Here is a 62064-nt window from a genome sequence, read left to right on the forward strand (position 1 = left end):
CCTGGAACAGTTAGCAGACTGGTTTTAACACTTAATTCTAAGTACGTACTCTGATGGTTTGAATACATTTGTACTTTTTGTTCTGTTGTTGAACAAGAACAGCAATCCCTACATCTCCCTTCAAGGTTTCACTGTGCAGACACAGGCCTGTCTATCAGGTTTGTGTGACTCTGTGTGTATAATATTTTTTCAGATACACACTGAACTCAAATATCAGTCAGTTGCTCTGGACCTCTTTTGGATCTTGTCCTGCCAGCCCCCCTCCCCTCCATGTGAGAGGACTGGGCATGTTGATGTTTCTAACACACAACGCACGCGAAAATGAAACAAACAAACAACAAAAATGTCAGGATGAAAAAGAGAGAGTGGGAAGATGCCACATAGATGTCAACCTTCTGACGATTTGCTGATGTGCTGCAAACAAACGCATGATTTTTACTGCTGAATTCAAACGCTGAATGGACGTCTGACCTTGAGAATCTCCTGCTGCGTTCCTCAGTTGTTAAAGGCAATCTCTGGAAAATGCTCCACACAATTCTCTGGAAACGACTTTAGAGTGTTTCTTTGCAATCCACGAACAAAACCACCTCTCAGCTGTATAACTGTCAGGTGATAATTCTGTTTCCACACACAAGCAGTCATGTGATCCATTGTTTTTAATAGAAAAAGCGATAACAGTTGTTTTTGTGCAGCTCAGTGAAAACACGTCTTGTTAATTTCCAGTCCATTACATAAAATCCTTTTTTAACCCATTTGTCTCATTATTTCCACCCTCCATTGATTCAGCAAAGGCAATCAATTTGTATTGATGGCTTTCACCTAATTTCACCTCATTAGTGTTCATTCTGAAAAGAGTGAGCCCCACAACAAATTTGCACACAGCGTAAGATGGATTTTAGTAAAATCTAATTTACAGTTTTAAGAGTTTCAAAATTCCATGTTGCACGTCTTTTAAATAACAATTAAATCTCTGTATATCATGTATGAGTTTATTTGTATAGCACCAAATCAGGACAGGCATTATTTCAAGGCACTTTGCAGAGGACGTACTACACATGATCCCAAATGTTGTTTACGTGAGTAAAGACGAGTTTGAAAAGCTCCTTTTGGCCCCGTAACAGAAACCAGGTCAATGTAGACGAGGTTGGCCGCTGTGATACAGACACAGCCTGCACAGCGATGTGTTGGAGGGCTACAGCTTATCACACAGCAGCCAGGCAGTCGTAACCATCGGGGCATCTTTCTCTGATCTGAGACGCCCTCTTCAGCGTTTCTGTGGGGTATTTACTCCGTGTAGGTATTTGTCTCTGTGCACGAGTGTGAGCCTGAGATACACAGTGTGAGATTAATTGGGTGCAAGCGATTATGAAACTCAGGCAAACACGGAAATGAAGAAGGTCACAGACTCCATGATGCCTTTGCTGGCAGTGTGACTGGGTTTGATAACAGGCTGCTCTTTATGCTTGGCTGCAGCCGCCTTGGGTCAAGTGATGATTTAACTCAGTCAGGTAGAAGTTGTTGAAAGTTTTCCACCGACTGTTCCTGCATAATCGACACAGCAACACAAGTGAGCTCTGCATTATTTTGTGTAAGAGAATAAAAAAATGTGTCAGTTGAAGTGATCATTTAATTATTCTTTTTTTTTTCCAGGCATTCATTTTGACGATGGGGAGTAATTGCTTTAGGTTTTTGCTCGGGAGCCGCTCTGGGACTCCGGCTGAACATTTCATCTGATTATTTCCAAATAAGCTGCTGTGGCTGCTTCAGTAGCTATAGAACACATCACTTCCTATAGACTAAGGGATTTATTTTCCAGGTAAGACCTTGTACAACACAGCAGGCAGAGCAACACCAAGCGCAATGCTAGTGTCTAAATTTCCTGTTTGTCACACACATCGTTTAAACGCAATAATATATAACTTCAGCCACTAGTGGTCACTCAATGTAAACAATAACAACGGACCTATGGGAGAGAAGTAAACTGCAATGAATAATCTTGAACAATAACAAGTGACCAATACAACCAGTGGAAGAAAAAAAATCGACTAACTGGCGAGAAGTGTTTTTTTCTTTGTCGTTGTCCCAGAAGTCAGAGTCTGACAGAGCCATGGGTAAAGCTGATATTATGCATTTCAAATAAATATCTTTAAATAGTCGATACACTATCTATGCAAGTGCCCGTGGTCCTAAAATGAGGAGTCAGGCACACGTTGTCCTTTGTTCGCTTGAGGCAGCAGCAAGTTATTGTTATTGCTCTACCAGCCAATAACAACCTGGAGTACAGATGGTGGTGCAGTATTTCACTGGTATTTTAAGATTATCAAGATGATAGCTACTATGCACCTACACACATACACACACACACACACACACACACACAAACACACACAGATGGTCTCGGTCACACTAGAGCAGATCTGCTCCCTCTGCAGAGAAACAACCTCTAATAGCGAATAGTGAAGCTGCCAGCACACTTGGCTTTTAAGGGGAGTGTGATATGACATTCTGATTTATGTTTATGTGTGTTTATTGCACACCCATGATTAATTAAGAGACTCGGTACGACCATGCTCCTGATGCAGCAACCTTTTTGTTTTAATGCTGTTTAACCAGCAGAGTGGATTTCACACACCCTTGAGGCACTTGCAATGTTTTAGACCATACACTTAGATAATTACAACAGTGCCCATTAATATCATAATAACAGTTAGACATCAGATTTTAAGTGTATGGTTCTTGATGAAATATTACACATGGGAGAAGCCTTGGATATGAACTGGGCTTGATGAGGGTCCTGATATTGTTTCACTATTCATTATCCAATCACGAGATTACATGTCTGCTGAATTAGCACAAATGCTCTATGATTATATTAATATCAACACACCGGTGACATCATTTCCGGAGACACCATATTTCCCTCTTTGACTTCGTAAGGCCTGCAGTGCAGATTGGCTGAGGATTTGTACTTTCAAAACGAACCTCTACAAAAAGACATCTTTGCCCGGCAGCAGCGTGTATTTCCTCGGAGGCTGGAGAATATATATTATTATCTTGACAGCCCTGAGCCATAGTGAAGTTTGACTTTTATTTATCCAGCAGAGCAGAAAGAGGTAGACAGACACAAACAAGCAGCCATACTCTAACACAGAGAGAGAGACGGATCCAACAGAGACAAGGTTTTTGATCACAAACCCTAAGAAAAGATTTCCATTGTCACTGAATTAACCAAATTGACCCTGTTGGAACGATTCCATCAGTAATATTTCCTTAATTAGAATAATCTCCATCCATTGTCGATTTTGAATATCACTGCACTCTCCCAGTCACACAAACCTGTTCCCAACGCCATGTCTGTCTTCACAAACACACACAGCAGAGATTCACATACAGGCTCACATTGAAACACACACACACAGACACACACACCAGAAACAACATGGCAAACAATCCAATGCATACATAACTAGGGCTGCACGTTAATCCCAACGTCCACCTCGCCTCGTCCCCCCCGAGGCAAGGTGCCGTACACTGAAGGCTCCAAATCAACAAACACTTCCAATTCCTCATTGCATCTTTCTTTCCCACTGGCAGCTGCACACACAGATGTGTTGCAGACGATAGGAAAGCTCCTCTTCCCACTGCAGCAAAGCACGGCTCCTGCCTCTCTTTGCTTCTCTTTCACCTCCACCTGCTCCTCTCCTCCACACCACAGAGCCCTAAGCCTCTCTTTCTCCATCCCCCTCTCTCTTTGTATATTTTTACTACTACCATTACTGCCTCCTTCTCTCACCCCAATCCTCTCTTTCAGCCCCCACCCCATGTCAGAATCTTTGCTGTCATTCCTTCTCTCCTTGCTTTTTTTTTATTTATAAATTTTTCTACTAATGCTCTTCCATCCCTCTCTCTCTCTCTCGCTCAGACAGGTATTTGATATCTTTGTGAACATGCAGCTTCTATAGGCGACGTCTTGAAACTAGGGAAAGAAGAGGGGGGGGGGGGGGGGGGTGCTGGTGCTGGTGCTTCAGTTGTAAATACGGCCACTGAGAGAACTGGAGATACACAAATATCTTACGAATTCCTTTCATACACAAGCTCAAGACAGCAAGGTTCAATATTTGCTGTAGGTGTTTTCATAATGAATAATAATCAGTCAAATGTTTATACACACACACATACAGTACATACACACATATACACACACACATATTCATATATATTTCACAGTTGACAGACTGCGCACCAGATGCTATATGCTGTGAACGTCTGTTTAATATTTGCCATCCATTTACACAAGTTATTATGTATTGCATTAGCCGGAGGACTTTTATTAATCTGTTTTTGTTCATTCCAACGTCTGGTGACTCTTTTTTCTTTACTTTCACTTTTACTGAAGTCAAAAAGTTTTTTTTTTTTTTTTATGTAAACCTTTTGCTCTGTTTGTCTCTGATTTTGTTGTTCTCTGTTCACAGCAGCACTGCAGGTGCGTGATGACGTGTGAGTCCCTGGTTCCGACGGTTAATGGTCAGTTAATGAGTGTGAGAAAATCCCAAATTACCTGTGATATGCACTTTGGAAAAGCAAGTCATCGAAGCTGGTTTCCTGTAGTTGTATTACAAACTACCTTCGATCAGTCCTGCTTCTACAATTCTTCATTTTTACAAAAATGTATAACTGCAACTGAGACACACTTTGCATGACATCTGCCTCAATTATAACAAGACACAGAAAAGCTTCAGTAAGTCCTCTAAAAGTAACTAGAACTAAAAAATGTCTTTCATGTAGAACAGTAAATGAAAGAGAAACAAGACTTAGAATTCTTCAGTGAAGTAAATGTTAATCATGTGCAACATCTTTTAGTGTTACCATCCCAAAAATCTGACCTAATGCTGGCACAAGATTAAAAAAAACTACAAATAATTTATGTTCCTCCATAGGGGAACATGCATAACTTCACCAAACGTCAAAACAAATAGTTGTTTAGAGAAAGCTCAACAAAAAACTAAAAAGCAACTCAAAGTGGCAAGAAAAGGACAAAAGGAAAAGTCACGTTATCCTCTGGGGATCATGAACAGTAATAAAATCCATTAAGAAGTTGTAGAGATAATTCAGTCTTGATGAAAGTGATGGACAGACAGACATTTCTATCCCTACAGCCATTCTGCTAGCACAGTCCGGCTTTAAACATCCCCAGAGACGTTTTTAGCTTCGTGATTTGAAAACCTGCACGTGAGATTAGGAGGTTTTTTCCGCAGCCGGGAGATAAGAGGCTCCTGTTCTGCCTTTGTGACAAAATGGGATGAAGATGTCAATGCTGGTGAATGTCAGAACTCTGGTTTCCTCATTAACAGTCACAGGGAGGATAACAGGGACTCGTCCTTGGCTTGAAGAATAACAAAGATTGCATATGACACCGGAGCCACCCATGGCTGAGAGCCAAGAGGTCGAGGCAAGACCATGTAGAAAGAAATCCACCACAGTGCTCTCACAGCAGAATAGTTGAAGTATCACTTTTCCTGTCTGCTTTCTCTCCTTTGCATCACTCATTGTCTGCGCTCCCCACTTAGCTCACAAAATCTGCCTCTCATCTCCCACTCTAGCTTTCTTTCTGCCAAGTCGAGTAATGGGCGCTACATTCTTGGTAAGCGGGTTTATTTGTGTGAGCTACGTCAGTGCAGAAGCCAAGTAGCAGGGATTGAGCCGTCATATCTGCTAGGAAGCCGGGGTTAAATGAGGAAAGTGATGCTGAGCTCTGTTCAGTCAGGTAATAATCATGAACGGAAGCCAGTGTTGAATCCTTTCAAGCTCGGTCGATGCAGACTACTCCTCCAGACAGCTACCACAGACTGGTTATCCAACTGGCTGAATTGAGCATTGTTGAGTGGGACTGGGAGGGCAGGGGGGTTGGCTTTTCTTTTTTACGAATTATGAATAAGCCATTGGTGAGGATGAATATAGTGTGTAGAGTGAATGGCCGCATTGTGGAGCAAACAGACCTCCTTGTTGAGCGTTCGGCAACTGCCCAAGTGGAAGGACGGGTTTCTGATGAAGATGCAGCACAATGGGACATGAATTACACCCAACAACGATGTGAGCATAAGTGAGTGGTCATTTCTGTGTTCCATGAAGAATGCTTAATATCATTGCAGAGCCAAACCATTACTGAAAAGGTAACATGTTCAATAGCTTTGCATGAACTTAGCTAAATCCTTAAATTAGGTAATGAAAATCATGGAGGGGCGACACATCCCCTGCACATGATATACTTTATAAGCAACATTTATATATATTAAATACTTAATTTCCCCTGCCACAGTTTCACAATGATACAATTTTTTTTTACACAATTTCAAAGACCTCTCTCTTTCTCTTTTGATCTCACTCAACAACACATCCTTGTTGAGAAATCCTTCGGCCCTTTAAAACATCCATTAAGTTTTCACCATCCTCAGTAAACAGGCAATCTTGGTGAAAACAATGGCCAACTCCAAAAGTTTAACACCTGGAGAAACCCTCCCAAGTAATTTCCCCTAGAAGTTTGGTTGTTGTTGAGTTATTTTATTTATAAATACACACAGAGACCGGGTTGAAATACGGAGGATTATATGAGAAAACTCATAACCACCGGTAACACATTTCCTATCGTGGGCTTCACAGATGCTAGTGGGCGTTCCAATAACTGTCAGGCAACTGGGTATTTCTATTCACATCTGAAATTAAACTGGGTACAGCAGCCATTGAGAAAGAAATGTTTTAAAGAAGGGATACTGTAGCAGTGAGTCATTGAGTCGGATGGCTATGGACTAACTGATCTGTAGAATGATATCCTACCCCTCCACAGGAAGGATGGGAGGGAGAATCCGAGTCAGATCAATGCACGGAGGAACCAGTGATTATCCCACATTACCACACCGTTCCTCCCATTTCCTTCCCAGCTCAATGACGAGCAGAGGAAGACGTAAATTAATGACTTTGATTTTTTGGTGCCTTTCGAAAAAGAAGCCTGATGAACGCAGCATTTCATCCTGTTTTACTTTGCTCTGGATATTCTTCTGCAGGATGGGGGGACGGTCAGTAAAAGGGTTACAGAACGAAAATAAGAACTAATGCATTTTCATGCTGTGTAAATTAACCATTTTGTGATTTATTTGAAACTATAAAGTGACTGATTTATTTGAAAGTGCTGCAGAATTGAGCGAATTCAACCCAACTGGAGCAACAGATTTTTCCCTAATAAGCCTCGTCAGTTTAAAAAGAGACAAACGAATAACTCCTCTCTGTTTGAATGGAGACACTCAAAGGCTGTGGACTCTTGCTTCAATAAACACTGATCAGGAGGAAAGAGAAATACTGGCTGTGACATCTCTCCGTCAAAAGGCAAACATGGTTGTTGGAGCAGTGGCAGAGCAGTTGACTTTCCTTCAAAGCCAATTTCATCAGGCATCATCAGAAACATCCCAATCCTCTCAGTGCATTTCACCGTAAAAGCTGCAGAACACCAGACAAGATTCTAAGACGTGTCACCAACAAACAAATGATGATGCTGATGATACATAATGTATTTATTAGCATATGTTGTTTTGCATGTGATGGTGTGGACTGGGGAGAAGTAACAGGGGGTTAAAGGCAGAGGAAATATATGAGGGGGCACCACAATAAAAGCCTGAGCTGTACCGTTGTAGGTTTTCATCAGTCAACATTGGCGATGTGCAAATATATGAGCTGGAACAGAATGTTCCCCCTCAGCTAGCGAGGCTTTCAGCACATTCAAATCACTGTTAAAGGCAGGAGCCAGAATCGGACGAGTCTTTTCAGACAAGGAACAAAAATGTGCAAAAAAGAAAAAGAGTGAAAACTATCTTTGTACACTAACGACACTCAGTAGAGGAAATAAAACAACTTAATGATTCTTTTTATGCCCCATCCCTTCAGCAAAGTTGGTGCAAAGCAGTTCAGGATTTTTTGCATAATAATTCCGACAAACAAAGTAATCAGCCTCATCAGTGGATGAGTCATGTTGTGTAGCTAAGTTTTGTTTAAACACACAGAAATTATTTTTTAATTCTAGGGAACATTTCAACATGTTTCAAGTCAGTTTTAGGTGAAATGTATACAAAATTATGTTTTTTGCTATTTGTTATGACAAAAATCCACTGAAACTGTAACTATAAAAACATGGAGACTGGGTTTGAACATTTTGCTCATAACATTTCTTCATTTTGTATTTCTTAAAGTATGTTTGCTTTAATAATTTAAAAGTTGGAGCGATGTCGAACTAAATTAAAGCAGTGATTAGTGGTGCTGCTCTCAGATAAGTAACAAATTCTATAGCAAGATCTGTATATACAATTATAATGCACATAGGTTTGCAGGAAAATTACAGTTCATTAACCACATGGTGTCGACAGTAGTGAGAGTTTACGTATAACTGATTCTTCCAAACTATATACTTTAGTGCTATGGTAGGTTGGTCCGTGGCACCATAGATTTTTAGTGACGGGTATTGGCACTGACATTGTAGAAAACCCTAAGGACCTATACAGATGCAGTTCCTCAACAGAAATTGCTTGTGGCCATTGGTCTTCTCCCTTTGTATGATTCTTGTAAATCAATTATTTAAATAAACACAAATTAGAAAAGGGCTTGAAAAGGGGAAATATAGTATTCAATAGATGAACTAAGTGTAAATGTCAGGGGAGAAACCTCTTCAAACTTCCTCTCCAGAGAAACAGCGCTTCAGTGATAAAGAGTGGAGGCTGACACTGATCCTGTTCTTCGTTAAGCTCCCGTCCTGACCGAAGCTTTTACCAAACTAAATAACACAGAGCAGGACTAAGGCTGGAAATCAACTAAAAGAGAAAAGCAATAGAAGAGCTGAGGTATAAAGTCATCGCCAGAGAGTTCACTGCAGTGTTTTTTTGAGTGTGCATTACTTTGAACAAACAGATTATGCTGCTTACTGCTGAGGTTTAACTTAGACCATCAGCCAGCTGCAGAGGGTAATGAGGAGAAGATGACGAGGACTGATTGAACTCTACCCGCCGAACAAGTCTGAAGCCTTTTCAGACATGAACGCTGCAAAGTGTCCAGAAAAGTGTTTAAGAACACAGCAGGGGATTGTCCAAGTCAAATGATTTCATTAAAACCTTAAGTTGTCAGGAAGATTAAGGTGAAGGGTGGTTCCGGGTAGAGCAAGCAGGAGGTCGAAAATGATGAATTACCACTGTGGACATTTTTTGCACTATTGTCTACAGCACATCTTCACCAGCATTGGCCCTTATCGCAAAAAGCTCTGAGCTCCTGGGGAATTGTTTTTAATGGGGACATTTTATTAGGGGGCTGAAGGGAGAGGTTCCAGAAAACAGAGCTACTGACTCGGACATTTGCGTCCTCACAAACAGCCCCTCTGGAAAATTTCATGACAATATATGGGGTTCACTGCTTGCCTGGAAGCATCTTTGAGATGGTGGTTGAAAACTCCCTTGCTTATCATTGACTGGCTCCGTTCTAACACTGACATGGATAATAGGTCTGGATATTAGCTGCAGGGGAACAAGCTTTTCTCCCCCCCATGTGTTGTACGCTCCACTTTCATAGGCCTTTAACCTTCTCTAGAGGCTAATGTGGAGCAATTTCCTACGACTGGGGCTAAAAACAGCGTACATTACCGTGGTCATTGTATTCCTCCCGGCTTAGCTTAGCGACCAAAGAAATGGAATCCAGGCCTCGTCAGTACACTCGGAGAGCATGAAGGACAGGGTGACCAAATGCACTTCAATCCTACTTTTTCCTTCACGGAAAGGAATATCACATCCACATTGGACGAGGGTTGGATATTGACTCCACTTCGATCGCAGCGAATGGATCCTAGACCCACTGATTCGGTCTCTGTGACATGTCCCTGCTTCCACACAAGGCAGGAGACGGCCAACACCAGCAGAGTTCTCTATGCTTGGAATGCATTAAGCTCCAGAGGGTGCATTATCGTTTTCTGCATACAGTTTGATAATCACCCTGGCTATAAATGGGAACGTGTAAACTTCCAGAGGGCACAAATGGGGATTTAGAAGATGGTTGACTGGAGGCAAAGAGGCCTTATCGTTGATCAGATTAAACCATTTAAAAACTTGAGAATCTAGGGCGAGTGAATCACCACATGGAAAACAGATGGTTTTATCACAACTCAGGGAATGTTCGTATCCCCTAACGCATCCCACATCTAACGATACGTGGATATGTATCTAAAAGCTGCATAATTATGAGGGGAGAATAATCCCCTGAAGGTGTCTGATAGCACCGTTGGTACATGTATGGGTTCATCCCTGCATGTGGAAAAAAAATTAAGCCAACAAGAATCAGGTAATAAAAAGACACAGCTGTTGGACAGAGGGAGCAGCCACTCTCATCCGTCACTAAACGGATATGAATTCAACATAGTGTGCGTCTCTCTGTTTGTTTTTGGATTAACTTGATCCAAGAAATAAGTCCTTGACTCTACTGATTAAAAACATGATGCCAACTCTGTTCAAATCTTTTAGATACTTTGTTTTTCAGAACTACTGATATTAGACTTTCTGCTTCTCAAATTTAATATCTGCAAACCTCACGACGCACCTGAGACCAATTCAGACAGCACTTTTGCTTTCACACACCATTGCAGGTTCAGCCGTCAGGGGCAATTTTGGGGTTCGTACCCCTAGACCCTATATAAAGATGGATGACATATCTCCACTTGCTTCCACTATCCAGAAATGAAGATTTAATATCCTGGATACGAGTGCTGCCATCTTGCGCATTTGGAGCCAGATTCTGCGCAGTAGTGATCGGGGATGGAGCCATGGAGCATTAGTGTGTAATTACAAAAAATGACAGAACCCCTCTTTGAGAAACATGCATTTGACTTATACTTTGCCTTTTTATTAATTAATTTATATTTATTTTACTCTATGTTCCATCCATTAACATGGGGGAGGCTGGATTTATGACTTATACTTCAGCCAGCCACCAAGTGGTGACCAAGATACTTTGGCTTCACTTTCTGGTAGCGGTCTTGTGGTCCAATCTTTACATGCATTCTGTTCTCTTGCCCAAGGACAGGACTGGACTGGAGGACCACGGGGATCGAACCACCGACCTTCTGATAAGTCAATGACATGGAGTATCTCCTGAGTCACAGCACAGCAGCAGAAATATCAATATATCAAGCAAGACCAGGGATTTCAGTCAACAGCCCTGCGTGACTGAGACAATGTAGAAGATTGGATCAGACTGACGTCACTATAATGGTTCAACGCATCTTTAAGCCGGGCAGAAATAAAAGATGACAACTTTTGTGTTTCTTGCAGCAAAAACATCAGTTTGTGTCAACGAGCAAACAACATGAAACGAGAACCGGCCACACAAACACTGCAGCACTAACTGCAGTGTTTACCACCATCTAACCAGCACCTGCTTCCCTGTAATGATCTCACATTTAAGGCAAGCTGCTCTTTGTAAATGTGAGGTGTTGTAACACTAAAGATCGGGTCATTTCATTTTATAACCTGCTTTACGTTAGCATGAAAATGTCACCACCCCATCAAAAGCCGGCTCACCGAGGTAATCTGCCATTTGAATGTTTGACCGCTCCGGTAAGGTTAATAAAGCTCCGGTGTTACCATCAGCAAGGTCACCTCCACATGGAGAATTTCCTCGATCGCTAATGCAGCTAATGTGCAGCTCAGCACTCGGTCTAGAGGAGGAGGAGAGAAGGAGAACAGGAAATACATCGGTGCAATGGATAAGAGCGAGACAGGCAGAGATCCAGAGAGATGCATTAAGTTCAGAGTCATTAGGCACAACACACTGCTGCCATTATATCATTCTGCATTATATTCATCAGCTCCTTCATTAAGAAAGCTGTGGGGTATGAGACGCAAACATATGGCTCAGGAAGACTGCATGCAGCTCTTCTACAAGGAGATTCACTGTGATGTTGTCTCCCCCCCCCCCCCCCACTGCCCTGCCTTACACTGCTGTATTTAAAGCAACCTGTGTGACACTGAACCTGACTAAATCTTTGTGAAGCAAAGCTGAGGTATTCAACTTGCCTCAGAGGCAGAGACAGAGAGAGAGAGAGAGAGCGAGGGAGCAGAACCCCCGGCCTGGAGTCTGTGGATGAGTGCAGATCCCTGCTTAATATATGTTTCTCATATATTTTGCAGACTGGAAAGTGCTTTTATTAATGCCAGGCATCAAGAATGGAGTTATACGTTTACATCGATAGAAAACGGCCCCATCAGATCTCACCTCTGTCTCAGATAGGATTTGCACTTTCAGGTGGGAAAAGGTTTTCAAACTAAAGAGCCCTTTTCCTCGTCAAAAAAAACAAACACTTAAACCCACTAACACCCACTAACATCTGGCTCATGTCTGCACTGGGAATTGATACAATTTACTCTGGGGTCAAATGACTCTGCAGTAGACAAGTTTTTAATCGGCTCTGGCTCAGATCAGCAGTGATTAAAACATGGCACCCAGGTGAACTGCCAAATTTCTTCTTCCGGATCCGGGAGGTCCAGAAGCCGATGCTGCACCTTTAGCATTGCAGCATTATGACGTGTATTGAACTTCTGGGCATAAATTGCTGAACTTTGGCGTGCTACAACTGTTTGTATCGTGCAAGATGCAAAACTGTTAAGACGGCGAGGTGAGAATACTTCTCAGTTTCCAACGCGTTTGTGATGAGGAACAAGATTCAGGTGGGGAAACAACTGTCTGACAGTCTAATATGAAAGGATTCAACCACCATGTTTAAGTGGGATTAGCTGTTTTTAAAAGACGTGCTTATATACTCAATACTTTTGTTGTGGGACAGAGGTACAGTACCAGCCCGACTTTTATGTTCCATATGATACAGTGGAATCGATTCTGTATCAGCTACTCAGAGGAAAACCTACAATTAGCCTGAGTGCATTTTGATCTTGAAACGTTTTGTGATTGGCGATCAAGGCCTGTTGTTATAGCTGTTGTGATGAATACTCATGCATGAGGAAGTATAGCAGGGGAAGTTGAAATCAGATTAGATTTACGGGAACGTACACAGAGACACAAAATGTCGGGCTGCAGCATATTATCGTCATGTTTCTCAAAGTCAAACTGACTCTCGCCTTACATCCTATAACAAATGCCCTCAATCCTAAACCTCTGTGCTGTGATAGGGCCAACACAAATTACATGACCTGATTTCCCGCACACAGAATCCTATCAACACTGGCCCCTCGGAGGGAACGCAAACTAATTGGTGAGAGTTTTACATTTCTTTCTCTAATGATGGGCGCTTAATTAATCTCTGAAACGCCGGCTTTGTGAGGAGCCGGAGCTTTGAAGGAAGAAGGCTGAGAAGATCAGAGTCACTCCAGTCTACTGTTGAGGGATTAGGAAAATATGGTGGAGGCGCGGAGACAATCGAGCACCCGAGCCTCTCGTGAGGAAAATCCTTAAAGGCTGTAACCAAAACCTCAGCCCCATGGAAAACTCACCCTGACTTGCTGCTGTGCTGCAGCTGACTGACACTGACACATGTGAGGGCGGTTATGTGATATCATGGTAATCCCACCGACAGCCCCAATCCCAAATCTTCTCACTCATAACCCATGCAACGAAATATAAAGACAAGAGGGGGCAAGAAGTTTCATGAAGGCAAAACAGGCAGCTCTTAATCCAATAGCATCTGGTGATATGTGTGAGTTACTAACTCAATAAAGCATTTAACTATTTCAGGTTGGGGTTTTAAAACATTGGACATATGATGTACTGGACCTAATGTGGACGTGATTCAAACTATGCTCTGTCTCATGAAAACAGGAATATGAATGGGATTTTCTATTAGCAACTCACGTAAGCGTCATAATCAGAGTAATGTCAGAATAAGGTCCACAGTCCGATTATTGTTTTCCATGTAAACATATTCACCATCAGACGCAATATTCTTCAACAAACAAAACTGTGTGTAGCTCCACCAAGGCCCATGAGTCACCTCAAACTCAATCAAGCTGCACCAAATTTCACACACTCACAAATATCAGTCCCCTTGACGAGTCTGATTTCTTTCTCCCTCAAGGTCCATGAGTTGTTCACTGGGAAAGTGGTGACGACGTTTAAAGGGCTTTTCTGACAACGTTAAAGGAAGTGATAAAAAGCCTGGCTCCAGCTCTTTGTGCAGATCTGCACCAACATGTAATGGATTTTCTGCTATATCATTACAGCAACGTCCATGGAAATACATTCAGGAGTTTTTGTGTCATCCTGCTGACGAACAAACAAACCCAACAACAAACAAACAGACAGGGATGAAAACAGAACCTCCTTAGTGGAGGTAATATTTATAAAATTCTTACATGTGAGACAGAATCCTCAGAAGAAGCATTTATGACCACAGACAGTACCTGAATTGTCCTGACTACAGGATAGCAGTATACTGAATCCCTTCTTAGAGAAATGTAGACATGTATTTCTATAAAAACCAAAGGACACAAAGCTCTCGAATGAAGGATGTCTAAAACACGTGCAGGCCAACAAGACCGTTGCCTTGATTACATTTGCAAACTTCTGACCTCAGGATGAATCTTATCTATCTGGTCAAACAATAAGGAAATGAGATTATGTACCTGACCAGGTATTTTTGTAGTATCATACATATACATTTCGGTCAACAACAAGAAAGTAGTGACGTTAGATATACTTTGATTTTGTGGTTTAGACAACTATCACCCACATTTAGTCTGCTGCTCGTAGTCTTTAATCAGTATAGATGATTGTTGTCTTCTTCCAAATCCATATCTTTGTCCCGGGACTCCTAACCTTCACTTTGCTACCCCGTAACCCAGTCACTGCTCAGAGCTGGGTGCCACCCTCTCTACTGGGTGACATCAGCCTGCTCTTTCCCAGTCAGCAGCCAGCTCAGGTTACCTCGGCCAAGTGTGGAACAGGAGCGCTCGGCCGCTGACAGCCCACTGCATCACTCTGCAGCAGAGCACGCAGGGAGCACACAGGGGCCGTCTGTGCAGTGTGCGCCCCACACACAGGAAAACATCCCAGGCAGCTGAGGCTCTCTGTACCCGGGCTAATATTGTAGTCTGTTCCAAAAATAGCCTAACGCAATTCTTCCAAGGAGGATATGGCCGGTGTTGAATCCACTATCGGTGTCATGGATTGTAAACAGAGACGTTTGCTCCGCGTGCTTAAGGTATCATTTTAGTTACCCTACAGTTAAATGTGACCACAAACGCACACTGGATCTAACCATGAGCGTAACAGAGGCCTTTATAATGTGACCTCCATCAAAATGACTAAACATGCACCTGCCCACCTCCAGTAGCAAGACCACTGCTGCTGAGGCAGGGAGGCGACAGCAGACATCAGCCTGTGTCCGTCAGGAGTTTAGAAACCCCTGGATGACATCATGAAGATCTTACACATCTGGTTACCAGGGGGGAAGCTGGCAGATCTCACACAGGGACCCCGGTAATAAAGAAAAAACTAACAGCCAATCACAGCAGCCTGTATAAGGATGCTGTGGGGAAACTATAGCAGCGATGATCACAACTGCCAATGGGATGACAGAGGGTGATGTGCGGTAACCGAGAGTAAGGTCAAACCCAGACAGCGTGATGAGCCCGAATCAGGACGTTTTCCTGATGGAGCAGTAAATCACCTGTTCCCCTGAGGAGCAGCGGGGAAATGAACTCACAACACAAAGTACTGGTGCTTATTCACGGGCCTGTGGTTTGATCTGAGCCGCCCTCGTGCAGACAAAAGAACGGTGGAGTGGGAAGCACGCGCCACGTTCACCTGTCGTCTGTTCCTAAAAACACCGCATCGTCCAAAGCACAGGAGGCGACCTCACTCACCCAGTACGCCGGAGGAAGCTGGTGCTGCGGCGGCGCCCGGCTCCGGCCTCTCCGCGTCTCCCGGCTGCGCTCGGTGTCGGTGCCGGCTGCTCCCGGGGCCGTCGCCGGCGACGGTGGCCGCGCCGCTGGCAGCTGCCGCCGCCGCCGCCGCCGCGGTCCCCGTGTCGGGCATGCTCTCTATCAGCGAGCAGGGGCGACGCACGACGGAGATGTGCTTCGGGAAATCGTGTCCCAATTGTGCATCTCAGGAGGAGGGCAGCGCATGGAGGGGGTCAGCGTGCGGAGCTCCGAGTGAGGGGTTAAATGAGAGTGGCGGCGAGGCGCAGGTCGTCGGTGGTGACGGTGCAGCGGCGGATCATCCTGACCGGGCTGAGGAGCAGGACGAGCGGCTAGAGGGAGAGAGAGGGAGGGGGGGAGTCAGAGAGAGATGGAGAAAGAGAGAGGAGGGACAAAGAGAGGGAGGGAGGGAGGCTGGCTGACACACACACACACACACACACACACACACACACACACACACTTTTCTTTGTACAATACTTTGGTGAGGGCACTGATTTGCATAATATATTCCCACTACCCTAACCTTCACAAATACATGACTAAGCCCAACAGAAACCTTACCCTAACCCAAACCTATCCCTAACATACATTTTACCTATAACCTGAACCCTATAAGCCTAAAGCCAGCCTAAACCAACTCTCAAACAGCCACATCAACAAAACAAGACCCTACAGCCATAAATAAACAAGGGTCTTGTTTGTAGTTTTATTGAGCTTGCTAATGTCTGTAATATTCAGATAGAACTACAACACATGGAGACATACATAGATAAAGTACACACACACACACAAAATGTCTAATCATTTTATCAGCTAAACTTGTTTAGCTTATGGGTGAATATCTACATTAGATATCCTAAAGATATGACTTAAGTTAAATCAGAGTTTGTGGTGCTCTGTTAATTTGAAGGCTTTAATCCGACAGAGTTTTGGGAAACGGGCTAAGTAGTCGAATGTTTCTGTGCATGTCCTGCATGTCCCGTTGTCACCCTGCAGTGACATGTGCCAGCAAAATGATGCTAGAAATAGAATCTGCTATGCGGCATGAGGTAAAATACAAGGCTTACACACTGATAACTTTAGCCTTCTTCATTGGAAACATGCCCATCCATGTGTTAGCAACATGTCGCCCATATAGATTTACAGTTTGCTCTTACCAGTAATTTAAAAAGCAGTGATCCCTCCACCAGCGGGCACATCAGTCGAGCAGGTGGACTGTTGCCTCTCTGTGAGTGGGACTGCACTATACCCTGCATGGGCTCAGACATTAAATTAAACTATGACTCATTTATTAATGCAAAACAAAATTTTCATATGATCAAACCCTCAGTGACACAGATCCAGGGACAAGAAATGTCTCCTCTCAGTGCACCGGACACAATACACACTCAGAAAGCTGCAACTGTATAATATGAATCTTTATTGTATAAAATATGGCTTCATTTTATTAATTAATTATTATAGGCCTAGTATACTAAACTATACTAGAATATACTGTACTATACTATACTATACTATACTATACTATACTATACGATACTATACTATGCTATACTGTACTATGCTATGCTATACTATGCTATGCTATTCTGTATGCTGTATACGATGCTATACTATACTATACTTTACTATGATATACTATACTGCTATAGACTACTACACAAACCAGCGGGTTGGTGGTTCAATTCCTGGTGGTCGAAGTCTCCTTGGGAAAGACCCAACCCCAGATTGTCACACTTTTTTTTGTGTGAGAGAAAAAGTGCAGCATATAGCAGCACTGTATGAATGTGTGTGTGAATGTGGCTTGTAGTGTAAAGCACTGAGTGGTTTATAAGACTCAGAAAGTTTTATAATAATACAGTTCATTTACCATTTATCTACATCAACTAACTGTGCTCATGACTTCCTGTAATTAAAAGGTCAAACTGTTGTGTCATGTCCGATCATAGCTGTCATATGTTTTTCAAAATAAATACAACTAAGCCAGATGATGCTCCACTGGTGATATATGCATCCCTGTTATAAATGACCACATTGTGTGTGTGTGTGTGTGTGTGTGTGTGTGTGTGTGTGTGTGTCGGTGTGTGTGTCGGTGTGTGTGTGTGTGTCGGTGTGAGAGGAGTGTGTGAGAGGAGTGTTGGGGTCATTTGCTCCTAACAAAGAGAAATTGTCATTGTATTCAGATCAATTGCCTGATTAACCGTCTTTGTGTATTGATGGTGCTTAACAGCTGTGAGGTGGCAGCTGTCATGCGTTCTGCACACACACTGAACAGTCCATAAATTATTGAGATCCCAGGTTAAAGATTGCTCCCCGGGCCTCAGGCCATGCCTCCTCAGTGTGCACACAGTCTCTCTCCTTGGCTGCTGGCCCTCCTGGATGCTGCATTTCCCTGTGCAGTCTCACTGACAGGCTGGCAGCCCTCCCCCCTGGCTCAGGGACTCAGAAGCGCCTCATATGCGAGCAGAAATTGTGCTTATTCACCAGTCTCTGGGCTGACAGTTGCAAGAAGCTGCAGTGGAGTACAGGTTGTTTATATTCTGTGATTTGAAAGATGTGTAGGTCATGAAAAACATCAGACAATAGCCCCTGTACAAGACACAAAAACACAATCTGAGCAGCGGACAACGAAACAATAAGTGATGATTTATCTTTTAAAAAATGCAGGTTATGGTAGAACTATGAAAATAGATTTATTTACAGAACACTCAGTTGCCAGTTTATGTAAACTGTAAAAACCACTCTAGTCTAACAACGGCCTCGTGGAAAATTGCGGATATAATTATTTTTTTTGATATATTATACTTTTAGATAATTTTGTGATACCGATGTCTCTTAATATTATACTGAGAAATGCTTTTAATAATTAGTCTACCCTCTTTGCTGTATGATAACATAAGAAACACCTCTGGATGTTTTCTTAAAATTTTGTTTAAATACAAGAAAATCTAACTTAAAATAATCGATTTGCATGTAGACAGAAAATTATATATTTGAAGAAGCACACTTTGTTACTTGGCAATCCCCAAATATCTATATATTTTTTTAACAAAATTATAATAACAGGAACAGATTTACTTCTACTGTGTTAAGGAACCAACAGTTTGATACCTGTTCTTCATTATATTTTACAACCTCTATCTATCCAACTTGTTCTATGGAGTAACGAGAAACAAAGGACAGAAAGACATATCAACAAACACACAGACATTAGTCAGAAGTTGTACTTTATTGAGCAATTTAATCAAATGTATTACTTACTTAGTTATCAATGTCTTATACTGAAATATATTGGAGAATATTAATAATGAAATTGGAATCTTATAATTAATCATTATAAAAATAATAAAAGAAAGAATATGAAAAAGAAACCAGATACAAGTTAAAGTTGTACATGTGTTCGTATTTTTAATTAAGTTTACCTTTTTAATGTTATATATTTAATTAATTTATATTCAGTGGTTCAGCAGAAAAGCTTTTAATTTTTTTAAATCAGATAGGAACATAAAAACACGGACATCAGTAGTAACACGGACGACATTTACCTGCGCACAGTAGGCGGTTCTTAGAGAAGATTGACGGGTTGTCAACGAATAGGAATCTAAATACTCTCTCCGTTGTTGTTGCATTGGCCAATCACAGTCAGCGGGGGGAGGAACGGACTCACGAGGTGAAGTGTAAACAGTGGAGGCGGAATCAGTTGTTAGAGAAGCATGAGTCTGTGAATGAAGACTTCTCACAGGATTAAAAAACAAACACATGTGGATATTTAACAGTTTCCGTTCAGCTGCTAGGTTCAGCTCCACGGGTTGTTCAGGCTGAGGTGCACAGGGGGCAGGAGGGGGGGGGGGGGGGACTGTGTTCATCATGTTTGTCTTCCTCCTTCAGTCTCTGAAACCTGCCACAAGTCGCAGGTCTGGGGTCAGAGCTGTTTAGCCATGTTTCCACGTGTGGGTCGTGGAATGTGGAGAGCTGCCGTCCTCACGCTCACGAGCAGGTCTGTTTACAAATCTTGTACCTCTGCTCACAAGTGTGAATGTCAGTAAATTATCATGAGACAAAAATATAACTGATTTACATTCTGGAGCTGGACGATACAGCCCAAAATCATACAGAGATCAAAAGTCAATATCAGTTCCTATCACAGCAAATGTCACTTTCTTATTTCTTTTGAGTTTACAGACTGATTTTGGCTCCTGAGAGAAGGTTGTGGGTTGAACTCCTCTTTATTGGTACATCCTGGGTCAATTAACTTGCACAACGCATCCTCAATACACTGATATAGATTGAACATTTGTTGCTACTGATAGAAATTAGAAATTAGCCGTAATCAAAAGAATAAATAATAACATTAGCAGATATCTTGTGTAAAGAGAAGCAAATTTCCCTTTGATTTTAAAATCTATTAGCAAATAGAAAGGCTTGTTAATCTTTACCTTTAATGAGACTTCATTTACTTTATTCTTCTGATTATCCTGTATTTCTTTGTTCATACGATGTGTTGGAAGCTTAAGTAAGAACAAACATTGACTGACGTTATTAGTTTAACACATTATCAGAGTTTACAGTGCGTCTTATTATTTCCTCTTCTCCAGCAGAAGAACTCCAGCGTGCAGGCTACTGACCACCCGGGACTGCACCCCCCCATCTGCCCTGGCTGATGCCGAGACTATATTTTCACTGTCGTCGGGTCACGGCAGGTGTGGGGTCGCTGTGGTGCGAGTCAGCGGTCCGTCCTCAGCGACAGCACTGCGGTGCATGGCCGGGCTCACACACCGCCTTCCTCCTCCTCGCACCGCCATACTGCGCAGCATCACAGACCCCATTGGCAAAGAAGTGTTGGACCGAGGGCTCGTCATCTGGTTCCCAGGTCTGTTCCCTAGGACCACACACTCACACTCACACTCACACTCACACACACTCACTCACTCACTCACATTGGATTTGGGTTTTAGAATAAAATAAGTCTAATATTAGATGTTTGTTGTCATTCCACAGATAATTACCCATTAAATGAAATCATGAAATAACCCTTTTCAAGCAACCTTCCAAGTGTCAGTTGTGGTTTTTTGTATTGTCTTGAATCTAGCAATGACATAACAGGCCTGATTAGAAGTAAATGTTCCCCCACCGTGAAGGAACAAATTATATTTAAGCTATTGTATGATCCTTTGAAATCAAAATACAAACTCTCCAGCTCTGTGTGAGGACCTTGTTGAGTCAAACCAAACCAACTCTATTACTAAATATTAACGTCAGGTCCCGTCCTTCCAACCACTGAACATTTGAACATTTGCACTACACTGCTACTTTTTTTACTACTGTATTATCCCGCCTATAGTATATTCATATTTATATATTTTTATATATTTATCTTGCTCAAAGTTCTTATATCATACAATACCTGTTAATACTGTACTATTCCATATATATCTCTTACTGCTCATAGTTCTTATATCATACAATACCTGTTAATACTGTACTATTCCACATATATTTCTTACTGCTCATATCTATTTATTTACATTCCACTTTAAATACGCACAACACTCTGCACTACTGCCTTTTTTTTTGCACTTCTAGTTAGATGCTAAACTGCATTTCATTGTATTTGTACTTGTACTGTGTACTTGTACTATGACAATAAAGTTGAATCTAAATCTTTAGAAAACGTCACTAACCTACAAGCTACAACTGATCTGTTTTATCTTATCATATCATTTAACCTTGTGATTATCTGAAGTTTTATCAGTGTCACCCACTTTTAGTTTAATGAGGGTATTTCTAAACATTTAAACTTTTACGTGCTGTATTTATAAAAATGTAATAATCTCGTGTCTCTTGTGTTCTTGTCATCAGCTCCTCACAGTTTCACGGGAGAGGACAGTGTGGAGTTCCACATCCACGGTGGTTCTGCTGTAATTACTGCTGTGTTACAGGCTCTAGGTAACGTCCAGTTCTCTTAATGAATCTGATATAATGCAGTATGATACAAACAAACAGTCTCCTTATTGCTTTGCAGGGCATCGATGGTATATTGGTCTTTATAGCCCAAAGCTCTCAAGCTCTAAGCCTGCAGGAAACTTCTAAATATAGATTCTAGTCGAATCCTTCAGCTGTCCATCACTGTGACTTCAAAGAGGAGTCTGACACATGCATTCCTGTTTCTATGAAGCTTATAAGATTTGTCTTGGCAAGTGTAGCAATCCTCCTGTGATTGACAAGTAATATTCTCACTGCAGTTCTCCCACAGACCTTCTAGAGGGCAGTGTTGGATAATAAGAAATGTTTAAATCCATCACTCAATATAAGGATATTATGGGTCAGGGAAAGTTAAATAAAACACAAGATGTCACAAGAAATTTGTGTATGATTCTTATTTTGTCAAATTAAAATGTTTTCAAAGTGTTGGTGAGGTTATGACCAGCCAGCAGAATATTGGATAGAATATTTTGCCGTTGTTAACAGATCGTGACCTTCATTTGCCGAATGGTTCTGTGCGCACCATTGTCTCCCCCTGATGAGACTTGGAAAATGTTTGAGAAAACACTGAAGACCTCTTTGTCGTGAACCCTGAGTGACACATTGACCCTGTTTTTCATCCTCCTCTGTTTGTGTGTGTGTACGTGCGCGCACGTGCACGCTTTGTGTGCATGATGCATGGCCTCCTCGGACCTCATTTAGGTTTTTATGTTTGTATGCTGTGTTTGTGTTTCTCAGGAAGCGTGCCTGGCATGAGGCCTGCTGAAGCTGGGGAGTTCACGCGGAGAGCATTTCAAGCCGGGAAACTGGGTTTAACAGAGGTCGGTCAAGATGAAGATGTAAAAACACTCGGACAGATCTGTGCAGATTTGAGTTTTCCTGAGTCAATTTACAGATTTCATTTGGAATAAACAGGGTCAGAAACACTCAGGGAATTCAAGGTCATTCAAGGTCCTGTTTAGCATCTTTTGGCCTTTGCTGTTGATGAATGAATCAGAGCAGCTCCTGTTGTTGTTTTTGAAAAGCAGCCAAGTATAAAGCTGTAAGTGTTAATAAGGGCCTGTTGAGGATATTCTGTGTATAATGTTCATGCTATCATGATTTAGATTTCTATATATATTCTATTTACATTGGATATATTATCTCTCTTTTTTATATTGTGTTTATACAGTGGTTTTACTTATTTAGTTCTTTTGTTTTCAGGTTCTGTTTTCATTCTCACATTTGCTGCTGTAAAACAGCAAATGACTCCGTAATGGGACGAATAAAAAATCATCTTATCTTAATTTATAAATTGGCAAATGCGTTTTTACAATTGAATAAAATTTGTCCTAATTATAATCCCTTCAAGGAAGGAAAACCTGGGTGTTGGAAAACAGGTCCCTAGGTAAAACCGAAAGAACGTTGAAAAGTCAGTTGTTTTGATAACCAAGAGGATGATTGGAGAACATTTTTCCCAAAATATATGTATATACTGTAGATTATTCACCATTACAATGTATAACAGGTACTTCTCTTGTTATAATATTAACGTTTACAATGCTGCTTGAAGGTGGAGGGACTCGGGGATCTGATCCATGCTGAGACGGAGGCCCAGAGGAGACAGGCACTCAGGCAGATGTCCGGAGACCTGGGACGCCTCTACCAGGACTGGAGCCACAGACTGAAACGGGTAGGTCGAGCATTTGGACCTGAAAGACAGGTCACAGACACAGAGGTTTATAAACCTGCAGACAGATGTTTTCATCTGGATTACTGATGAGAATCTACCTGACGCAGGCCCTAATCATGTTCATGGATAAGGTCATTTTTTTAAAGTGTTATTCACATTACACAGCAAATGTCTATGAACAGTGGTGATCCATTAGGAGTGACCTACACAAACAGCGGATGGAAGAAACAGCCGACTTCCTAATTGGCTAACTGGCTGTTTTTCCTTCACTTAAAAGACGCAGTGCACAAGTCAACAACATATTCAACATACGTCTTGTTATGTTTAGAGATTTTAATGAATAACTTTTACATATGATAAATATTTAAGTCATTTCATATTTACTCTAGAAATCTGCTTATTCAATGGTCTTTCAGTCGAATGTTTGATGATCACACATCATTGTTTTCTCAGAATCTCTGCTTGCTTTCTGGTTTTGACCTGTGATCACACTGGGTTTGTTCTGGTCCGTTACGTGACTCGGACTCTGCCAGATGTTTTCATTGAACTGACAGATTTACCAGTTGTCTGCGTGCAATCGTGCGTTAGCTTCACAGCAGCAACAAGCCCAAATCCTGGAACTCTCCCTGGAGAGACATGTTCATGTCTGGTGTTTTGGAAATTACCTGTCGGGACCATGACTGTAGGTCAGGCCTCAGTATTTTCACACCCAAACAATACTTTCTGAGTTTTTTTAATGTAACTCTGCAGCTGCTCTTGCTCCACACTGTTGATGGATTAATTAACAGGGCTCTGAGGCTTCCTGTTTTCATGTGACTCACATGTGAAGCGCGTTTCTGTTTTCTGTTCAATACTGATAATCAAAATACTGATGTGTATGCACGTGTAGATACTTATCTGACATCCTCTCCTGCCCTGGAAAAATAACAGTAAACAAACAAAACAAAAGCAAAAGTCAAAGGGAAAAATACAATAAAAGAAAGAAAAGAAAAAACTTTTACTCAACAAAAGGAAATCCAGCCTGGAGTTAAGAGGACACAGGCAACATACTGATGGGACTGCTTCATTAATTGAGGATATTTTATTATATATATATTTTTCATGTCAAAAACTTTAGTCTATTCAGTTGAAAGAGGTTGGGATTTTTTACTTTCATTAATAAAAGGAATACTATTAGTACTGCTACCATTATTACTAAGTAGTAACTTAGAACAGTGGTTTTAACAGTAAAATATAACTGATCATGTAAGTGTAAACATTTTATTTCACTTCCAGTAAAGTTTTTCCACAACTCTACTGTTTGTTCCCTTCCAGTAAACCTGTTTTTACATATATTAAAATAAATGTCAAATTAACTTCATTTATGAAAGTTGCCATGTGATGATATCAGAGACGTCTGCTCCCTGTTCTGTGTAGATCTTTACTGTCCTGGCCTCTGAGCTGCTGATCGACCCTGTCAAGGGGTTAATTTGGACTTTCCTCAGGAAAGCCACTAGTAAGCATCCAGTGTCTCAGCTCTATTTTTGACTTTTCAAAGAACAAGAGGTTTTAAAAAAGCATCGCCTGCAATCCAACTCGCTGCTGTTCCACCTTCTCTCAAGTGACTTTTTAATGTTTTTTCCATCTCTGGGCATCTGGCTCTGGATTGTTTTGGATGAATTAAAGATGAATGCAAAGACTCAGAGGGGCGATGAGCCCTGTGTGACCCGTACAAACTCTAATCAGGCAAACCCAAGGGTTTAATTAATGCAATTTTATAATGATGTCATCATGATGTCATTCAGAAGTGGGATTATCCTACCATATCTTTAAGAATAATTTTTTTTATCCATACAAACTTTAGGTCTACAGTCCCATAGGAGGTAGAGATACCTTGAAAAATGCATTTTGGACCTAGAAAGTTACTCAGCAGAGCTCACATCTCCACAGTCCCTTTATGAAAACACATTTACATTCACTCATCAACTTATTTGATTTAATCAACCAACTATCAGTCCCCTAAATAAGCTTCCTTCTAACTTTTGTTATCATCAAGATCCATGAATTATTCTCACACACACACACACTCACAGAGAGCAGGCAGTAAATCAACATACTGATGTGTTCTGTGCAGCAGTATTGTTTTTCTTATCTACACAGTATCCTGTATATACTGTGCATAGAGCGGGTCACTGTTGACGTCAATGTATTTAGTGGAGGAGTTTGTTTAGTGAACAGACTCGGATGCATGGTTGTCTTGCACCACTTGGTACTTGAGTCAAAGCCCCGTTGGTATTTTGTTGCTGTGAACTTTCTGCATATAAACTGTTAGACAACTTATTTGCAATACATCACATTCATTAATAAGACTCCCCGTGAAGCTCCAGGCTGCTCTTTACCCTGATATGATGGCTTCAGTGACGCTGGGTGTTTCTTGTTTACAACTCCTGAAAGAGGGTGAGGGTTCCTTTACCTCTCAGTGAGTCACCCAAGAGCAGCAGGTCACTGACCGCACATGAGCACCTCAACTCAGTGGATTCCAGCCAAACCCTCCTCCACTGTGAGAATCTGTGGAACCAGGAGTCTTGCAACACTTTGGCACCGGATCCGAAACAGTGGTCCAGGTCTTCTCCCCTGAGAAGCTCTGCTGAGCAGCTTGTCAGCAGCTTTCTGAAGACAGTTCCAAGAAGCAATCAGATCCAGGCCTTTATTTTGTTCTCTGGAAATCCAATTCATAGGAAGTATACCATCTGTATAATGCTGTGGGTCAAACCCTCATCTAACAACCAAACAATGCAGCTTTTTTGGGCTTCCCACTTCTGTGAAAGGATTAATGAATCTGACGCTTCCTGTTTTTGTGCAGCTATACCACTGTTGTGTTCCTGTCCAGACGTGTCACTCAAGATACTGATCAGTTAATACACTGATGATCTACAGATATATATAGTAAAGCAGCAGCATGCTGAATACTTGTGTTGGTGAACACTTCCAAATACAAATTGTGAGACCCAAATGATTAGTCTGTGACTATAAATATTTTATGTTAATTAATTGGTTACCTCTGTTTAAGTATCACCTGCTTCACTAGAACAAATCTACGTAAACTATAAGCTATCCAGACTTATTTTAAATGAGTTTCCTGTTCACAGCCAGTCCTGCTTGTCTTTCAACACACAAACAAACGTAGAAATAGACAAATAGAATGTTTTTATGGCTTCAAATTTAAAATGGGATGACACATGTTTCAGCCTCTTCTCATGTCTCTTCTTTGTTCTGCTTGTGTCACAGTGTCTGGCTCATGTCGAGGCCTTCATCGACTTCAGTGAGGATGAACTCATCGAGGACGGGGTCTTAAACCAAGGTATGTGTGCACGTTGTCCTAACAGAAAAATAACAGGGCTGTCGTCCCTGGGGCTTCGGAGGGAGGCATGCGGGTCTGAGGGCTTTCTCTTTAAAGCAAGAGGAGCCCGGCTGTCTTCCTGTTTGGATCTTGAAATGCCATCGTGTGAGCTGGCTGCACAGTGGGGAGAAGCTAAAGTCATCCAACTGCTCATAGGCCAATTTCCTTTAGGATGTGTGGATGGAGGAGCAGAGGGACAGTAAAAGCATTTGTCTCACCTTCAAAGGGAACCTGCCATGCCACTCACAGGAGTAACGCTGCCAGCAGCATCGTCTGTACGGCCAGGTTTCCCATGCTTTCAGTGTATGTAAGGTTTTCTGTGTGTGTGTGTGTCTGGTGTGTCTGGTGTGTGTGTGTATGTGCACATAAGAGGGATGTCCCCCCTGAGACTGTCGCCTACTGTCTGGCACTGACGCAGCTCTTCACAGAGCCTCACAAGCTGTGAAGTTGCGACACAATAAACCCTGGGAACTAGTGTTTGTTGTGGTAGCACGAAATGTTGGCTCATCCCCCGGAGCAAATAATAATAGACTATGATCCGTAAATAGAAAAACTGGCATTAAACATTCTATTTCCCCCTACAAAGAAACTGCATTTCACATCATTTCCTTCACATCTGAAGTTTTATCTCAAGTCTAAATCTTTAAGAAGTTTTATTCATTCTTTTTAAGAAAAACGACTTATTGTTGACGCAGTGCATTGTCAAACACACTTTTCCGCTTCAGTCCGTGACCCATTTATCGTCTAGACGAAGGGTGTCAGACGCAGGACGACGGGCTCCTTTCCTTCAAAGGACAGAAATTCCTTTTTCAAGGCCACAAACGTCAAGTTGAACGTGAAGCCGGCGTCATGTCCTGTTCCCGCCTCTGTCTCCGTCTCGCCCCCCCGCAGTGGACACGTCGGTGAGCTGTTTACGAGCAGAGATGGAGCAACACCTAAAGGACGAGAGGAAGGGCGAGCGGCTTCGCAGTGGAGTTCAGGTGGTCATCGCCGGAGCTACTAACGCGGGGAAAAGTAGCCTCCTCAACACACTCTGTAAGAGAGCCAAGGGAACCAGTGAACACACACACAAACCAGTGAACACACACACACACACAGGAGATACATCTAGAAACAGGCATCAGTCTGATTTTGAAATAAGAATCTGTTGACAATAGAAACCAAATGATCAGGATTTTTGGGAATAAAATAATTACCAATTTCCTACTCACCATGTTCAAGTGGAGATGTATCACATGCACATAAATAAATTAACATTTTCTTTGTTTAATGTTGTAACGTTAATGTTAACATTCTGATTCTAAATCACTGTGGTCATTAGGTGTCGACCCGAATGAAACCCCTGTTGTTTATGGTGTGAGGTTATGTTTGTCTATGATATTGTATCCTGAAATCATTAGGAAGCACATTATATAAACTATCCAGAGTGGAGGCTTGGCCGGGGCTCCTCACAGCTTCCTATCAGAATAATAGGGTTATTTATCAAATTCAAGATAAAATGGCGTTATCCTTTCCTGTGCTGATTATTCTTCCCTTGGGCCAGACGGCACAGACGAGTAATAATGAGCTGTCAGCGGCGGTGGATGTGGGATTCATTGGCGTCTTGGACCCGTGAAGTTCCTGAATAAAGAAAAACGGAAAGGATGACGGAAGAACTCCCCTGTTGTGTTTGGACAGCACAGAACTTCTGTTTAAAAAATTAGTAGAAGAGTTAATGTTACAGGAAAAATCCTTTCTTCTTCATTAATGATGATCAATTTAATACGACAAAATGAAGACAATTTACACAGAAACAACTATTTTGTGAGAAACCCTTTAGATTCCATGATAGATGATGGCTATATAAAGGAGACTGCAGTGACCTTTACTTTCCTCTGAAATACTCACTAGAGCATAAAATGTGCAAAATGATTCCTTGGCTGGAAACAGTCTTGAACAAATACATTATTTACTCCTGTTAAAGGAAATTACCTTTGTTTTTTCAACATTGAATTCTACATATTTGAACAGTTTATTTAAAGTTGTATATCTTCAGTAGAAGACAAAATAGCAAAATGACCTCAGGGCTGAAAACTACAGATTTGGTGAGAAGAAAGTCAGAAAGATTTGAGCTTTGAGTCCAATCCTCCCCAATAAAACAGCTAAACCTCATCCTTTACCTTTTTTAAATCCAGGCCAGAGACCTGCTGCCATTGTGTCCCCCATTGCTGGGACCACCAGGGACATAGTGGAGACGGCTCTGGACATCGGTGGCTTCCCCGTCCTCCTGAGTGACACGGCCGGCCTCAGAGACAGCTCGGACCTGGTGGAGAGAGAGGGCGTCCGCCGGGCTCGGGAAAGGTAGAGAGCAAAGTGAACAGTTTTAATCGGTTACATAACTTTCCCTCAAGATTTGGATGAAGTCGACCAACAATCCTGAGAAATCACAAATAATATTTTGAATATCTGACTTCAGGATGCAGTGTAACTTCACAGAACAATAGAAATGTGTAGAGAACTGCTCTGCTGCTTCAGCCACTGTTTGAATGTGTATAATATAACAGAACTAAATGAGGCTGGGTACCAGTGGAATATGTCACTGGGAACAAAGGAAGGAAGAACTAAGTCAATTGTTTTCCCTTGTACATCATGCTATATTTTTGTAATGTCTGTGAAACCGCCCGAGTTTATTTTATGCTGAGCTACAGTTATAAATACACGGGACAAACACTCTCAGGAGGTTGCGTAACGATGAGCCACCTTTCCTCGCTGGGGAGCTTTTCACCGTTGAGAGGTTCTTCATGTGTGATGTAGAGAAAAGGACATATAAGGCCTTTTACTAGCAGCTACTTCCACTGTTTACACCAGGGAAGAATAGCCGAGCTCGTGGCACCCGTCATCCCGGCTGTATCACAAACAGACAAACACGCAAGTAGAACCCGGTTCACATGACTCATACATGCATCAACTCTGATACGTGTTCAGTGACATGTTTCATTACATGGGTTTGGTTTTGGAGAGTTAAAAACACATAACACACTCCCCCATTGATTATTTATTGATTATTTATCAGCGAATGTTTCCTGTATTTATAGAAAGTTGCATTAATGCAGCTGTAAAAAGAAAACAGCTCCAAGTTTGAAAATAAGTCTTTTCTTTATTTACAGTTGATTTAAGTGCGTAACCACAGTGTTTCTCTCTGAACTTAAGTTCTTCAGTAAATATTCAGAATAAAATATAATCATCTTAAAAATAGACAAATATGAACTACAATGGCACTAAGTAGACTTCATACCTCCGCCAAGGCCCAACAGTCCTACTCACACCTCATATAAACCATAATACCATAAATTGCATAATAAATACCAAAAAACGGAGGAGTGGGGCAGAGGTAAATATTTTCCACAGTTCTGGCAAGTGGAAAAGCATCACACAGCAATGACTTGTCAAATGACTTCACTGAAAATACCACTAATGGAAAAAAAATATATGAAATATATATATCAGATTACTAAAATACCTGTTTCGGTGCAAATATTTTGTAAATCTTTGGCTGTTTGTTTAAGTTAAGTGTAGGAAGGGTGGGCAGTTTATGTTCTGTGGGGAACTGTTGTGTGCAGGGAGCAGGTCAGAGGCTCGTGACCTGGGTCACTACAGGAAGGACATGGTAAGTACAAGCATCCGCTGCTGCTGCTGCTGCTGCTGATGGGTCACAGTGAGACAGAGCTGCAGAGTAGGGGAGAGCGGGGTAATGTGGGAATTTTTTTACATTTGCTCCCCTCTAGGCAAGCTAAAATGATATATCAGTTAAATTTACACATTTCCCATTAATTCAGGATGTTTTCTAGCAATGGAAATGATCAGAATGTCTTCAGGACAAAGGGCAGTGAAAATATGATTGTTTTAAAAATGTGGTCTTGAGTCCCACTTTACCCCGTAGCCGGGGTAAAGTGGGACTTTAAAACTACCATAAAACTACCATAACAACACATGTTGTAATAGTTACAATACCGACAGCTAGATTGACAACCACTCATATCGACTAGTAACAGAATCATGGGGATTTGTCAATTAAGCACATTTATGATTATTATGATTCATGTGATCTCTTGCACACCCTAGCTTACCGGCACATTGTTTCTCTGTCCAATTGGCAGGGACAGGGATATTGTTTTTCTCTGCGTATTAAAATGGCAATCACCCCTCTCCATCTCTGCGAGGGGTGTTTGGCCCCAGGTTGTCTTCCTGGTGTGTAATTTCTTGGCATGATGGCTTTTCTACAATGTTTATGACATTAAAAATAAAACATATATAATGTAATATAACACTAAAATATGTTTAAGACTAAACTTAACTTGTGCTTCATGGTGGGGTAAAGTGAGACACTGTCCCACTTTACTCCACAGCATTTGTCCCACTTTACCCCAAAGCCACAATTTTAGAAAAACAACATCTTTTATCAATTCAGGCTAATCTTCAGCTAGCATCAATCACATGGTTTTATATGTTGGAAGTTCACCAACATGTATGATATAAGTTTTTCTACCTGATTCAATTTGCTTTGACACAACAGTTGATTAAGTTCAAAGCAAGAAAATTTACTTTTACATGCAAAAAACACATTTATGTGAAAAAACATACTTTCCACAGCACCAGCACCAACTTCTCCTTCATGGCAAGGGGGGAATGGGAGGGGCTTGAAAACATAATAGTCACATGACCACAAATGTGTTCCGTTGCCTAGATACAGGGGGTGTTTCACATTACCCGCTCTCCCCTATTTCATAAAAATATTATTACAATATTTGTCTTATTTTCCATTTCTCAGATATATATATAGCACTTGTATTATCCGTTAATGTGTCAATACATCACTCTGTATAATATTGATCGCCCATTCAAGAGTAAACTGGCAGAGGCAACAGTAGAGGTGCAGTTATTTACTGTAGTGAAAGGTGGTGTGCTGTGTGATGTGTGTTGACAGAGAGAGTCCACAAATCCACACAAATCCTTAGAGGACAGACCCCAAACCACTGCTCTAAGATGTCTCACTGGTGGAGAACAAATATAAAACATTAATGCAGTGATAGCTACTCTCAAATTTTCCATGTTCCAAAAACTCATTATCAACTCTTTTACTGAAAACTATGACGGATGTACATACGATGACTGATAAGATGGATGGGTTTCATTTTCTCTGATTTAATTCATTTAGAAAACTTTAAATTAACTTTCAAATGACGGAAGGTGAATCATACGATATTAAAAACTCAAGATATTTATCTCTGGTTATCTCATGTCAGTATAATTCCAGTTCTCCCCTGAGCACCCAGACCTCCTGGCTTCCCAGCAGACGTGATGGATATTCTGTGATCAACTCCTTGTTTCCAGGGTGGAGCAGGCAGATCTGACTCTGGTGGTTGTGGACTGTGCTCAAGTTCCCACTGACGCTCAGCAGGCTGCAGCTTTCCTGCAGGGACACCTGAGGAGTGTGCTGCCCGCCCAGGAGCCGACTGACACAGGTATCGTGATGTGGCATCTTCGTTTGGGGAGACTCTCAGAGAGACTTAAAGGCTCTTCACAAGAAAACTAAATAAAATAATTAGTTTCAGCCACAAGTAGCATCATTTAAAGATGGTAGGTTAATCCAGGTCAGGGAGTCACTTTAAATATTCAGACAGAAATGGGCCTGAGGGAGAAATAACTGAGTCGTTGGTGTTGCAGAAAAGAAAATATACAATTTGACTTAAAGTGTTTTAATCATGATCATTTTCCTGTGTGGTGACAGCGTATCCTGCAGACAGGTGTCTCCTGGTGGTGAATAAGACCGACCTGCTGCCTGAAGGTGAGAGACAGAAGCTGGACACGGAGCTGAGACAGGTCCCTGGACTTCCTCCTGTCTGTCTCATCTCGTGTCACACTGATGAAGGACTGCAGGACTTCCTCACGCTGCTGCACAGCTCCGTCAAAACTCTGTAAGGAGTCTTTATTCATCATGTTGTCTTGTGTCATATCATATATATTATATATGTGTGTTAGATCACATTGAAAGGAAAAACAGGACTTGATAAGTGACTGAAAGTTCGTACATTTATATCCAAATCACAATATCTGTATCTCCCTCACAGATGTTTGTGCACTGTTTGTAAGTTTTAAATGATTGATATCATACACCAAATTCAGAAATGCTCTAATCCTGCTCTACGCTACATTTAAATAAATAAAAAAATTAAAGAATGATTCGGATGTGAATTGATCCTTTAAAAAATCTGATGTATGTAGAGTGGTGTGTGAGTCTGGTTTTCAACATTTCCAAACCAAAAGCAAAGTAATGGGTTTTATTGCTCATCTGTTTCATGTTGTTCCCTGACTTCCCCTCTAGGTGTGGCGACCCCCTGTCTGGCGGCCCCACCCTGACCCAGGCTCGCCACAGGGCCCACCTGCAGCAGTGCGTGGCGGCCCTGGCTCAATACAAAATGTACCGGGACTCCGACCTCGCTCTGGCAGCCGAAGGCGTCCGGTTGGCTCTCACCAGCCTGGGCCGGATCACTGGCCGAGTCGGGGCCGAGGAGATCCTGGACATCATCTTCAAAGATTTCTGCATCGGAAAATAGTCCGATGAGATGTGGTGAAAACATGAAAAACATGTGATAATCGCCTGCTCGGAGAGGAAAGCTGGGCTCTCCTGTCGTCCCAGTTGGACCAGTAAAGACATTGAGACAAAGGGGCACGACCTCGGCTTCGTGCCAGACTGAAGAGAATAAAACTTGTGTTGTTGGCTGCAGAAAATGCCTCTTCTCCCAAGACACAAACATGTTTGTTTTCTCTCTGCTTTTTTTAATGGACTGAAATAGTTCCAGCGTGATGACAGGTGCCTCAGAGGCCCCGTGTGCCGGGTCAGTGTTTGGCTCGTCTTGAGTCGTAATGTAAAAATAGATTTTCAGTTCCTTTGATATGTGAATACATGTATTGGGCTCCAGGGTCACAGCACAGCGGCCAAGAGGATTTAAAGTGAAGCCAGCTGCAGACTTCTGAAGGTCACACACTCACATGATTGGATGTTTACTTGCTCTGCAGGACAATGATGGATTTGTTTGGGGAGCAGGTATCGTTTCAGCTGAGAGAGTGTGTGTGTGTGTGTTTGTGTGTGTTTGATGAGAAATTGAATTTGCCATTTGTTGTGTTATATGTTTTATTTAACCATTTAAAATTGGTGAAATGTTCATACATAATAAATGTCCCAGTGGATCCTGGATGTTTAAATAATTTTGTGTGTGTTTTTGTAACAAATCAAATTTTTCATAAGGACGACTTTACAATTGTATCTTGTAGTTGTTATGGTGAAAGTTTTAGAGTTACACACTTACACATCCATTGGTCATGTGTTTCTGTCTACCAGGCAAATTTCTGTAAGAAAGTTGAGTTTTTTCCCTCAGTCCCCCCCCCCCCCCCCCCCCCCCCAATAGAGTGAGACGTAACAGACCTACAGTGTGGAGACAGTGGGACAGCCCCAGGTCCCCTCTGTGGGAAAGGTTTGCTTTAGGAGGCAATGCTCTCTGTCGCCTTTGTTCTCCTGTCAATCTGGCCTTAATCAAATATTTATGTTTCCCTGTTGACCTCCTGACCCTTCTTCCCCAGTTGGTTTCTTGCCTCCCAGTCTCTGACGACATTGGCCCTACTGTACACCAGCCCGACTGCCCATCTCCCTGGCTTTGTGTCCCCTTCGCCTGCGGCTCTGTTACCTGACCTTTCCTCTTTCCGCTCTGCCCTGTCAGCCGTTTCGTCCTCTTTCATGCTCCCTCTGATTGATCGCGACACGGGGGAAGTTCGGGCTAAAAGGGTTTCGTGCTGTCGTACAAATTAGAGGCCGTAAATTTTGGGGCCCTGTTCCTTTCAAAGGTGACGTTTGTGTGTTATATATCCTGCAGATTGTTCTGTTTACCACAACACAATACTTTTTCCCTTTTGTGCTTTGTTACCAAAAATAGTGTATTATTTAATTCCTCACTTTTACAAATGTCACATGTTTTAGCCTTAGCGGCCGAGTAGCTTAATGAACCCTGATGATGGACACTTAAGCTGTAACACCAGCTCAGGTCCAACTAAAATATCTGAACAACTATTAAATGATTTCCCAAAAGAGACACAGACACTTATCGCCCCTTCAGGATCAATTTGATTAATTTCAGTGATCTTTAGCCAAACTAAACTAATGCTAAGCTAAGATGGCTAACATGATAAACATCAGCATGTTATCATCGGCAACGTGTTGTTGATCGCTCCACTTATCGTCAAGCACCAGGTGAAGTTTTTACACTTCTTTGATCAGATATTATGATATTTACATCAACCTCAGCTGTGTGGTTTGGTTATTAGCTGCTAACATTTGATCCGATCATCTTCAGGGCACTTTGAAAAATCCACTGATTAATTCTATTTCAGTCTTTGATTAACTAACTGACAGATACACTTATTTGAATAAAGTTTGAATTAAATTAAAAATCACTTGATACTTGTGACTATATATATCTATATATATAGATATATAGATATATATATACATTTAATTCCATTTAATTCCATAAAATGCAAATGTCAAAAAGACGAACTTTAGTCACAATATGAATGGTTTTTCATAATAAATATAATACATTTGTACTTTTAAATGTTAAAATAAATATTTGGGGAGTTGACTCGACCCATTTGTGTGACAGACTGTTGTTCAGTACTGACAAATGGCCGGAGCTGTTAGTTTCTGTCCTGTCAGTTTCCTGTGGTACTGGTTAATGTCCCTCTAGAGATGTGGGGTCCAGTACAACCAGTTCCACCCTGTACCCATGTAGAGTCGAGGGCTGTGTGTGTGTGTGTATGCGTGTGTGTGTGTGTGTGTGTGTGTGTGTGTGTGTGTGTGTGTGTGTGTGTGTGTGTGTGTGTGTGTGTGTGTGTGTGTGTGTGTGTGTGTGTGTGTGTGTGTGTGTGTGTGTGTGTGTGTGTGTGTGTGTGTTCATGAGACTGAAAACACTTCATGTTAAACAAAGGATTTCCTCAGGAGAGGAGACAGGCTGACTCACCTCTAACACTCAGTACAGTGAGTTTACTCTCATGTGTTCTTATGCAATGTGGAAGGCATCTAAAATATTTGTTCTGTCTAAATGAGAATAAAAAATGTCTGATGCTTGGGGAAATTCTAACTTTTAACGTGCAGACGTCAGGTGATCTCAGGAATGGCATAAAGTAAGAAAATACAAGATGATCAAATAAATAAAGAACAGAAATATTACTTTAACATAAAAAAAAATATTCCTCTATTGAAAGTCATTGTTTTTTCTTGAGATGATCAATTAGGTTAGGTCAAATCAAAAATATGAATATCTCTATATCTGCTAGCGTCAGTTTCCCAATGTAAGACTTCCATCCATCGGCTGTAGCTCAGCAGTGTCAACAGAAAATACTTTGAGGGTAACAGAGGAGCTGGAGTCAATAGTGTAAGAAAATAAACTTTCTAATTAAAGCAAAGTAAAAGTTTTGAGCAAAACAATAAATATGGTATTGAATAAAAAAAAGTCTAAAGTTGAAAAACTTGTTGAAAAATGTATAAATTACCATTATATTTTCACTTGATATTTGACTTTGCAGTGGAAATTTAACCTGAACTTATATGACCCATTCTACCTCTACTGGCCGCATGTCTTGCTGTCTGTGTAACATAAAATATCGAATTTAAAAATGATTAAAAGCCGGTCACATCATTTGAGGTGTGTACTTCCTCTTACGTTTTGGCTTGACCTAAGGAGAACCCTTCAGGTTTTGGAGCAGATCCAGATAAACGGGTGGATCCTTTTCTTTCACTATGTCAACACGTCCCATGTGGTGATGAAGTCGTCCGTCCTGGTCCTGGTGCTGTTCGTCCTCTCTGAGAATCCCTCTAGTTGTTTATATGATTCTAACAGATTTTATAACCCTCCCACATTTACATAAGTTGTGATAATGCAAATTTCAGACTCTAAAATCATTATAAACTCATAAACATGACGAGTTACAGCATCTGCCCCCATAAGAATGTGTATTTTTTTAATTTACATTTATATTCATTCTGACTCCTGTTGTTTTTGACTGGAAACATGGTTTTATTACAAATTTTTGTTTTGTTTTTATGACTTCATGATCAAACACATTCATACAACAGCAAACAGCAGCTGACTGGTGGTGCTCATGGCTTTGTGCTCATGAGAGGAAAAGGAAGTAGTAAAGCTTCAGGGCAGTTCATACAACACCTACTGTCCTGTAATGCTCCGTATAAGAGACAATGAATAAACCCGCAGTCGTTCAGTTAGCAATAAAAACTAAAACCATCCGTCTGATTCACGCCTGATTTCTTCCTTTAGTTTTTTTCCCTCTGTACATTGTTTAGGACGACTCTGTGATGAAGCGTTTACGACTCGATGTGTGTGTATCGTCATCCGGGCTGAGGTAGAAACTCAAACGTGTGAACCCGCAGGAAACGCAAATGCAGCTATTTTGAGAATATTCTGTTTATAGCAGACGAGTGAGTTGTTGTGTTTTTTACTGACACAAAGACGCCGGGGACAGAACAGTTGTTTCGGTTCATTTCTTTTATTTGATTCCACGGCAATAAGAAGAATTTCCAGTGTCATTTGTTAAACCACATCAATCACAGTGAGTGGCACACGAGAGGAAAAATATTTACACCAGTGTCATGGACCTTTTTTTTCTTCTTTTTTTTTTTTACATTTACCTGAGAGTATAGATACAAAGACTTTTCACAGTAAATGAGCTCAAACACGAGTATAAACACAAAGGAAGCTTCAGTTTAAAGCAGAGCTACACAAAGCATGCACCACAGCAACTGTGTCATTAAAGGGGAAGCTGAGTATTTACAGGCTGCGTTTGATGGAGTGGGCGGGGTCAGGATATTAATATATACACTCGGCTGCTTCCTCTCATCTCCCCTGGAAGACAAAACATTCACAACCACGATTAACCATCAATGATGGGACACAATTAAATGGGTCAAATCAAGAATACTTGAATTAAAGTTGATGGAGTTTGAAGAATAACATTTCCTTTACAATAATGCATAAAGAAATGTGCATGAATGAATGTGTATTTGCTGAGTAATCGTGTTGTGTGTAAACTGCTTCCAACAGTGAACACAAAATAGCAGATTTGTACGTTTCTCTTCTGGTTTACCGTTGCTGGTTTGCTGATGCCGTTTGCCCCGTTAGTCGGCCAGTTAGGCACCGTCTGTCTGTCCTGCTGGGGCGCAGCCTGAAGGCCTGCCGGTTTAGGAACACCAGGCTGCAAGGACAAGATGGTTTTATTAAACATGACACACACACACAGCTCCTCGGACTCTTCATGAACACCTGCACCGGTCACCCATAGCTGTGGAATCAGAGATGACTTATGACTGACGATTGGTTTCCCTGTGTTATTTCTCCTCGCCCGTCCTTTCCGGCTGCTGCAGCGTTCAGACCTGACTTCTGATCTGATGTCAGTGTAACCAGTGGAGAAAATCTGATTTATGAACACAAGATATTTATTTCTAAATTTGTGCTTCAGGACATTTAGCCTGAAGGTTGAAGCTGTGGATCTCTGACTTTGTTTAACACTTTATTTGGGCACGAAAATGAATTTCTGTCACAAGTGAATGATGTTTTCATTCTGCACTTCCTCCCCCTCATTGATTTCACGTCAGACAAAATAACAAAGTGGTCCTCTGTTTCCTTTTTATTTATCATCTGTGTTGGTTTTACCTTAGAAGCAGGAAGCATTTGCTGCAGGGTCTTGAGTTCTCGCTCCTTCAGGGCCAAACGATCTTCCTGCAGCTTCTTCTCGTCCCTCAACCTGTTCTGCTCCATCAGTAACTTTTCAACCTGAACAAAATAGTCATGTGTTAATGGAAAACATTTCTTTTTAGACTGATCTCTCCACTTCCCCACACACATGCATCTGAACACACTGCACAACCCAGCTCAGATCAACTCTACCTGGTCGTCATGAGTCTTTTGCTTGAGCTGCAGCTCCTTGGCCGCCTCGGCGATGGTCCTGCTGCGATTGGTTTCACACTGCTGCAGATCGGACGACAGATGAATCGTCTGCACCTCCAGACGACTGGACAGGGCCTGGATCTCTGACACCTGGACCAAGAAAACCATTCAAATCAATGTCAAATCAAATTCTGTTTTTAAATATTGTTTTTACCTCGAACCTGGTTGTTTATTTGTTTATAAGCAGGATTATGGGACATGAACCCGGGATTTTATTCCTATTTTTTTACATTTGCATTGATTTCCCAGAGTATATTTCATGGGTCTTGATCTTAGATGATTGACTTCAAGGGGACAGTCGGGCCCTGGTGGAGGTGTGCCCTCTACTGAGTGCCCTTCTAGTTGCTTTGTTGGACCCGTCAGCAGAGAGGATGGCAGACAGAGAGAGAGATAATGGGCTTTAGTTGAACAATGTGTCAGACTCTCTGTAGCAAATGTGTTTCCAGATGGCGCCTTTACATAATTGTACCAGTTTTTGTTTGTGTGCATATTTCTATCTGAATGTTGGCGATGCAAATCCTTTTCCTCAACGTCAGGCTGGTGTTCAGGCTGTGAGGCTGAGGTAAGAACAGAATCTGTGCTCATTGTCTCCCAGAGGAACCACAACATGTTATTGTTGCTCTAAATCTACCGTTGACTGCCTCAGACGATGATGTAAGTTTCAATGTCAGCTTATGTCATGACCTGCTTTTTTGCAGGACTCGGCCCAGGTAAGATGTCGTATTAAAGTTTGTCGAACTTGTTCTAAGTTACTTTAGATTCACAACTAAAACTTTAGAATCGTGTGGAGAGAGTTCTCAAAAGGATACTTACCATTTGAGCATTTAGAATCATCCTAGACTGTTTTCCAGCAAATAGTTTAATGCATTTCATTTTCATTTAAAGCAGCCTCGATATCACATTTATATTTATGAAACATATATCTCTGTAAAGTGATTATTGACATTTTCTGACCCATTTAAGTAATTTAAAGCAATAAATAATACATAAAATCAGCTGATTAATCAATATTAGTTGAATTTCTGTCAATGTACCATGACAATTAAAATAAATCGTTTTTGTTGTTATATATTTTTCCATATAAAAATAAACATTAATTAATAAATATATTTTTATCTTAAAATGCTCATGACAACCATCTTCATCCGACAAAGAAGTAGACAATATAAAGTTTAATCTATCGTTTTCGTTGAAGTTGAGTTTGGATCTTTCTGCATGAAGATAACTGATGAAGCTGATTTCAGATAAACACAGTGGAGATGCAGCAACAAAGAAAAGAGCAGCTCCTGATCCTTCAGTGAGTTTTGCACCCAAATGAAATATTGCTCCAACCTACTGGCTGAGGTGTTTGTGTTGCAGCTGCTGTATCAGCACAGACACACACTTCACCTCTGCTTTGACCCTGACTTCACCTCAGAGGATGTGTCTCTCTTTAACTAGATTTATCACGAATGATGCTGCGCTCAGACTTCCTCCCTGGAGGAGCCGGTTTCCCATTCAGTTGGTTGTTTGGAATATTCCACCAGCTTTTCACGATAGAGAGAAATATTAACTGTGAACAGTTAAGCCAACAGAAACAGCATGTAGTCACTAGAACTTGTTTTAAACAGGATATGGTGGAATTTAATTTTCCACTTTTTTTGGTTGGTGGTATTTTTCTGCTGTTGTTGAAAAGCAGTGATGGGCAATCTTTCCTGTTGTGCTCTGTATCATCTGCACACATTAGTGGAAAATAACAAACAAATATACTGTTTAAAATGCCTCTAAATCTCTCTTATAATTCAAGTTAAACATTTTAAACCTCAATAAAAACGTTGAAATAAAAAACTTTATTCCGTTCTTATCCTGTTAATCCTCTCAGGACCCCTCAGACTTTCCTTCTGACCTTTTGAGGGGTCCAACCCTTTCATTGGGAACCCCTGCCACCATCAGCAGTAGAAGGTCTTTTTAGATCATTTTGATATACATCACATACTATATATCCACAGAAAAAGTACAATACTTCTACTTTTGGTACTATAAGTACATTTTGCTGAAGTTTGCATACTTATAGCCGAGTAGGTGTTGTGGATCTAGATTCCTCTTCTACCTGTGGATCTAGTTTCTATTTAAAACTGAATTATTTCTCTGCCATCTGTTATCCTAAATAACAACATCAGGGGTCACACAGACACACACACACACACACACACACACACTTTTATGACAAAACACGCACGCACCTTGTTGCCCACTTTGTCCAGATATATCTGGAACTTGTTCTCCACGTCTCTGGACAGGTTGGTGCAGCTGTTTCGTATCTTCTCCATCTGCTCCTGCTGGCTGTCACAGGTGAGGTGAAAGGTCAACTGGTGCGGGAACAGGTTGTTGATGCGGTTCAGGAAATCCCTGGTCACCGTCGTGATCCCATCCAAAGACCTCGCAAAGTCCTCCTTGCACTTCCTGGAAAAATAAAACATATAATAACAAGCAGTTTAATCTGAGGATTCCAGATACACACACACACACACACACACACACACACACACACACACACACACACACACACACACACACACACACACACACACACACACACACACACACACACACACACACACACACACACACACACACATACATACACACAAACACACACAGCACTGTACCTGGTGTAGGTGGTGAGGTGGTCCTTCACCATGGTGTTCTCCCTGCGCAGGCTGATGGCGTCCTGGTGGTGTGTGTCCCGGTCTTTCAGGGCATTGTCCCTCTCTTGACTCAGGTACTGAACCATCTGGGTGAAGTTTGCCTGGATGAGTTGGATCATCGCTTTCTGCTGAGCGTTGAGGCTCTGCATCGTTTTTAATTCACCTGGAGAGAATAGAGTAGATGCAGGAAACATTAAATGGGAAAATTATACTCTTATTCAATTTATTAATTACAGTACAATTTTAATATTAATACTCTGGTGCCAGTTTCTAATAGATCACACTTTACAGAGGGTTTTCAAATCGCAAATAATGGCATTATTTATTTCTATGAATAATTTAACAATGCCTTATAGATCAGCTATTACTGATGAAAAATAAGTTAATAAATGTATCTTAATCTTAATTTGTTTTCTAATAAATCAACAGATTTGTTGATATAAATGTTAATAAATCATTTATAAATAATATAAACCATCAAGTAAACCATCAGTTAAATAACAGATATTTTCCCCAACCTGAGACCCAAAACCTTATTATTTTCTTAAAACTGATTTACAAACCATTAATAAATAACATTTATTAGAAGCTTTGGACCCTTTAGAAAGTCGTACCTATATTCATTTTTATTTATCTATATCTGAATAACTCCATAGTATCATTCAGTCCAGTCTCTATTTTAACACTTATTTATGAATGACTGCCCCATTAGTCTGTCAGTGTTTTAAACAGCACAGTTTTAGTCTGGTATCACATACTGCTGCTGGTGACGGGAACTGGGAACTGGATCGGGGGAGGGGGACGCCGCAGGAGACTCATTGTTGTTGCACTGGCTCTCTCACAGGCAGTCTGAGCATGAAAGAAAAAACACAAATAAAATCAAAAATCAGGCTTTGTGACTTATAACTAAAACATGGTGACCCAGAGAAAACTAGGGATTAAAAAGTAAAGTTCAACAAAAGCTTTTAACCTTAATTTTTGCTTCAAAGATTTGGTAAAACCTGTTAAAAACTACTTGCGGCTTCTCTGTAATTTTTCTTTTTAGATTTTTTCCATATCAATCATCTACTCACCACTTTATTCTTCAGCTGATGTTGTGTGGTGTTGGCGTCAGTCTTCAGCTTTGCCAGCTCCTTCTCCAGAGCAGCTTTCTCTCCTGTGCAAGCTGCCAGCTGAGCCCCCAGCTCGCCCTTCTCCTTCCTCAGCTGGATGTTGTTCTCACTCAGCCTGTTGAAGTTCTGCTCCAGGTCCTTCAGAGGAACGTTCACATCACTCAGCATCATCACCACTGTCTTTCACAGGTGGACAATAAGTCCATCTCATTTTTAAAACCTAACAAAACTCTGAAAGATCATTCCACAAAAAAGAGGGTTTGTTTAATGTTACTTCACTTTGAAATAGATATGATTATAATGTTTTCTATGGGAATAGAAACATATAAGAATACAAGAGTATAATCCAAATGTGAGTATTTGTCTTAAACATGTCAGGAGATGATCTTTAAAATCAAATAAGATAATCAAACTGAGATTTCTCGTAGAATTTCTCGTAGAAGAAGAAACCACTGACCTCGACCCTCTTCTCCTCTGCAGACTTCTCTGGCTGTCCATAGATGAGGAAAAGCACCAGACTGACGATGATGAGGGACTGAATCAGGGAGGAGAAGAAGAAGATGATCCTCATGTAGTAGCCACAGCTCTTTCCTTTGTGCTTGTGCAGGGGCTCCCTTGCCTCCAGGCCAAACTTGGCCTGGGAGTAGCTGGAGCTGTACATGGCTGCTGGAGGAGAAATGGTGGCAGCTGGGTGGTCAGGAGATCTAAACAGGAATTGTTTTGGTTGCTTCCAGCCGGTGTGTTCTTCCCTGGAGAACAGGACCAGAGTCTTGAAGATCACCGCTGTCACACAGAAGAGGAGGAAGCTGGACGGTCTCCTGCAGCTGCACTGTCAGGGTGCCGGAGACATACAGCCAGAAATGGCACGTAAAGATGGATGTAAACAATGACCCTCAGGTCTGTCAGGGGGCCATGTTTATAAATGCTGCTGGAGGCACACTTCCAGGCCATCCTGGCCCAGCCCTCACCTCCCTCCCTCCCCCCCCTCCCTCCCCTCCCTCCCTCACCGACCTCTGTCACAGTTACTGCCTCCAACTCAGCCACAGCACAAACTACAAGTTTTCCTACTGTGAGGAACAAATAGATTAATGTCACAGAGTAATCATTTGTTAATGGGAGGTATTTTCTTTAACAAGGTTTGAACACTTACAAAATATGTATAATTAAAATCACCACTTTTCCAAAGACATACAGGTGGAGGTTTGGTTAATTGAAGAATCTAAATTGTCTGTAAGAGTGAATGGTTGTTTGTCTCTGAAGTGTGTCCCCGTGATGGACAGGTGGATCTGTCCAGGTTGTTCCCATGGATGTACCCCACCTCGAACCCAACTAGGAGTGGGAAAGATAATGGATGGATACATTCATTATTAGTCATCCTCTTTCATTGAAAAAGCCAGAATCTTTAACATGGAAATATTGTGCATTACAAAAGTTTGACTGCTGGACGAAAAATGTCTCCTCCTGTGGAATTGAATTTTCCTCACGTGTGCTGTATTGAAACTTTATAATTGAGTATGAGGCCGTGTGACCAAGTCCAATAAAATTTTCCAAGGTTAGTCTTTTGTTGTTCCACAATGTTGAGATGTTGAAGTTGTATGTGGTTTGATCAAATTCCAAATGTATTTAAAAATGTGTACCTCTGAAATTTTATATAAAGAGTTCGGATCCTTATTTGTGTCAAACTCTATTTTCCAGTTTATCCTGTGCTCCTACAGGACCACAGTATTCCAGGACGACTGGTTGATCACTGGGTCTTGGGTACTGAATGAAGGAGGGGCCAAAAAAACGATCTGTCACAGAGGCATCTCAGAGGTTAATTGGGGTTTTCAGCCCATAATAAAATATCATAGTTTTAAAATAACTTGTGACTATAATCGTCACATAATTGGAGTAGAATGAAAAATACAGTGAAAATGATGGACCTCTGAACTGTGGTGGAGCAGAGGTATTACATCAACCGTAAATACTCAAGTTAGTATGACAAAACTGTAGTAAATATACAGTACTTGAGTAAATGTAGCTGGTTATTTTCCACGACAGTCTGCATGTGATAGAAACCAGAAACCAGTAAAGATCATACGTGACTTCACATTTAAATATAGCTGTTAAACTTTGTTGTAGAATTCCAGATGAACAATGTAAACCATTTAAGAAGCAAAAAGAAGAAGAGAAAAAAACAACCAACCCCCCCAAAAATGCCACCATATCCTGTTCCAGGCCGGGACGGAAAGGAGTCGTGGCTGCGGAGGAGTGAAGGAATGAAAACAATAGGGACCTGTCATTCTTCTGGGATGAGGGAATAACAAATTCTCCCTACAGTACAGATGTAATGGATCCCCCCCCCCGGCACTGTTGTCCACGCTGATGACGTGAGGAACAGTGGACTCTGCCTGGGGAAGGGTGTGAAAGGGGAAAGGTCCTCGGAGCCCAGGGTTTTCCTGCTCCCCATTGTCCCGGTGACAACCTGTCCTCACCGGATAAAAACTAATTTACGAAGGTACGTTCGAGTGACAGAAGATGAGTGACTATCAGGAGTCGGGACAGATGTCGGATCGACCTCTGGACCACAACAGGAAACCTAATGAGTGTAGCCTGAGATAAAATCCCCTCTTAAGTCCACAGACCTTTAGGGGGAACAGGAAAATATAGAGTTGACACTGAAGTAATATTCGTGCTATAGGTGGATAAGAGATAAGATTTTCAACAATAGAGGAAAAATAGGCTTAATCACTCTGTCATGCAGAACTCTGGACCCAGAAAAGTGAGCGGGTGAGGATTTATGTGGAAAACTAAACTAAATCACCTCAACACTGATAAAAACAAATGAATTCTATCAAAATGGCCAGTATAGAATATAAAAGATGTACATAGAAATAAGAAAACCCATCTTCCCACAGACCACCAGTGTGCTGAAGAGGAGTTTGAATTCAGAGTGGGTTTTCCCCTAACGAGGGATTCTGCTGCCATCTCCTGGCAGAACAGCAGCAAGCACAAACACGAAATTCAACACAAACTGTACACGAACACGAAAGATATGATTCAACACGACTTTTTGTTTAATATCCAGGAAAAGCTCATCTATACAAATGTGTTTCAAGTGCATCTAGACGGACTGTGCCAGGGGCCTTTTCACCATCTGCCCACTTCAAGGAAAAAATGATCTAAATCAAACGAGGCCACATTTATATTACTGTACATACTTTCACTGTCTGTGTGACATACAGGAGTGACACGTGATTAAAAACAACCCCTTATAAAATAAAGTAAAAATAGATTTTAAAAAAGGCAACAAAGTTGGAAAACTTCCAAACTAACAAGGGGAAGGAAATATTACAGAAGTTGAAGCCTCCATGATTCAGTTTATCATAACTAGAAAAACAAACAGTAAGGATGTATGTTTGAGAAAGTTTTAAGCTTGTACTTTCCTTATTTATTCTTTCCTAATCTTATCTTTTTACTTGTCTCCATCTCCTGGAGTCTCTGACATCCTCTTTATCACTTCATCATTCACCTCCAGAGAACTCTGGTTGATAGCCACCTTCTTTAGAATTGTTGCTTTGTCACAGGAAATGGGAAACAACCCTCAGTAATGACTTGTACTTAGAAACTCCCCCCCCCCCCAGGCCCTTTTCTGTTGAACTACAGTGTGTACATTTCACAGCGAAGCAGTGCTTTGTGAGTGCGTCCCGTTTTTCAGACTGTTGCCTCAATGTCCTGGGGATCGTCCCCCTCGAGCAGACTGTAGGACGCATGACTCTGGAAGGGTCTCTGTAAGGGGTGAGCCAGAAGCTTGGCCATGCAGTTGTGCAGCTCGATGGCCGCTCCGCTCAGGGAAACCTCAAAGTGATAGCACACGCCCTTCGAGTCCAGGTTGCAGAAAGAGGTGTAGTTGTCCTGGAGACAGAAAATGTAAAATCATTGAGTATCAAAGAAGCATAAACACAGCTGGGAATTATTTAGATAGACCATATGGGGTAATACCAATACATTTAACTCAGCTCTTCATGCTTTTGAAACACTTTTTCACACGACTTACCACAAACAAGTGATGGACAAACAAAACTGAAGTGAAATAATGTCGTTCCATGTAATCTAATTTATATTAAACTCCCACTATCACTCAGCACAATTGGCTTAAACACGAGTATCTTTCTCACTTATCATTCCACCTGTTTATCAACAAGCCAGCAGGCTGACTAGAAAGAATTTACTTTACACATAAACTTGACTAGGAACAGACATATGGCAAAATGCATACAGGAACTGGCAGGTACAGTGTAGGTAAAATTGATCCATCAAATCTGAATTCATGACCTTATAATACTCTTTAAGGTCTGTTGAAGGACCCACGGTCACCCTGATTAAATACAATGCACTGTCCCACGTAAGTCAACTGATCCAAACTACTGAATTGTGTCTTGTCACTAACTACAGATGAAACCGACTCCAGCAGCTGTTCCACTCACCCTCCAGCTGGTCTCCTCGCCCTGCTCCTCCACCCCGTTGTGCAGATAAACCACATCAAAGAAAAAATATGGAGACTGCAGCATTTTCTGTAGCAGGACACAAGAACCAGAGAGGATGTCACGGCTCAAAGCAGACAACAGTAAAATGAATACTTCAGCACGGTCAGTAGTGCTGTACTTACACTCACAGCCTCAGAAGGGTTGAACTGAAGCTGTCCTGCTTGTCGGCTGTAGATGAGCACGGTCCGCACCACGTACGGCGGCGGGATGGTCTGAACATTCTCCATCAACGGAAGCTCGATCTTCTGGCGGCTAGAAAAAGAAGAGCAGACGATGTGACCCGCGGTGAAATCACCTCTCATGTGTTTTATGAGACTACAAAGGGGTTTATCCAGACAGTACTTACATCACATTGAGAAGATCTTCCAGGTCTACGGATGATAGTTAAGGCTCAAACGGATAAGAGCTGTAATTCCTTTACGGTCCTTGTGGCATGAAATGTAATTTAGTTGTTTAAGAATTAAAGGATACTGAAGGTCTCGCACATGTTAGTCTCCAGATCGTAGAGACAGCTGCACAGCTCCCTGGGGTCAGACGTGAAGCCTGACAACTACACAAGAAGAAACACAATCGTAATGTAACAACAAACAGGGGGGGGGGGATATTGCACAGACACATCAGACAGACATTACATGTAAACATCTGGAAGAGACTAAAGAGCTCCAGGACTCACCCATAGGGCGTCATCATTGACCACAACCAGGGCAAACTCGTGCCTTTTGTCGATCTTGTGTTTAGTTCTGACAAACATCTCGATCATCTTCTGACAGATGTTCAGGGCATTTGTTTTAGACCTAAAGGGAGAGTCAGTCAAATCAAGCAGTGGCCACAAACATGAAGCATTAAAATTGAAATATTAAGATTAAGATACATTTATTTGTCCCAAACACATGCACAGACATGCACAGGCACACTCATGCAGGTAGGTAAATTTAACCTCTGCTTTTAACCATCTGGTGAAGGACACACAGAGCAGTGAGCAGCCATGTACGGCGCACGGGGAGTAGATGTTGGGGGAGTAAGGTGCCTTGCTCAGGGGCACTAGACAGGGTAGGGAGAATCCTCTTGGATTTTTGGACAGATCAATCCAGGTTCGTCTTTTTTTTGTTTCTCCGTGGAGTCGAACCAGAGACCTTTTCTGCCCATAGTCCAAGTTTCTGCCACTAGTCCACCGCCTCTCTTAATTTATCCAACTGAAACTTACCCATTAAAAGATTCAAGCTTCGGCAATGACATCTCTTCAGAAAGGTCTAAGCAGATGATCTGATACAGGGAAGACAACAAAGGAAAGAAATTACTTTGTGCTGAGTTATAGTTTTAAATTGATGTAGAGAATCATAAATCATAACTGTAGCGTGGACCTACCACTTTCTCTGGGCAGTTGACACGGGGGACACGGAGCTGGTACTCTGCTGGTGGAGGGACAGAGGCTGTCAGTGCGGGCTGCTGCTGGGGGGGCTTCGGCCTCTCTTTGGCTGCAACAGCTGCCGTGGACAGGGGCGCCGCGGCTCCGGCTGCAGCCGCCACTGCAGCCGCAGGAGGAACCACGGTCTGGGCGACGGCTGTTGAGACGGTGGTGGTGGTCGAACTGGGAGGACTGTCGCTGGTCGACGCCTCGCCCTCCCCCTCCACCCGACTACCCACCGCAGGCTGGGAAATGTTCGGGTTGTTGTTGTTGTTGCCGCCCAGGCTGCCGGTGCTGCTGCGGCGGTCCTCAGCCCCTTCAGGGTTGGAGCGTGTCCGAGGTCGCAGCTCCACCAGACGCTCCTCTCCATCCGCCGGCCCGGGCTCTGGGGTCTCCATGGTTAAAGAGGTTACTGAGGAAGAGGAGAGGATGAGTTTAGTGATGCAGAGAATCTTTTAACGGGAATTTCTTGAACATTTAAACTTCCTAGTTAGTTTATTTTCATCAGGCAGCAAAGTGTTGTTAAAGATGAGGTTGAAGGAAGGAATCCGCGGACCCAGTACTTGCAGTATAACAATGTTTATTACACAGAAGTATTACAGGTCAGGACGAGCTCTAGAAACTCTGAGATAACACAAGCTGAATAGTGAAAATCTGCCTTGCCAATGCTTTACAAGGCTTCTTACAGGAGAGATGTTCACCTCAAAACTATGGATCAAATGACATCACACATGTGATCTCTGACTAAATATGGGCATTAGTCCGACCTAAGATTGACGGACCTGTTGAGGAACATTCCTTCTTTACCCATCCATTAGCAGGTCAAAGATCATTCCCAGAAGGGAGAAAACTAACAGAACCATCTGAGAATCAGGCGCCATACATGTAAACATGTCATTCTGGTTTATAGCCATGTTAAAAAGATCTGTTAGCTGAATATACGACAAAACCTAAATCCTGCTACAGTTAAATCACAGTTGTAAATGTAAAATAAAGGTTTTAACTTCTAAAACTAAGCAAGAACTCAATTTGAACTGCACCACACATGACATGATCACGATGAAGCTGCAGGAACGACCTCAACACACTGAGTCGATGCAAAGTTCATCATCACATTTTCAGGAACATGTCAGTAAAAGTACCGCTACAGAATACAAGTTCACATAGAAACTGACACTGAGTCCACGAGCTAACACACATTCATCACAGCTGGTGGAGCAGAGATGTTAGTGACAGTAGCATCTGAGCTGTTAGCATTAGCATTAGTTGGCTATATTTTAAAGTACGATTAAGAAGGGGAGTTGTGACGTGTGAAACGTGTCGGGTGTAAATGAAGATCGTAGACTTACGGTAATAACAGGTAGCGGAAAACTTCTATGACTTCATTAACGTGACACTCATTGAAAGTTGCTAAATATTTCTACGACGAGCTAACAACTGTTTTGAACCGATAACTTCCTGACCGGAAATGACCAAACCCGGAACTACGCAGTCACATGGGCTTATGGGTAATGAAGTTTAAAACCGCAAACCTGTTAATTCCCCCCTCATCTGCAGTATTTGTATTATTACTATACCGCGGGAGTAAAACGCATTAAAACATCAATAACACATTTAAAAAATAGCTGCTTATAATCACACATGGATTTGTAAATAAAGATTTTGTTTATTTCATTTCATTTTGTGCAAGCAGGATGTCCAGAGTTCACAGCATCGCTCCTAGTCTGCCACTAAACAAACATGGAAGCCAAAACAGGAAAGGACACGGCGTGACAGGGAATGGGTGGGGATGACTTTCTAAGTGTTTTCCACTTACTTCATTGATCACACGAGACGGGCAGACGTGCAGAGAGCAGACTGTCGCACGACTGACTGACTATTGGAAAATGTAATTACAGCAGAACAAACTGTCAGAACCGAAGACCTCCTCATAGTGTGAGAAACCACTGCTGCTGGGATTGAGATCGAGAAGTATGGAGGTGAGTTATGTCTCTGTGTTACCTTGAAAATGTGTCATTTAAACATTGGGGACGTTGTGTTGCACGACCTGTAAAGCAAAGTTAACCACCAGCGATAAAGTCTTTCCCAGTGCACACTACAATAAGCTCTGTAATGTGACTGGGAATAGATGGGTGGTAGGCATTATAAATTTGAAATATGTTGCCATTTATAATCTACATTGAATGTTGTAATTTATGTGTTAAAAGATGTCATATCCAGTTAACGGTGGTGTAACATTTTAGAAATTGTGTTGTATGTATGTATAATTTCATTTAAATGAAGCTGACATTTGTTCAAAACATAAGATGGTTTGGTCCACAAATATTTGCGAAGCAGGAAGTCAGATCTCAGGATGTTTTAGTTTCCCCCTTTTCCGCTGCTCAAAACAATGGCTGCTAAACAGCAGAGCAACAATGTCTGGTCCAAGAGCATTACAGGCTTTTCACGTGGATGCATTCTGAGGGATTTTCTTCCTTTAATTAAGAGCCACTCTTCCCTGGATGGTTTTACACCGGCAGTAGGTAATCAAATGAGTAGAACTGTGCAAAAAAATGTATTATTATAATATAATAAAACTGCTAAAAACAAATTACTTTAGTAGATCTAAAAAGTTGATTGTCACATCCCCATGTTCCTGCAGGACTCCAGCCTGGTCAGATGTGACAGTCTGGATGCTGGGTCAGGGTGTAACAGGGAGGTGATTGACCACATGACCTTTGACGTCGAGGGCTCTGACCCCATAGCAAACCTGGAGCCCTCACCAGCAGAACTGGCTCAGTGTGAGGCTGAAGTAGGGACGCTGCTCAGCATCATCGCTGAACTGAACAAGAAGATGGGCTCATTGAAGCCCCCAAGGTAACATTAATGGAGTATCTGATGAGATGTAGGAAGATCTTATAGCCTAGGAGGTTGTTACGAGTAAAAACGGTTTCTACTCTTCCTCTGCAGTGAACCAGGGGACCTGAGACCAACAGGACTATCCAGGCCTTTGGTTCCTGACCTTCTGTCTCACAGACTCGTCAGACGAAGCCCGGAGAGACAAACTGCTTCTGCTGCCGCATCGAAATCTTCACTGACTGACAGAGGTTGGCACCAGCACTGTGTAACTTTGTCTGTGTTCAGTAAACCTCATCCTTAAATCCTGTGCCCCTGTGCTATGTTTCCTCCCACCAGGCAAGAAGACAAGAAACAAATTAACCCAAAAGCAATGTTTTATGGCTGGAAGAACAACTGATGCATTATTTCAAATATTCTTTCTAAATCTGTAAAATACAGTAAGTTATCTTAAAGAGAAGCAAACACACAGTAAGATGAGATCGGCAAAAGAGATTCTCATATTTTTGTGTGAAAGATAAGTGTAAAAATAGGAAACTGCCTCTCATTTTGTTTGGCTGCATGTCTATTTTTCCTCCACTAGTGGGCGGTGGTGTAGTCTGGACAAAGCTGCAGGAGGTGTTATCATCAGTGGAGGACTCCATCAGCTGTAGAAGAAACTGGGCCGCCCCCATCACCACCTCCGACCACGAGAGGCACAAAGAGCATCTGAGAGCAGCTCAGGAGAGCCGGGTCAAAGCCACTCAGGTGCTGATACATCATGAGTCAATAACTTGTTAGGTCACACTTTATCGACAAATCTTTCAAAAGCAACTTGATCCACAGAATCATTGGTTTTAGCCATTTAACTACATTTAACGGATCAGTCTTAGAGATAAATACCCTGATGCTCAGATTCTCTTTAGGCTCCCATCAGCCCCTTCAGTATCTTTTTCTGACTGGTTGCAGATATTAGAGGAGATGGAAAAGGAGTTTGGGATTTCTTGCCCATCGGTCTTACCAAAGGAGCTTCATCAGAGGGACAACCTGGATCTGGAGAAACACGACTCTCCTCTCAGAGGCATCTTGCACAGTCACCAGGAGGAGCTGGGGAGAGCACAAAGCACCATCAGCCAGATGGAAGAGGAAAGGAACAAGGTGGGAATTACACTGGTTTCAGTTTTGTTTATGACAAGGATAAGGTTCAAATTTAAAGATGAGACTGGAGGTCATAGTGATGTTTGAAATACAAGACAATTCTCTTGTCTTCCAGCTGGTGAGTCTCCATAAGGCCTGGCGGTCAGGCAGCCGCTCTCCTTCCTTCTGGTCCACGACTGGAGCTCTCAGTCCAGACGTGGGCTCTCCTCCCTTCCCCAGTTCTCCTTCCTTCCCCGGTTCTCCTTTACTGCGCAGAAGAACATCCAGAGCTCTTACACCTCTGTCTGCTGCTGGAGATGGCTCTCCGCTGGGCTCTGTCAACTCAGGCAGCCCCTGTCCCAGCCCCATCAGCCTGGAGACCGAGACAGAGCGACTGAACAGGTGAGTGTGTGGAGCAGCACGGGAAGAGACTTATATTCAAATGGCTGAATAGATTATCTCTGTCCAATGACAGCCGGCATTTATTTCATATTGTAAATAAGTCAAAAAGAATAAACTGTGTAGGGAAACCGATTTTTGTTTCTTTATGGTTTTGAAAAGCTATATTTATACTGTAGATATACTCACACATATATTGTGTAAAGCTTGTAGAGTAGGTTTAAGGCCTAATAAAAAACTATAAGGTTCTTTGAGTTTGCATGTTCTCCCCCTCTCGCTCTGGCTCCTCCCACAGTACAAAGACGTAGACTGGGGTTAGGTTGATTGAAGACTCTAAATATACCGTGGGTATGAATGTTAGTGTGAATGGTTATTTGTCTCTGTATGTTGGTCCTGCAATATGATGGCAGCCTGTCCTGGATGTACGCCGCCCCTCTGGTCCAATGTCAGCTGGGATTGGCTCCAGCTCCCCCTGACCTTTAAAGGATAAGTGGTACAGATGATGGATGGATTTTTTTGTTTCAATTTGACAAGTAGCCAATACAATTTGGCTGGAATAATCATCCTGAACATCCAAGAAGCCAGAAACCAGTGATTGTCTGAGGTTGAGCTCAACCAATCTAGCAGTAGTGTCCTGAAGTGTTTCTTCTTCCACAGATGCTTTATTGTTTGTGAAATTACAAATTAATCAATTTGTGAATTTATTCAGCCCATCTCTTCCTCTTAAGATATTCCCTCTCCCTCTCGTGCAGGTACATCGAGAGGCTGAAGGCCAGAAACGAGCGTCTGACAGCAGCTCTGGAGCGGAGGAAGGGAGAGTCGGAGCAGATCAGCGTTACTCTCAGCAGACTCGAGTCCGACTGCTCTGCCCTGCAGACGGCTCTCAAATACTGGTACTCGCACAAAACATACCTGTCACACCAGTTTAAAGGACTATTCTCTGTCAGTTGTTCAATGTTGTTGGACGTGTGTCACAATAACAAATCTAACAATCCATCAAAAAAATATTAAGTTGAGTTTTTTTTCATCTTTTGAGGACCTGTTTTGTTTTTGTGGACATGATTGACAGTGAGGAGTGTGAAGAGGCCTACAGTGAGCTACTGTCACTCTATGAGGCCCAGAAGCAGCAGAGCATTCCTCTGCAGACGGACCCAGCAGGTGTTTGAATACCACTTTTTAATACTGCTTGCACTCATACACAATAGGTATGCAGGTCATGCACACACACACAGTGGGACTCACGGCTTTCCCCCTCTCATCAGAAGAGGTCGGTGACAGGCAGCAGCCCGACAGTCCATCGTCTGAGCTGAGAAACATGGGAAGTGAGGAGCTGTCCACCTCCTTCTCAACAACAGGGGTCACAGAGGAGACAGAAACACAGAGTCACACAGGGCAGAGGTGAGGTCATTAAATACTGTTACACAATCAAGCTACATAACAGGATTGGTTAGAAAAGAGAGAAAGAACCCAAAGATTAACGTTATGTAGACTAAAAGAGATTAGAGATGGCTCAGTGCAGTGAGAAAACAATAAAGAAATCAGATATGAACATTTCCTGGCCCATGTATTCGTCTAATCAGTCACTACCTGTAAATCCACAGGTCACCTGAGCTGGCGAATCGAGAGGCTACTCTCCGTCAGCAGATTGAGCGTCTGAAGAGGGAGCGGGCGGCCATTAGCCTCCCTAAACCACACCAGCAGCAAGAGAGCCAACTGAGCCCTGAAACCAGTCACAGAGCTGGGCCCAGAGGGGGACACGTGACCAGAGACAACTTCAGACCTCTTGATGCCAAGAAAGAGAAGGCTTCCGTCTTCTATGAACTCATTTCTGTCAGGGTAGGAGCTGTGTGCTTACGGTCTGTGTTTACATTTGTACAATGAAAAAATGAGATGCTGCTATGTCTCGACAAAAAAAAGAAAAGAGCTGTTAAAATCTTGCTTCAAGGACCAGACGAGAGGAAATGTGACGTTTGCATCATCTTTGCAGGCAAAATAAACTTTGCTCTAAATAACACTACCCTTAGTCTCAAAATCCTCAAACACATGTGGGTGTACACAGGACAGTGTTGGTACTGCTGATACATCTCTGAGGTCAGAGAGTTCTAGTAAAGCATGAAGTGACTAATCCATGATTACTGCCACCAAGAAGGTCATGTTTCACTCCTGTCTGTGAGTTTGGTTATAACCAAGTTTACACAGATTACGAGAAGATGCTTTCCATGAAACTTGGTGGAGGGATGCAGGGTCAAGAAAGAACTCATTCTGTGGATCCAAATCAGGGGAAGCGGTGGTGACTCAAGTGAATGAAACCTTCATGTATTGTTAATGGGGAGAAATTAATTCATGAACACAATACAAAATGTATTTTTAAATGGTATGAGATCAAAATCATATAAAAGTACATGCATTGGGGACTTTGAACTTCAGACTCAGAAAAGGGAGGTATAACTCGCTAGTTTACATCTTGTGATCTGTCCACCATTGGGGACGTTTTTCCTTCACAGCTTTGTAAATCTTTAAACACCGTGGTTAATGGTTTAACATTTTTGTTTCAGGAGGAGATGTCAGATCTGCGATCTCTAATCCGCCTCAAAGAGAAGGAGCTGAGGTGCCTTGAGTGGAGTTTAATGGCCCAGAAAGCTCAGGAAGCAGCTGGAGTCTTTGTGCCAGAAAGTCTCCGAGAGGAGCAGGAGGATCGTAAGATGGAGAAACAGGTGGGACACACTCGTGCAGCAGCAACAGAGGCTTTTTTTTTTGGTTTTAATTCAAATAAAACAAAGTCAAGGTGAAAAGAGCAAGAGGGAGCAGGACTTTGGTCCACTGTGACCGACCCGATTCAAATCTGGCTGTTCCACGTGGGAAATCACACGTCTACCAAAGCAGGATCCCTTCAGGCCATGAAGGGTATTTTGGTTCCACAAGGTCTTCTGCTGCACCGAGCACCTCAGTCATTGTCGAATGAAGTACAACTGAACAGCTACTTTACGCTAACACAACTTTCTGTCAAGCTCTCTGTGATCTTACACCGCACAGGTCTGGTTTTCAGATTTTCTTTAACGAAGGGGTTTGATCTGCACATGGTCAGATCTCAGGTCGTGTACACTTCCTGATTCCTACTTCATCATTATTCAAACTCACCTTAGATGACAGTGTAAACCATGGTCTCTCCTCGCTGTTAGGTTGAATGTAAATTACTTTATTGAGCTTTAAAGATAATCTGTCTGCCCTGTTTCAGAGGTTCTGTGAGGCTGCAGCTAAACTGGGTAGTGACGGGGACATTGTTGAAGCCCGAACCAGATCCATTCTGAAAGAGCTGCAGGCCGTCCTACAAAGGTGACGTATTCTGTCCTAAATACTGCATCCCTAATTCAACCAGCTGAAACAGTTACGATAAAATCATTTATCAAAGGGAACATACAATCTATTATATTATTATTATATAAGATTAGAGAGGGGAGAACAATCTGAACAAGGTGACAGAAACTTGGTCCCTATAGATTCTCTGACATATTGTCACCCGATAAAATCTGATTAAGATTCAAAACATGCACTTAATGGACGTCCTCAGTGTAAAATGAATCATCAGAGTAGACACTGCTGGTTTCGATCTGTTGCTTGGAAACAACATCAGCAAAGCCACAGACCTTGGACATAAACAGCTTCTCATTCATTCTGTCAATCAGGCGCTTCACAGAGCGTCCTCTCTCTCATCTGAACTCGAGCTGTGAATACTTCTAAACAAAGCTGCTGCTGTTAACAGTCTTCAGCAGGTCACTGACGCACCATTAAAACATTCACGACTCTTCTTCGGGGACATATCTTCTGTGTCTCAAGCAGGAACATCTTGACAGAACGTCCTCTCTTCTGTCGTGTCTAATATTACGTTTGCTTTCAGGGAACAAGCCCTGAAGAAGAGATTGGCTTTAGTCCATGACTCATCGAACACAGCTCTCTCAGACAGAAGAGACAGCGGAGAGTTTGCACGGCTAACACAGGCTCACAGGTAAAAAGCCCTTGAGAAAGTATTCAAGAGAAGTATTTCATCCCCGTCCTTATGCAACCAAACTGAATCTGAAAAGCACTAATTGGATCTTGTGTGTTCTGTTCCAGTAAAGCCTTGAGCTCGTACCGGCAGATTCGCAGGAAGTACCGGGAGCAAGTATGGAGGCTGGAGCAGAAAGTGGCGGCCATGACGGACAGCAACCGCAACCAGAGTGGAGCGTCCAGAGCTGCAGGGGAGGCCGTGGAGTGGAGGAGGGAAGAGACTGTTCTGTGACTCTTCAGTCAGAGAATCAGCACAGCCAAATCATACAGTTTAGATTTCTACTTTGTTCAAGTCACTTAAAAACTAAATATAAATATATATATATATATATAGTTTATATTCTTATATATTCTGCTAATTGCCTTGATTGATGGTGTGAAGGGACATTTATGATCATCTATTTGAACTAAAACACAAGAAGCTTTGTATTCTCCTTGTCCATGTTGTGGAGAAAGCATGTGAACCCCTGAGGCTGATGACATCAAGAGTCTTACTGGAGTCAGGAGTTAGCAAACCAGTTGTGTAGATATTCATCTGTGCAGACTTAAACAGAAACCTGTTTCTTAATGGGGATGATTTATTACCGTGGCTGCTCACACCTGTTTCTCAGGAATATTTCAAATCAAAGTTATTTGTCTATGGGCTCTTTTACACAGAGCATCTTTTGCACTTCTGTCCATCCTGGGAGAACTGGAACATCTTTGTTAATGAGTCCACCAACACAAACTGGATATTATTTTTCCTGGCCCTATCTCTGTCAACCCAGTGAGCACATGTGAAGCAGTCGGTTGAGGCATTGATCGGCTCTGGAGAGGTAAATATAGAGCAGGTGGGGCAGTAGAACATGGAAACGCAGTGAATTCCCCCTGTTCAACCCCTTGTGAGAGTTGCCAATAAACCAAACAGGATTCCAGAGCTTAACTTGTCTGGCAGGACTCACACATCACAAGACACATTCCTTATTTCAGAGAAATAGCTGTCATGCCGGCTTGAATGTGTTGGGCTGACTCAAGGACTGAACCCACTGAGGATCGCGGGACTGACCTCCACAGCGCACATCTCCTTTTCCTTTTTTTCCCATACAAGCTGACTCAATAAAGCCTCGGCTGGCCGGCTGTGCTTCCGTGACAATGCTCCGAGAAAGGAGGGGGATGGGGCCCGGGACAATGGCTGATGTGCACACAAAATGTACGGCCAGCCCATTTGTCTTCTTTGCACTTTCATAGTTCTCTCCATCTTGATCTCTCTGCCTTCACTCACGGGTCAGTTCAACCAAATTATAGACAAAAATCCCCCCCCCTCTCTCGTGGTATCCAGACATCCAGATGTACTTTTGAACCCATGGATTTTTTCACAGGTTGCATGTCTGTGAGTTGTTTTCAGTGGAGCTAAGAAAACATATGCTGATTAAAATGAAAGAAATTCATTTTCAATTTTCAAAGTCTCTGCAGCCTCGTATGGGTCCCGAACCTCAGGTTAGGAATTGCTGCATTAATGTTTTTGGTGATTTCAGGAAAATATTGAATAACGTCTGCTTTATTCCACCACCATGACCTCTCCATGGACAGAATACCTCTGTCCATTAGTCTGCTTGTTTGTTTGTGTAATCTCATTTAAGATTATACAAAAACGACTAAACAGATTACCAACAAACTTGGAATGGGTAGGGGAAGAATCCATTTAATTTAGGTGCAGAGCCAGGAACTTTGTTTTTTAATCACTTTCTTTGACATTTGACATTTTCAGTGATTTCCCACACAATACTTCATGGATGTAAATGGAAAAACGAGGCGTATTATGACATATTATAACTGATTTATATGATTGTGTGCATTTGGGTGCAGCTTCATTGAACTTAAGGGGACTATTGGGAATTGGCGGAGGTGTGTACTTTACATTACATTCCATTATGTGCTCTGCTAAGTGCTCTTCTAGTTATATGTAGTACACCACAAATGTCGAACTTAATTCAACTTGTCGGTCTTGAATGATGCAGATTTCTTAGCACATGGACACAACTAGTAATCTACACCACAAGAGGAATCTAGAACTAGTTTGTTTTTGAATCGACCCTTTGAAGGCTTATCTCCTCTCATCTCCTCATATCCATCTTCTTCCATTTACATCTCACTGATACCTCAATTTCTCTGCCTCTTACCCTCCACCCCCATCTTTTCTCCTGGCTCATCTCTCAATCATATCAGTCCCCTCTCCCCCCTCCAGCCGACCCTGTGCCCTGACCTACCCGAGCCAGTCAGCTGCAGCTGTGACCGGCGGCCAGGAGGTTAAGGCAAAGGTTGAGTGTCACACCCACAGGGTCACAACGATGCCTGGCTGTTGTGTTATCCTGTGAATGGAAGGTTCAGAGTGCCAGACGATCTGGCGAGTCCCTGACGCCCTGACTCTTGCCTGAGTTTGCCCTTTCCCGAGCAAAGGTCAGCGCGCGGGGCCTGTCCTCTGCACTGCCCCCATACCTCCAGGTCACCATCGCTATTGTTGTAATAGCTGCCATTAGAGCAGATGATACAATTATCGGTCCATTTTGTGTGTCTTCTCTCTGAGGTCTGTGTTGAGCCTCTGACTTCATCAAAGCTTTTTAGATGACAGGACTGCTGTAACCTCAGGTTGAGTCTTATATCAAAGGGAAAAGAAAAAGGTAAAATAAGACAGAACAGCATTGAACTAACTTGAATGAAAGTATTTAGTGCAACATCAAGTACAACCTCATGTATGGTGATATATAATTACCGCTCCATCCCATGATTTCAACAGTGCCAGTGCCACTGCCAAACTGGCACAACATATACCTCAATTATATGTGTGAGTGATATACAGCGCTATCATATTGTAAGAATATTACTGCTGATGATTAATATGACCAAAAGTGTTAATATATATAAATAAAAGCAGAATTTTGCCTTTTTTTTTTTAAAATCTGGTCGAGGTGAAGCTTATTTGAATCATATAAAATGTATGTATTTTAAGATATTAAATATCTTGTATATGAAAGTGTGTTGTTTGTAGTTGTTTTTTTATCATATTATTCTTTATTGTTTCCAAAAACAGAGTAGACAAAAGGCACTCAAAGAAAGAAAGACCTTCACAAGTAAATGTCATAAAGCTAATAAAAAAACATATTTCCATTCTTATATACTCAATGTCGGGAGGTTTCATTAATGACAATAAAAGTACCATATTTTATTCGTGCATCAAAACTGTAACTTGAAAAGTAACTAGCAACCACAGCTAATATATATATGTATATAATCTAAGTATAAATGATTCTGAAATGTGTGGAAAGACTCAAGTAAAGTGGTACCTCTTCATTACATTTTTGACTAAATGTCACTTGAACTCATTGAACTGCTGGAGCTGTTACAAATCGTTCTAACACAAATATCACTTAAACATGTTTTTAAATCATTTGAGTAGCATTAACGTAACCTTGGTTTAACCTTGACCCCACATGAAAGTATAGAAGGTCTAATCTAATCTCCGTCCTGATAAGGTTACTGAAGATACCGCCTGTGAAGAAATGTGAATTGAAAAACAGTTTGTTACTGTGCACCACTGACCGAGTACGATAAGAAAGTTAAACAGCTAGAGGACTTAATGATTCTGTTATTCAAATGGTCGGTCTTTTTGTGAAGGTATAAGAGCTGAAACCAACGACGTGCTCACTTCTATTCGCCACATTTCTGGACAGATTTCTCCCCCCACATGTTACAGCCAGTCCGCCAGTGTTTTTAGTGCCTGGGAAAAATACCCGAAGCATTATTAAACAGCGACAGAGGCTGTCAATCAGTGTGGGGGTGGAAGCAATCACACACACAAGGACAAGCTGGGGGGGCGGGGGGGATGGTGACCCAGGGGTTTAGGGTCAACTCATTTATTCTCGGCATCCGTTCCTCATTTTAATACGTTGTTCCTCTGTAAGCTGTATAAAGAGATCATAGCTTGTACCTTCATCCCTGTGCCCTTTCTTTCTTAAAGCCATTAGCTCACCTGTCACAACCACTCCATATCCCTGCTCATCTCCTCCTCCTCTCCATACCTCTCTCTCTCTGTTCCCTGCGCTGTGCGGCGGGACGCTGACATGCTGACCTGACACCTCTCTCCTGAGCCTTCTGACCCCGTCTGCCCGTGTAGAGGTCAGGGCGGTGGGGCGCTATCGGCGTTGGACGAGTGCGAAAGAGATTTGACCTCAATCAAACGGCCTATCACATCCGCTTTGTGCTCTCACCCACTTAAATAATGACGGCAAACGGCTCGAGCCAAAAGGCCACCTCAGCATTACTGAAATAAAGAGTGAGACCTTGTTGCATCTCATTGTTGTCTGGTGACATTAAGGGGATTTTCATGGCCGAGATCCTATCATAGGATTGCATGCTTGTCAGTACGTTGTTTAATGCCTGAACTGGATCCCGTTGGATCAATGCTGCAATAAGCATCAAAACATTTTAATATTTTGTAATAATTGAAACATTGACATTTTAAATTTGTGACACTTAAATGAGATTACAGTCTTTGGCTTGGACTTTAAACCGTGATCTATGAAAGGAATTATCCTGTAAAACCTCTTCGTCATTCATCAGATTATCCCTGAAATGAAGATTGAAGCGTTACAGTCAGATTCAAGGCTATGATGCAGGGATTATAATCATTATAAATATATATATATATTATAAGAATTTATGAAGGAATCTTACTGGCTATCCAATACTGTTAGCTTTTTGGATTTCATTTCATATTCTATGCTTTCACTAGAGAGTGTGACATTAGAGAAATGGAGAACGCCCTGCACAGCCAGACTCACAGCAGGGATGTGGTGGTATTTAGTTGGTGCGTTAAACCTACAGACCTCCAGGGCAATCCATCTTTTCAGAGGAATGTATGTTTTTTGTGT

At 42.0% G+C, this 62064-nt stretch overlaps 4 protein-coding genes and 1 long non-coding RNA gene across 7 annotated transcripts; 2 read left to right on the plus strand and 3 right to left on the minus strand.

The window, feature by feature from the left end:
- Positions 1–19607: 19607 nt before the first annotated feature.
- gtpbp3 (GTP binding protein 3, mitochondrial) lies at positions 19608–34210 on the plus strand. 2 transcript variants are annotated; one of them, XM_053431445.1, is made up of 11 exons: positions 19608–19947; positions 20546–20820; positions 21810–21896; positions 22671–22753; positions 23485–23604; positions 26872–26944; positions 27875–28018; positions 29158–29323; positions 32354–32484; positions 32751–32937; positions 33345–34210. In XM_053431445.1, exons 1-11 carry the CDS (start codon positions 19889–19891, stop codon positions 33574–33576), a joined length of 1557 nt encoding a protein of 518 aa, XP_053287420.1. In that variant the 5' UTR covers positions 19608–19888; the 3' UTR covers positions 33577–34210. The 2 variants fall into 2 exon arrangements, with proteins under 2 accessions (XP_053287420.1, XP_053287421.1); XM_053431446.1 differs by having other exon boundaries at positions 20549–20820.
- A 3347-nt stretch (positions 34211–37557) lies between these two features.
- Positions 37558–43764, minus strand: plvapb (plasmalemma vesicle associated protein b). Its single transcript, XM_053430558.1, has 9 exons — positions 43290–43764; positions 42794–42970; positions 42479–42569; positions 41682–41883; positions 41256–41475; positions 38974–39123; positions 38740–38859; positions 38174–38281; positions 37558–37932 (listed from the first exon to the last, which is right to left on the minus strand). Exons 1-9 carry the CDS (start codon positions 43491–43493, stop codon positions 37924–37926), a joined length of 1281 nt encoding a protein of 426 aa, XP_053286533.1. The 5' UTR covers positions 43494–43764; the 3' UTR covers positions 37558–37923.
- Positions 43765–45865: 2101 nt separating this feature from the next.
- Positions 45866–50237, minus strand: babam1 (BRISC and BRCA1 A complex member 1). The gene is made up of 9 exons (XM_053431229.1): positions 50113–50237; positions 48724–49175; positions 48563–48621; positions 48032–48152; positions 47830–47908; positions 47705–47729; positions 47481–47610; positions 47299–47385; positions 45866–46726 (listed from the first exon to the last, which is right to left on the minus strand). The coding sequence occupies exons 2-9, from the start codon at positions 49159–49161 to the stop codon at positions 46526–46528; spliced, it is 1140 nt and encodes a 379-aa protein (XP_053287204.1). The 5' UTR covers positions 49162–49175; positions 50113–50237; the 3' UTR covers positions 45866–46525.
- A 261-nt stretch (positions 50238–50498) lies between these two features.
- ushbp1 (Usher syndrome 1C binding protein 1) lies at positions 50499–58584 on the plus strand. 2 transcript variants are annotated; one of them, XM_053431231.1, is made up of 14 exons: positions 50499–50742; positions 51405–51619; positions 51713–51849; positions 52182–52345; positions 52547–52735; positions 52851–53116; positions 53866–54006; positions 54183–54271; positions 54376–54511; positions 54715–54949; positions 55669–55827; positions 56349–56446; positions 57009–57116; positions 57224–58584. In XM_053431231.1, the coding sequence occupies exons 1-14, from the start codon at positions 50737–50739 to the stop codon at positions 57387–57389; spliced, it is 2109 nt and encodes a 702-aa protein (XP_053287206.1). In that variant the 5' UTR covers positions 50499–50736; the 3' UTR covers positions 57390–58584. The 2 variants fall into 2 exon arrangements, with proteins under 2 accessions (XP_053287206.1, XP_053287207.1); XM_053431232.1 differs by having other exon boundaries at positions 54379–54511.
- On the minus strand, positions 51958–56211 carry LOC128448539 (uncharacterized). Its single transcript, XR_008339760.1, has 2 exons — positions 54356–56211; positions 51958–52684 (listed from the first exon to the last, which is right to left on the minus strand). It is a non-coding gene; the product is annotated as an uncharacterized LOC128448539 (long non-coding RNA).
- Positions 58585–62064: the final 3480 nt, after the last annotated feature.

Source organism: Pleuronectes platessa, chromosome 9 (genome assembly GCF_947347685.1).
Source record: "Pleuronectes platessa chromosome 9, fPlePla1.1, whole genome shotgun sequence".
NCBI classification, from domain to species: domain Eukaryota; kingdom Metazoa; phylum Chordata; class Actinopteri; order Pleuronectiformes; family Pleuronectidae; genus Pleuronectes; species Pleuronectes platessa.

Excerpts from the sequence above, each read along its gene's own strand:
- gtpbp3 (XM_053431445.1), top strand. The coding sequence starts at position 19,889 with ATGTTTCCACGTGTGGGTCGTGGAATGTGGAGAGCTGCCGTCCTCACG. Across the intron at positions 26,945-27,874 it reads GGACGGGGTCTTAAACCAAG|TGGACACGTCGGTGAGCTGT; the intron begins GTATGTGTGCAC and ends GCCCCCCCGCAG. Across the intron at positions 29,324-32,353 it reads GTCCGCCGGGCTCGGGAAAG|GGTGGAGCAGGCAGATCTGA; the intron begins GTAGAGAGCAAA and ends CCTTGTTTCCAG.
- plvapb (XM_053430558.1), bottom strand. The coding sequence starts at position 43,493 with ATGTACAGCTCCAGCTACTCCCAGGCCAAGTTTGGCCTGGAGGCAAGG. Across the intron at positions 39,124-41,255 it reads TGGACAAAGTGGGCAACAAG|GTGTCAGAGATCCAGGCCCT; the intron begins GTGCGTGCGTGT and ends TTCTTGGTCCAG. Across the intron at positions 38,860-38,973 it reads AAAAGACTCATGACGACCAG|GTTGAAAAGTTACTGATGGA; the intron begins GTAGAGTTGATC and ends TATTTTGTTCAG.
- ushbp1 (XM_053431231.1), top strand. Across the intron at positions 54,272-54,375 it reads TCTGCAGACGGACCCAGCAG|AAGAGGTCGGTGACAGGCAG; the intron begins GTGTTTGAATAC and ends CCCTCTCATCAG. Across the intron at positions 57,117-57,223 it reads CGGCTAACACAGGCTCACAG|TAAAGCCTTGAGCTCGTACC; the intron begins GTAAAAAGCCCT and ends GTTCTGTTCCAG.
- babam1 (XM_053431229.1), bottom strand. The coding sequence starts at position 49,161 with ATGGAGACCCCAGAGCCCGGGCCGGCGGATGGAGAGGAGCGTCTGGTG. Across the intron at positions 48,622-48,723 it reads TCAACTGCCCAGAGAAAGTG|ATCATCTGCTTAGACCTTTC; the intron begins GTAGGTCCACGC and ends TCCCTGTATCAG. Across the intron at positions 47,909-48,031 it reads TCAATGATGACGCCCTATGG|TTGTCAGGCTTCACGTCTGA; the intron begins GTGAGTCCTGGA and ends CTTCTTGTGTAG.